This window comes from Ruditapes philippinarum, unplaced genomic scaffold (assembly GCF_026571515.1).
Source record: "Ruditapes philippinarum isolate M1 unplaced genomic scaffold, ASM2657151v2 ctg1149_1_1_1_1, whole genome shotgun sequence".
In the NCBI taxonomy this organism is placed as follows: domain Eukaryota; kingdom Metazoa; phylum Mollusca; class Bivalvia; order Venerida; family Veneridae; genus Ruditapes; species Ruditapes philippinarum.
In genome coordinates this window covers 57,288-129,376 of record NW_026854950.1, presented here as the reverse complement: position 1 = coordinate 129,376, position 72,089 = coordinate 57,288, and the positions used below count along the sequence as shown (strand labels likewise).

The 72,089-nt window shown below is 33.1% G+C and overlaps 2 protein-coding genes across 2 annotated transcripts; both read right to left on the bottom strand.

Annotated features, from left to right (window-relative positions):
* Nucleotides 1-8,348: 8,348 nt before the first annotated feature.
* LOC132741565 (uncharacterized) lies at nt 8,349-26,546 on the bottom strand. Its single transcript, XM_060729766.1, has 7 exons — nt 26,157-26,546; nt 25,482-25,553; nt 24,137-25,040; nt 22,634-22,699; nt 19,507-19,601; nt 18,648-19,275; nt 8,349-11,316 (listed from the first exon to the last, which is right to left on the bottom strand). The coding sequence occupies exons 1-7, from the start codon at nt 26,544-26,546 to the stop codon at nt 8,846-8,848; spliced, it is 4,626 nt and encodes a 1,541-aa protein (XP_060585749.1). The 3' UTR covers nt 8,349-8,845.
* Nucleotides 26,547-40,906: 14,360 nt separating this feature from the next.
* Nucleotides 40,907-71,315, bottom strand: LOC132741569 (uncharacterized). The gene is made up of 18 exons (XM_060729773.1): nt 71,188-71,315; nt 67,676-67,847; nt 66,869-66,963; nt 62,597-62,680; nt 61,772-61,919; nt 61,140-61,329; nt 59,379-59,492; nt 58,529-58,667; nt 57,387-57,462; nt 56,492-56,557; nt 54,864-55,017; nt 51,342-51,385; nt 49,858-49,937; nt 48,901-49,003; nt 45,193-45,280; nt 44,466-44,609; nt 43,608-43,802; nt 40,907-41,071 (listed from the first exon to the last, which is right to left on the bottom strand). The coding sequence occupies exons 2-18, from the start codon at nt 67,784-67,786 to the stop codon at nt 40,953-40,955; spliced, it is 1,950 nt and encodes a 649-aa protein (XP_060585756.1). The 5' UTR covers nt 67,787-67,847; nt 71,188-71,315; the 3' UTR covers nt 40,907-40,952.
* Nucleotides 71,316-72,089: the final 774 nt, after the last annotated feature.

The window sequence follows — 72,089 nt, the reverse complement described above, 5'->3', positions numbered from 1 at the left end:
TCCTTATTGAAAAAATCAAAGTTTAAAGGCAAGAGTTGCATATAGTATAAATAATAATATCTGTAGATCTACGAATGAACTTTATTTGATCAATAGTTTCCTTTATATAGATAAAAAAGATACTTATTTTTCATGATACATAGCTTTCAATTATAAACGACAAGAAAATAATATAAAAAAAGTTGTATTTCATAGAATTTGCCAAATAAGGTCTGCACAGAGACTACTGGCACAGTTACTGTTTTTTGCAATACTGATTAATCTTTTGTAAGAATGGAATTCCTATGTTAAGTTCGTTTTCTAAATGAGAGCTTCCTCATAATTGTTTTTCATAAACATTATCATTCTTTATACATTATCATTTATATATACATTATCATTCTTTATACATAATCATTTATATATACATAAGCATCATTTATACATTAGTATTTATATATGCATTATCATTTCTATATACATTATCATTTATATATACGTAATCATATTTTAGATACATTTTTTTATACAATATCTTTTTTAATATATCAATATATCACATGTTGTATATATTATCATTTGTTAAACATGTTAAGATTATCATTTAAAATGCATTACCATTTTTATATTCATTATCATTCTTAAAGACATTTTCATTGTTTATATATAATCATTTTTAAACAACATCAGCTTTATATTTATTATCACTTTTAAAATACATTATCATTTCTGCATACATTATCATTTTGATATACATTACATATTTTGTCATCTTAAATATCACATTTTTGTGTACATGATCATTTTAATATACAGTACATTATCATTTTTTTTCATATAAAATATCACTTTTTTATGTACATTTTTATTTTTATATACATGATCATTTTTATATACATTATCTTTTCTCATATACATATCACACTTTTGTATCATGTGTGATATAGTAACATTATCATTAAATATGCATTATTACAATTTGAGCTCTATATACAGCATCATTTCTGTATAAATTATCATTTTCTTTACATTAATAAATATCTTCTTTCATATAAATATCATTTTATACACATTAGCATTTTATATACAATTATAATCATTTTATATCATTTGTCATATAATTACATTTTCATTTTCAATCGCAATTACTCGGACCTTATCGTCAGTCTGCGGATAAGGACCTCGAACACAAAAGTATGTGTAGATGTTTCCCGTTAAAAATAGTCATGAATGCGTCAGATTCAACAATGTTCTTTATTCTATTCATGGAATAATAATATTCAACTGTGATACAACAATCGCGATTATCTGAAACAATAATAATAAAACAACTAAATACCTGATTACACGCATTTAAAATACAATACAATAAATTGTCTAAAATAATAATGCTAATACAAATCATAAATATACGATATCACCTTCACAATTATAGACTTAAATCTATTAAAATAATATTGTTATTTTATATTTCCGCGTATAATTCCGTTTATAATTTAATTCACGGCAAATATTGTAAAGTTCATCATCATTTAAACAATATTGAATATACTATTAAAATTCATACATAACTAATAACTTGCTTACCGATTATGATCTACTTTCCATTGGAAAACATCAATAAACAAAACACATCAACAATTTAAGCACTTCCGCCCAAGGCAAATCAACATATCAAAGTAACGGTTAATGACGTCACCGTAAAACAATTTAATGACGTCTTTTTACGGGAAACAAAATAAGACGTTACGTTTGGCGGAAATAGTGAAGCTATGTTAAATTGAAAGAGTCAAACAATGTTTTTAATAGTAAATACTATCGAAAAAATCAAACTATGAAAATTATGTGATTATAATAAATAAATTTACAATTAAGAACTATAATTCTTACAGTATGAATACACAAAACGGATGCGGTATTTCGGTTTACCTAAGCTAAGAAACTAAACATGTAAACAAACAGAAATTTAATGCATGAGGTTGTTGACAAGTTTATTTCCAATATATTTTGTAAAAGTCCACCTAAAATAATTGAATTCATATGTACAAAAGCAAACATTATTTATATATTTATTATTATGGTTGTAGAAACCGAAAGTACAAAAAACCCAACCTGTTGACATTTAGTCGGATTTGTTTAAAATTGATCATCAGTGGGGATATTTAAATTACAAATTGTTGTCAGACATATTTTCAATTATCAGAGTACCGGAACAGACATTAGATGTCAAATATATATATTCGTTTCACATTAGCTCTGTTTCTGTTTACATCTGAAACCATGTGATAGAACAACTTTCAATCCGTATTGTTTCCGAAGTTATTATAGATAATAGCCGAGGCAGTTCCGAATGTTTCATTTTTATATACATTATCAATTTATGTCAGTTAAGAGCATTTTATACAATATTTAATAATATGCAGCAATAAAGAAGGGACACAACCATGTAAATTTATACTGTTTTTGAAATAACATGCCATCTGAAAGGTTCGAGTTTAAAAGAACAAAACCAAATAGTATTTCTATTCAATTGCATGTCTCATATACTAGATTCCTAATGTTAGATAAATATATATGTTTGATGTGTTTTGAGTGCAATAATACAATTTCTTGGTATATAATGCAGGATTATCTACACCAGTGATAGAAGAACATGCCTTACACATCCAATATAAGACAAATCGCGTACTTTACTTAGCACCATGCCCATGTGCCATTTATAAAACAATTCCGATTTCAAAATGTCTTCATTTATAAATCAATTCCGATTTCAAAATGTTTACTTTTTCTGTTATGAAAATGTAAATTCATGCCAAAATATAAGGAAAGGGCTCGCCAAAGGCTCGTATAGAATAATTTTATTCAACTCGTTCCATAAATTCATTATTGTACCTACATTTATTCAATATCCTCTTTATAAGTAAAAGTTAACCGATTCAAGTAAATTGACCAATATTTTATAATTACAGTTCAAATAATGACCGTTACGATTTTTTTCTTACTATATAAAACAAGAAAAAGACGCCGAGTCAATTTTAAATACGTCTAGGTCCCAGTCATATCATTTTAAAAAGGGAATTCTTATCAAGTTTGGATGTTTTTTTAACCCGAAATTTGATCCAAGGTGGTGATGTTTTCTGAAGAGTTATTATATTCAATTAAGATTTCTAATAAAACACGTATCGGCAAATTAAAGATAGCGTGTAGTTATAACTTATTTGAAAGATCATCAGACCTCTTTACAAAGTTGAGAATGATTGTTTGCGGCATCGGTCTTGCTTATCAAATTTGAGTTAATGACTCTCAAATAAAGTCTAAAGAACCTGAAAACCAAAATGGTTATGCGCATGTTCCAAAATAGGGAAAAGGAAAAATTGGGAAATGTAACTTACGTTACATTTAACAACCCGGACAGTCTGTTGTTAATCCGTTAGACTGTATTTATTTATTATTGTTAGCTCACCTGACCATATGCTCAGGGTGAGCTATTAGGATCACTCTTCGTCTGTCGTCCGTCGTCCGTTGTCCGTTCACTTTTTTCAAACGACATCTCCTCTGAAACCATAAGGCAGATCATAATGAAACTTCACAGGGATGTTCTTTGTGTGAAGCCTTAACAAAGTTGTTCAAAGGATTCCATTCAATTCAGAACTCTGGTTGCCATGGCAACCAAAAGAAAAAACTTTAAATATCTTCTTCTATAAAATCCAAAGAGCTAAAGCTAAGATATTTGGGATGAAACATCTTCTAGTGATTTCTACCAAGTTTGTTCAAATAAAAGCCCTGGGGTCAAAATTGACCCCGCCCCAGGGGGTCATTGATTTTCCTTATATGCCTATAGTTAAAACTTCTTTTAAAGAACCCAAAAGAGCTAGAGCTAAGATATTTAGCATGAAACATCTTCTAATGGGTGTCTACCAAGTTTGTTCGAATAAAAGCCCTGGGGTCAAAATTGACCCCACCCAGGGGGTCATTGATTTTACCTATATGCATATAGTAAAAACTTAAAAAATCTTCTTTTAAAGAACCCAAAGAGTTAGAGCTAAGTTATTTAGCATGAAATATATTCTAATGGATGTTTACCAAGTTTGTTCAAATAAGAGCCATGGGGTCAAAATTGGCACCGCCCCAGGGGGTCATTGATTTTCCCTATATGCCTATAGTAAAAACTTAAAATATCTTCTTTTAAAGAACCCAAAGAGCTAGAGCTAAGATATTTAGCATGAAACATCTTCCTATGGGTGTCTACCAAGTTTGTTCAAATAAAAGCCCTGGGGTCAAAATTGGCCCCGCCCAAGGGGAGCATTGATTTCCCTATATGCATATAGTAAAAACTTAAAAATCTTCTTTTTAAGAACCCAAAGAGCTAGAGCTAAGATATTTAGCATGAAACATATTCTTATGAATGTCTACCAAGTTTGTTCAAATAAGAGCCCTGGGGTCAAAATTGGCCCCGCCCCGGGGTCATTGATATTCCTTATATGTGTATAGAAAAAACTTTAAATCTTCTTTGAAAAAAACCAAATAGCTAGAGTTTAGATACTAAGCATGAAACATCCTCTGGTGAGTGTCTACCAAGTTTGTTCAAATAAAAGCCCTGGGATCAAAATTGGCCCCGCCCCGGGGTACATTCATTTTCCTTATATTTGTATAACAAAAACTTAAAACATCTTTTTTGAAAAAACTCAAATAGCTAGAGTTTAGATATTAAGCACGAAGCATCTTCTAGTGAGTGTCTACAAAGTTTGTTCAAATAAAAGCCCTGGGGTCAAAATTGGTCCCGCCCCAGGGGGTCATTGATTTTCCCTATATGCATATAGTTAAAACTTAAAAAATCTTCTTTTAAAGAACCCAAAGAGCTAGAGCTAAGATATTTAGCATGAAATATATTCTAATGGATGTCTACCAAGTTTGTTCAAATAAGAGCCCTGGGTTCAAAATTGGCCCCGCCCAGGTGTGTCATTGTTTTTAACTATATGTGTAAAGAAAAAACTTTACCAGCTAGACCTTAGATGTTAAGCATGAAACATCTTGTAATGGGTGTCTACCAAGTTTGTTCAAATAAAAGCCCTGGGGTTAAAACTGGCCCCTCTCCGGGGCCTATATACAGGTGAGCGACTTCAGGGCCATCATGGCCCTCTTGTTTTTTGAGTAAGTTTTACTGTTCATGTTTCGAAATGTAGTACAGTAAATACTATGGTTACAATATCACCAAACGCTGTTATATAAGCGAGTATACAGTGTGCCGAAATTTTGCAGCTACTTCTTGTTCGGAACTCCCCGTCCCTTATTCCTAATTTGAACTTATCCGGAGATTGGCAGACAGGGCCGATATGTTGTTATTGCTCGCAAATTCAAATCGACCAATTTGAACAATGAAATTTATATCACACAGCTGTAGAAACACCTCTGGCATGCGTCTTTTGAAAGAAGGTAACTTGTATGTATCAGTATTGAGTGAATTTAGCGGCCGAAAGTGTGTAGATGTGAGTAATTTTAATGTGTAGTGAAAAGCAGTTCATACACCATGCGGTTTAGTAAAATGATTTACGATGTGAACATAGAGCTCAAATATCTCGCTTTTACGGCTTTGCTGTATACAGATTAACGTAATTAGACTTCATTTGAATTGACGACTGGTGTAAAATCATTGTGTTATTAACTGGCAACATGATAGTTACCACAAAGTAGTCACTGTTCCGTAAATTGTCATAAAATTGAAATGTTTGTTCAATTGCATCTTCTATGCCCTTTTCGTATAAAATGTTTACCTGTTAACATTAATTTGGGTTCGGTAATAAATGTACATGAGTTGGCGTTTTTTATTAATATCTATGCACGTGTATTATGATTGCCAGACGTTTTTTTCTATCCTTTGAAGTTCAAATATATATACGTCATACATTATACAAATATTTCATCATCTGTTTTTGTTTACATACTAAGCCACGCTATAAATACTTAAATCCGTATTTAGTCCGAGATTATTATGATGTGTTCCGATTGATATTTCTGAAATTTGCTATCGATTATTATGGCACTGACGTTTAAAGAAAATTTACGATTCGATTCTTTAAAGATTAAAAACGGTCTTTTTTTGCTCAATTCTCCACAAACGTGTCCGAGAGCCGGCCACTCTCCGCACTTGATCGAGATGTTTTAGTTGTCTCGAGAGATTGCTGACAGTCTTATATTGTTAATGAAATTTGCGATTTGTAGTATCAACTTACAATATGTAGTGAATATGTAATACAAATATTAACTACATTTATTTATTGTAAATAGTCACATATCCTTATGAATAAAATAAATTATTATTTAAATTCAATTGTTTGGTCAAAACGGAATGGGCAGACCCGCTGCAGAAATTATACATGTCGAACAGTTCGCAAACCTTTCATGCTGTCAATCTTCTTGTAGTTTTTGTGCAATTGACGTTTATAACGTCTTGGTTTTTTGCCGCATTCTCCCTAGCTCTTTTCTGTCTGTGATCATGTATTCGCCGTCTTTGAATCGTTTGCGCCACCTGAAACCAAGAGACTTGCTCATCGATTCATTGCCCTCCGTTAATTGAACCACCTCATATGTAGATAAAAGAATGTCCTAAATTTGTTGGAAAACTTTCCGAAAGATTCAATTTCTAGGTTTTAAACGGGCTTTTAAACGGGTTTCACACTTCGGAATTTACTCAGCTAAAACTTATTTGTTTAATTATTTAACGACCAAATGACGGCGAATGTCAAATTTATGTCATTTAAATGTTAATACATGTTTACCCGCTTTTTCATCCTCGATTTACCGTTCAATTTAATTCGACCGTTTGTAATATTTAAATGTTGTATGAACATTTCGACATAATCCGATGTTACATCACCATGGTTATTAAAGCGCACATAGTTCGTAAAGGAAATAAATATGTTCGATTAAAGAGAACCTACTTTTAGAAATAAAGAGACCCGCTTGATTCATATCAACCAAGTTTGTTGTATGAACCTTAATGAAAATTGATAGCAAACGTCCATGAACTTTTAGCACACACCTCGTATATGCGTTATGTTAATTTCGGAAAAAGTACTTTTTCAGGGAAAACATACATAGTTCGAATTACCAACTACGTATATACTTTCGGAATAAAGTGATGAGGTTAATCCTATTTCTGATACAATTTCATTTGCTAAAGAATGTGCAAGAGCGATTATAGGGACTTTTACAAAAGTGAAAATAAATTTAGATTATTTTAATGACGAGATGTCCTTCGTGGCTTGGATTATTGGTATTTATCATTCATTTGTAGTCCATACAGCGTTTATAATCAATCGGTGATTTTTTGGCGATTGTTTCAAAATAGCAGTTTTTAATTAAAAACATAAATCATTTAATATTTGATTCCTTATCATCTATCAGCTGTATCAAAGCCCCCATGTTATTCATGTCAACCAGAATGAGTGAAGCACAATCAATTGTTATTTTTTCTAAGAATGTGTTAGAAATGTCCGGAAATTTAAAATTTTGACCAGTAGTCCTTTACCGTCAACCCTATGGTTAGCTACAGATAATTATTGAAGAAGGAAATAATAATATTCTTTTTTTAAATTTTAATCAAAACCAATTGTAATAAATATTTACAGTGTAAAACTTGAAATGGATAACATGGGTGCTTTGATACAGCTGATATATGATAAAGAATCAAATGTAAAATTATTTATTTTTATTCACAGAATGCTTTTTTTGTCTGAGAATTAAATCATTTAAATACATAACAAAAAATGCGAATAAAAAAATACCATGACCATTGCGTATATTTAGTTTATTCAGAAACTTTTTTTGTCTGTCTGCGATTTTGTTTTCCGAATGTGTGTTTTAAAGTTTCAATGTCTCTATTAAATGTATGTAAAATTGCTTAAGGTGATGTTATCAAAACTTATCAATACATATGCATAATAACTGTATTAATATATGATTGAAACATTAACCCTTTCAATCATTTGGTGGTCAAATTAATTGACCCAAATGGGATCCAACATTAGACCACTTATCTAGTTGGTGGATTGCTTGTCCAGCTTAATATCATGCCCAGGATATAAGGAACATAGCTTTTTAAGTTATTGACAGTTTGTTGTATACCGATCTTTCTGATTATCCAACCTGCAATTACCAACTTATTTAAAGATGCCCGCGACTTCAAATCTCACATTTGTGGCTGATTAAGAAATGAGGATAAATAAACGACCATTCACCGATACGTTAGTAATTACCGTTTAGTTAGTAAAGGGAAGCCAATTTGATGGACTGGCCACTGATATAATACCAAACAAAACGATAAATGTTAAAAAATATTCAAGAAACAAGAGGTATTGATGTCTTCTTTCACAAGTAAATATGGAAAGCCGCTAAAGTAATCTGCAACCAAAGATATGCTGATAGAAACGATGTGTATCCATATAGAATTGCAACTAAAAAAAAGAATAAGTCTTTTTCTCAGACAAAATTATATTTACATTGTAAAACAAAACTATTACACCGGTATAATGTCAAAACATTGAAAAAAAACATATTTGAGTTTTTTGGAAACATTAAGCTTTTTGCAAAATTTTACTGAACGCCGCCAAAAAAGATAATAGAAAAAAAACATTTATGCAACATATTAAAACATGCATTGAATTCATGTTTAAAAATAACAAGTATGTTATCAATTTCACCGAAAATTTCATACAAATACGTATATAGCAAAATATGACTTAGTATGAAATCACTTTTGAAAATTCAACAAAATTGTCTTACTTATACGCACATTTCATTTTGAATTTTTGTGGACGTCCTTATCAGTGTTGTCGTTTTTACACTCACACTTTGCGAATTGATCGGTTTAGAACCTATTGATTATATTTTTTAAAACATCCAATTTAACATGTACTGGTTCCGGGCTGAATTTTGTTATCGCTTGTACAATAACGTCTAGTGTAGCTGCGTCAGCCTCCTTGTTATCCCATTTCAAAAACATGTTATATATGCGCATGCAAGCATCATTTTCATTCATACAAATCTGATCTAAATCTACGTTATCAAGACCAAGTTGCAATCCAATCAGTTTCCAACCGTCTCCAATTGACATTGCCAGAGTGCTATATTCTTTTTTGGATAATTTTCTCTTTGGAACTTTATCTTGTTCAATATTCGGCATGAACCATTCATTAAGTATACTGTGCATCTGCAAGCAGTGACTTCTTCTGTCTGGACATGGTATTTTTTCATCATTCGTTGATGGTATATTGTCAACAGCAACAATATTAAATGTTCCATCACTTCCTTTGGTTCCATGATCTTTATGCAAACACCTCGCCGCACGACTGAAAAAAGTCCCTTCATGCATATTGGTAGGCAATTTGTGCATTTTTTTCATCATAATCGCCTCTACGTATCGTCGAAACATGTCACAGACATCAGCTTTGACATTGTCGGGAGGACAAAGACTAATAACAAGTAGCTCGAGTTTGTTTTCCGACAGCATCAATACACCAGCATGTCTTCGCTCTATATCACATGCAGCTACGTGATCAAACAACACATGGGTTTTGATGTACTTTGCAAGTGGCCATCGTCCTATAATTCCGGCTAAACAGGCCTGGAAAATAAAGTGGGTCAGCGTTTCATTTTCGAACCTATAGCACAAAGAAACAGTTGACAATTGTTTTCCTTCTAGATATGATCTGATAGTGTCAGCAGATAATGATGACGCCTTGAGTAAACTTGGAACAATGAAATACCCTAAAGGTCTTGCGGCCGGCTCAGAATCAAGATTATAAGCTAGAGCCTCAGCTAAAATATTATGTTTTTGCATGTACTCTATCAGTAAGTCTTTGAATTCATAAAAGTTGTTATCTTTGTCTTGTCCCCAAACCTCTTTAAAAAGCTCTGGGCGTAAAATTGCGGTATTACACAATTCCTTCCAAACGTGTCTCAATTTCGGACGCACTATGCAAAACTTTTCAGATGTAATAACGCACCTGAAAGCGTCAACAAGGAATTGTGGATCTAAGACAACGTGGTTTGACAAATTGTTCTCATCAAAATAACAGAATGTTCCCTTTGCATGATGATAGGACAAAAATAGTTTGATCTGATCCATGGTTTCTGTTGAGTTGTCAGTTTGCAATGGACTATCCGTTTTACTGTCTATTTGTTTGAGTTTATCAATTGTTATAATTTTTTTCTGTTTGTTTATTTTAAGTGCCTTCTCAAGTAGAATCCATTTAGCCGGCATTACTTTTTCCAATTGTCGTTGCCCTAAACGTGATATATATGTTCGTAAAGCATTGATTTCGCTTTCTGATCCACTTGTGTTTGCAATAGCAAAGTGCTCAGGCTGAATATGATTAATACATATACTGTGGTCAAAGAGTTGTCTTACCTGCTCAAAATAGTCCTCGCTATTGTTTCCTGCATCCAATTTGTCCCTGTGCGTTCCCACTAAAACAATAGCGGGTTTCATTCCATCACTACTCCCAACAAAAGAGTTTACAGAAGCAACCCAAAATTTTAAATAGTCTCTCATTGTCTTTTTGTGTAATGGAAACTCCTTATCTTCAATAACTGTGTCAAGAGAAATGCTTAGATTAAAAACAAGCAGATAAACAGCTTGTTGTGAATGAAATATTTGATGAGTAGCATAAAAAACAAACTGTCCTCCGAAGTCCCATATGTTTAACGTGACGTTGTTTTCAAGGTTAATTTTACGCTGAATGGATTCAGATCTTTCTAATTCAGTATGGAATGAAGTTAAGTTTTCGTAACTGACTTTTTCATTCCTAACTATCGATTTAGCAGCGACAGCAATTTGAAATTTGCTAACTTGAATTCCTTCCTTTCTTTTGCCTTCGTACTCATCAGATCTAGCATTGTCTTCGATGCCACTCTTTGGAAAAGATACACTTTCATTCCTTGTTCTTAAGATATCCGTTGTTGAACTAGATATTAATGTGTCCTCGCTAGGCAGACATTTTTCTTCTTTGGAAACAAATGAGGTTGTTTCGTCATTTTTTTCTTTTAGAGCAATATTTACCAAGCGCTTAATTGTCTCTTTATTAAGATCTTCATTGTCTAACTTCTTCCATTCCTCATCGCTGATAACCGTACATTTATGCAATTCAATACCGTTTGTTGTTTCAACTCCATCAATTGACTGTTTTAATAAATTCCTTACTAATGACGTTTTCCCTTGTTCAAAACATCCAATAACCATAACTCTAATAGTGTTGTCTTTTTCTGTGCCTTTCTCTAATGCTTTTTGATAGAGTTCTCTTGTTCTCGGGTCACTTGCAACCTCATCTGGTACTGAATCTACTAAACAAAAAGAAAATTATAAAAACAAGAACACTTGTGATGCTTACAATGTAAGCCCATTCGAACAAAATATTTTTCCAACTGTCTGAATTAATTGCGATTTATTACAAAATATATCAAATATTTACTTGCATGTCTTGCTTGATATGGAAATAATTCAATATTTACTTATCATTCACCATATATATTTACTAGGTAATAAAAGCTTTTGGTGATTATTTAAGAAAGGTAAGTGATATTTTCATAAATAAAACAACAATTAATATAAGTTGTTTGCAATTTGCTGTTTCCGATATAGTATTCTTTTCAATTCATGAATTATAAATAAATCAATATCTTGTTAACATATTATGAATTGTCAAAATCAGAACTGACATTATAATCAATGTAAAAAAGATACACAAAGTTATCTCCTCAGACGTATTCGTATGTCTCAGAATTACAGTTATATCTTAGTTATAATATTTTAGATACTTGAAATAGACAACACTTTTGTTTCGTTTTATGTTGTATTTTCAATATTCATTAAATACATAAGTGTACATGTATTATGAGTTTTAAAGGCGACTTTCCATTGTACTACCATAAATGTCGCTGATTGAGCAAACAAAAATCCCTGACAAGGTCCCCTCCGTAATTGAATTCTTTTTCATGTGCTTTAAACCGCATGTAAATTGCTTGTTTATTAAAAAAAAGTTATGCCGATTCAAAGTTAGTCCGACGCGCATCAAACGAAGTGTCATAAATCGGCTGTTCTCTCTCAGACCCCTACGTTTTCCGTTAAATTATTGTATAACACGCAAATATCACACCAAAGCGGGTTACACGATGCGGTAACACATACTGTAACAACTTTTATGACCCAGTGACATCTGACGTATTGAAAAGCAACTGATCAATATCATTTTATAGCAAATTTCTTCAAATCCTAACGTGATTAACTGTCCGTCTGGTATCTGTTGCACATGTCACGTGACTATCGGTAAAATTTGAGGCACTCAGTGGGATAAAATGGAACGTATTAAAATTCGTTCTAGTATCGGGTAATCATATTGTTTCACTTTTGATGTTATTATTATTTTCTAGCATCATGATCATTATTATTATAATATTACGATATATCAGTGTCATTCTGCCTGTGTATTCGTGTATGAAATTCCGTTAAAACATAAATTAAAAATAACGAAAAACTGTGTTCCTGACAGACATTTACAGCCGTGCATGGTACGTTGTACAAATAAGAACGAGATATTATATATTTTGTCCGATCAGTTTATATAAATGCTTGACTTAATTTAATAGAAATAAAAGGTATTTCTCGATCAATATGATCTGACGTTCTTGAATTTTATTATTCCGAATTTTATCTATGCACGACATACATAGATTCAGTGTCTTCTGGGACATACAATAAATTGTGTTCGATTTACTAGTGAGCAATATATTAAAACCGTTCACTGAAAATATATATTTTCATATCTTTTTTCATTGATTCATAAAGAATTAATCATCCAAAGACTATCGTAAAAATATTTTAGAAATTTGTAAGGGACACCTGACCTTCTGTCATAGACATAAAAGTTGTCTGTTTCTTTTGACAGTATTAGAAAAAACGAGGTTGCATGCAAAGCAAGCTCTTGAATCCGTACTTAAGTTCATAAACTCAATATTATGTATATCAGATTACGGGATAAATAAATTTCACACATTATGGATATAGGCAGCTACATTGTTTTAACCATCCACATGGTCGTGCAATTTACCGCTATGCTTAATTATTTGTTACATCTTGGCCGACAATTTATTAATTTATAAAATGGCTATACAAATGATAGACGATACAATGTTGAAATATTCATAAAAGATGTACAGTATTTTCATGATACATGCATTACGAGTAATATCGGCTTATAACAAATAAACCGGTTATTCATGGACATATGGAACAACCGATTTCTCTCATTGATGCCTCAATAGGAGGCGGCGCGTTATCGATAATTGACAGGTTACGCGCATAGCGGATTAAAATGTTAAAAGTATCGTTTTAAAACGTTTCAAAAACATAGTTTCTGGACGAACCGCTTCAAAATTAAATCACGAATGTATTCAAAAAATGATAATAAATCTAATTAGCAAAATATCTCGTTTTAGGTATTTTAGTGATAATTGACTCCGTTGTCACCCTAAAGTATGTGTTTTTTCAATATTCATAAAATACATGTACGAGTTAATATGTTAATAATATGAATGATGATAATATTATAACTTATAATGATTCATTTCGCGAGTATGATGGAACCTTCAATGTGACACGTGAATCAAGATCAATGTAAGCCTAATCAACATGAAAATGTATCCTCAAGGACTGTTTTGGGGCATATATCAGTCATAATTTCATAGTATGGGAACCAACATATTACCGAATGGCTCCGCCCATTACCGTCTGGTTGCCAACTTCAAAGCGCAGCGCATTTTGCACACAGCAAAGCTTGGGAGCCACGTTTGAATTTATCGAAAGATTTTGTAAATGGAGTAAAACGGCGATTATCCTGGTGTTTATTTCGGCTGTTGCATTGTTAACCAGGTTTTCCGAAGGAAAAAACTGGTTATTAGATTGAGGTATGTCGGCGGGCGGATGGGCGGACGGGCGGGCGGGCGGTCGTAAACAATTTCTTCTGTGCGCAACTCCTCCTACATTTCTCAACGGATTTTGACCAAACTTTCACAGAATGTTTGTCATCAAGTGCCCTGGCGCATATTGTCGGGGTTTTGTGATTGGATAAAATTTGACCTAATTATGGCCCTTTGCTTTTTTTCCTTATATAGAATATATAGTGAACAATTTCTTCTGTGCGCAACTCCTCCTACATTTCTCAACAGATTTTGACCAAACTTTCACAGAAGCTGTGTCATTAAGTGCCCTGGCACATATTGTGGGGCTTTTGTGATTGGATAATTTTTGACTTAATTATGGCCCTTTGTTTTTTTCCTTTATATAGAATATATAGTGAACAATTTCTTCTGTGCTCAACTTCTCCTACAATTTTCAATGGATTTTGACCAAACTTTCACAGAAGCTTTGTCATCAAGTGCCCCGGCTCACATTGTCGGGGTTTTGTGATTGTACAATATTTGACCTAATTATGGCTCTTTGTTTTTTTTCTTATACAGAATATATAGTGAACAATTTCTTCTGTGCGCAAATTACCTCCTACATTATTCATGATTTACATTGCACATAGTAACATTATTTGTTGCTTGTATTTGTATTTCAACTACAACATATTTATCTACAATGGTGATAATTGAAAACCTGGTTTCGTGGCATTGCCATGTTTCTTGTTTATATTACCGTTCATGTTTAAAATTGACCATCATCGTGAAGAATTATATCTTCTGTGTCGATGGGCCAAAGGATTATGTGAAAACATTGTAAATGGAATAAAATACACGGTGATGTTGAGGGTAGGTGTGCGGATTTTTTTCCGGCGAACATTTTTATCTTGTCATGATTATTATAGACGTTGAAATATGATTTTTTTTCAAAACGGCTTATATTAAGCTTTTTTGATATATATGATCAGTACATATGCTGGGATTGACAATTATACATTTTATTTGGATTTTAAAGGCGTTTTAAGCTCCACACCCCAAGTGTCTGTGTATTGGTTGCTTAGTTTGCCTATATTGTTTAAGTGAGTTTAAAATGAGTTCTGTGTGTGTGTGCGTGCGTGCTTGCGTGTGTGTGTGTGCGTGCGCGTGAGTGAATGAGCTGTTCGTGTTTTCATCAATTGAATGCTTTCCTTATGATTATTTGTTCAGTTGTTCTTTGTCCACCCCCCTCAATCTTTATTTTAGTACACACCATTATGAAGTTTTTATTTTGCCTGTAAGTTTATATTAACTGCAGTATACGATTTTATTAATCAATTAACCCAGGAAGATATAGAGGATATTTGTTTGTTTGTGTGTAAGATGAAATTTTAATTCATCGAGTGGGCTTTAGAAACAATATTCTCACGAGTGGCGTAGCCACGAGTGAGAATACTGTTTTTAAAGTTCACGAGATGAAATAAAATTACATCTTACACAACAAACAGACAAATTTTCTTTTTATTTTATGCTTAAAAACAAGTTAAAACGAAATTTCCATCATTTTAACGTTAATATTAAAATTTGTTTCCCCCATTGAGAGCCCCCTTTAGACGGAATTTCACATTAAAAACAAGAAGTCTTGAGCTGAAAAATAAGTCCGCCAATCAAGGTTAAATGACGGTGATATTTATTCATTTTATCAAAAAAATATGAATGATCGCTTGTTTTAATAATAAAAACAAACAATTCTTGTAGGAGAAAAAGTCCAACCATCCATCCATATTTCTGTTACTTACTGCGAATTTATATTAGACCTGGCTTTGTAAAATGTAAGCGGCAGCCATTTGTTAAAGTTGTGTATTTCATGGGAGGAAAATAATTGTGTAAGATTCAGAGGGATATAATTTGGATTTGTTAGTCATACACCTTTTTAAAAGAAAGAAAACTTATTTGAGGATTGTAACAGACAAAAAATAAGTGCTGACAGAAGTGAAAACATATAGTATTCTTTTCAATTCATGAATTATAAATAAATCAATATCTTGTTAACATATTATGAATTGTCAAAATCAGAACTGACATTATAATCAATGTAAAGAAGATACACAAAGTTATCTCCTCAGACTTATTCGTATGTCTCAGAATTACAGTTATATCTTAGTTATAATATTTTAGATACTTGAAATAGACAACACTTTTGTTTCGTTTTATGTTGTATTTTCAATATTCATTAAATACATAAGTGCATTATGAGTTTTAAAGGCGACTTACCATGGTACTACCATAAATGTCATTTAAACCAACTTATTTTTTGTAATAATTGTTATTTATTTAAATTTTGTGTATTAAATGTCTTTGATCTTCATAAAAAATATCATATTTGAAAAAATTCCTTTGTAAATTATTGATTTTTTTTAAAAAAAATCTATAATTTTAAATCGTCATATCAAAATTGCTTTTTTTGTCACCAAACTCTTGGAATATAAACATAATTATAATATCTGGGGAACCGTGTCTCAGATTTTTTCTATCTTTTTTCAAAAAAATCTTACGTAACGTCAAACAATTTATGCGACTTTTTTCACCATACATATTACGTAATTAAAGATAATTAAGTCGCTGATTAAGCAAACAAAAATCCCTGACAAGGTCCCCTCCGTAATTGAATTCTTTTTAATGTGCTTTAAACCGCATGTAAATTGCTTGTTTATTAAATAAAAGTTATGCCGATTCAAAGTTAGTCCGACGCGCATCAAACGAAGTGTCATAAATCGGCTGTTCTCTCTCAGACCCCTACGTTTTCCGTTAAATTATTGTATAACACGCAAATATCACACCAAAGCGGGTTACACGATGCGGTAACATTTACTCTAACAACTTTTATGACCCAGTGACATCTGACGTATTGAAAAGCAACTGATCAATATCATTTTATAGCAGAATTCTTCAAATCCTAACGTGATCAACTGTCCGTCTGGTATCTGTTGCAAATGTAACGTGACTATCGGTAAAATTTGAGGCACTCAGTGGGATAAAATATTACTTTTGACATTTAAGTTATTTATCTATTTCAGCTTTGCTATTTCTTTTAACAGCCTGACATTGTCAGAATTGTCAGTAAAAATAAAATTGAGGTACCACATGGGGAAAATCTTAAAAAAGTAGTTTCGTCATTGAAAAAAGTGAAATTATATTTTGATAATTTTCACTGTGAAATTATCAAATATAATTTTCACGGATATATCAGTAATCCACTGAAAAGCATAAAATAAGTCATTATATTTCTAACACCTCTTACCATTCTTTCAGGTAGTGCTAATAATGAATGAAAATCAGATATAATTAAACATGAAATACAAAATATTCAACTCGCTTCTCTTCATTGTCTTTGTTTGTGTTATTTTCTCTACGGCGTTTGATAAATTCACGAATTTAAGATTGAAAACTTAACTAAACAATAAGCGCATTTTAATACCGCTTAAATGTCTCAATTTTGCCTTGTTAACATTCATAAGGTGCTACGTATATGGAAAGTAAACAATTCGTATTTCTGAAAACTTAGTAATTGAGCTATAAAGCTATTAAAACGGATTACACTTGCTGTTAAAGTTTTAATTGAGATCGAGTTTTAAGATATTTGGGTACAAAAAGTATTTGCAATACAATTATTGAAACAAAGGCCTATCAATCAAATTACAATACCAAAATACTTCTCTTTTGTTTAAGCCGTCGATTTATTAACGAATAATTTAACGTTTAAATGGGTATTGTCATTTAATGACGCTATCATTGACTCGTAAACCAAAGGAGGAAACTATAAATAATTTTTATTATCATCGTCATGACAATATCTAAATAATACTTTAATTTAGGCATTAGTCCTTAAACAGCGGCGTTTTGTGTATGTGTGTGTCTGTGTGTGTATGTACGTGCGTGCGCGCGTGCGTGTGTGTGCGTGTTTGTGTGTTTAGGTAGGTATCAACATTCGTTATTCCCTTAAAGAATAAAAGAAAATTAACTTACAAGCTCACTTACAACTTGTAAGGCAATGACAGTTAAGTTATTGTTACTCTTTGTTCAATTTTGTTACAATTAGATTTCATTGCACTTTTCAGATCATTGCAGTATTCGTTCGGGGAAATAAACGAAATAACACACGGCTTTGTGAAGAACAGTAAAAATATCATCTCTCGTAAAAATGCTGTTACCCGAGGCGTTATACTGCTCGTCTCTTCATCAAAATAAATACGATCTCATATTTTATGATATACTTTGCATAAAGCAAATAATTGTAAACTTACCAGTGTCTTACAAAATTATTAAATGAAATAAAATAGACAACAACACAATCAAGAATAAGACAATATCACCAAGAAGTAATATCTGGATTAATCATTCCATGCCTGGTTCTGGTTCAGATAGGTAAACATCGAATAAATACACGTACAAAATTTTTCAAAGATAAAGTACATAATATATCATTTGATTGACCATGCATTGTATCAGTTTGACGCATACTGAATACAAATTTATAATATACACAAAAGAATACTCACTTAATTTTTTTTTCGATCCTGGCTATCTTAAACAATTATGTCGCTTTACCTAACACTATTACTAGATTAACACTATTTGAAAAAACTTGCATACAAACGAGTGAATAAAGTATTGCATTTGGATACAAGATAACCATACGAATAAATTTAAATTCATACTGTAACACAAATACTTACCATTGGTTTGGAGCTTTTGATCGTTCTCTTCGCCAATGATATTCTCTGTTACAACATCTACATCAATTGCAATTTTAAGATGAGTTTTGATATCACTTGTCTGTGTTAGTTTGTCTATCTGTGTTTTGCTTAATTTCATTGATATTGATTGAAAAGAAAACATCATACGTTTACAATCAATTTTAGCTTGGTCGTCTATGAGCGTTATCAATTCGAGTAATTGATCGTGCAATAAATGTTGGTTCTCGTTGTAGATCTTGAATGTTAGGGAGGCACATTCGGCGTAATGTTCAATATCTTTCCTCTGATCATAGATACATTGAATGGCTTTAACTTCTGGTCCAGTTAGATCAGATTTATACAACACTAATATCACAGCACATAATTGAAGAGTGTCCCACGTATCAATGTCGTCATTGAAATTATCTTCTTGAAATAATTGAAGATACTCTGTTTCGTACTGTGTTTTAAAAGAATCTCTATTCTCATTTGACACAATACTTAAATCTTTCCCACATTTTTTCTCTTCTCTTTTTAAAATGGCCTTCAATGCGATGGGCGAAGCTTGTTCCAAAAACAATATATGACTGAGGTAGTGTTCATGCCCTCTTGTCACATCACATCTCTCCTGTAACGTGAATTTTTAAAATATTGTTTTAATAACTGAAATTTGAAATATATGTTCGATGTTCAGTATAAACCTTCCACAATGGAGCTATACGATATATATTAAAAATCATATATAAAGATTTTTTTAAAGATAATAGTTATTTTTTGCGAAGCGTGTAATACTACGATAATCTATAATATAATCTGAGAACTATTAAAATTAAAACTTATTAACAGAAATCAAGTTTACCGATGATGGCAACTCCATTGTTTTATTTTTTTCGTTGTTATGTTGTTCGTCCTGCTTTAAATTGTCATCCATACAGAACCCTATACCGGGAAACTCTGAAGAAAGAAAATACAAGGATATACACTTCCTTTAAATAAAAAACGTTATGTATATTTATGTGATATTCACATTCTTGCATACTTGGTATAGAATATAGATCGGTCTCAGAGCGATAATTTAACAATTTTTACCTACCATTTCTATTTTATTGCAATGTTTTTATTTTAAATATTTTGCTTGTTCGTTTTATTGGGTTTTACGTCACACCGACACAGTAAATGTCAGATGGCGACGTTCCACCTTTACTGGTGAAGGAAGATCTCAGGTATCCTTTCGCGCATTATTTCAGGCCATAACGGGCACCTGAGAAAAACCACCGACGTTCCGAAAGCTAGCCGGATAGCTACCTCACATGGAAGAATCCAAAGTCCATATCGGGATTCGAACCCACGGCGGTGATGGGCAAGTTGTTTGAAGTCAACGACCTTAACCACTCCGCCACGGACGCCCCTTTTTAAATAGAAATTTTATATATAAATATATCTTAAACATAATTTTACGATACGTGTATGCAAATAATGAATTCAAATCAATAATCATACAAGAAAAGCATTGATGCAAAGCATCAAAGGGCGACGCCAAAAGAATTTGATCCAGGTTTGCACCTAAATACTTAACAAAAGATGTGTACTTTATAGCAGTACCATTAGATGTGTCCTAGAGGCAAGGCCAAGTTTAAGTTGAAACTTAAACCAAAAGGAATAGACTCTGTCTTGCCAAGATGCAAAGACAATTTATAGTCAATTAACCAATCTTATAAGACTCATGCTATAAGAAAGAATTTCCTCAGATTTATTTTACAAGATACAAGTATACCTGAGTCATCAGCATATATTATGACAGGCACGAGTATAGGACCTGGGAAGAAAAATATGACCAGATTGATAAAACACTGTGTTCATAAAAACCAAAAAAACTGTAAATAATGACCCCCTTTAAAAATATACTATTAACTTAAAGTATATTTTTAAAGGGGGTCATTATTTACATGTTTTTTTGTTTTTTTTTGGGGGGGGGCGTTGACACTTTTAAGATGAACAAAGGTTTTTTTATCAATCTGGTCATATATTTTCTTCCCAGGTCTGATACTCGTGCCTGCGCATATAATAAAAGCTTATTGCTTAGGGTTGCAGACAAGTCATTGACATATATTCGACATAAAAGAGGACCTAAAATGAACATCAGGGGGACACCATAGGTACTCAGAGCAATAGTAGAATGAGTACCAGCCACATCCACCAGCTGCTGAGATAAGACTTAAACCATTTTAGAATGTCATTACATGAAGTTTCATGAAGGAGAAGAAAAAGAACTTCTTCATGTGCAGTATAGTGTGATCAACTGTATCAATTGCCCTTTGTAGATCTCAAAGTATCAAGCAATACTGCCATTTGTCCATTTCAAATTTAATGCAATCTGTTAAATGAATCAAACATGTGTCAGTTGAAAAACCACCTGAAACTGCCTGACCATGACTCGAACCCTTGACTTTCAGAAGACAAACTGAGCTATCCGGCCGGCTACACATTTTCTCTAAAATAATAAAACAGTTCTAAACCACAACATATTTCCCCACTATATTGATTTGTGTCCTTGAATTTCTTATGTTTACAGAGCATAGTGAATTGAACTCATGCTTATATGCAGTCACAGGATGAGAAAAACGCCTAGCTTGACCAGAACTCGAACCTGTGACCCACAGAATAATTTACCGCAGCTGTAGCAATTAAGCTATCTGGCTGTTTAAAAATTTTCTCCCCTAAATAGTGAACAGTTCTAAACAGTGACAGATACTTTTAGATTTTTTAAATTAACAGATAATTAATTCTTAATTAATAAATAAGAAAAAAAACCTACATACTCATAGTATTATTTTTTCAAACTCTGCCGTTCGTATTGGCGTGTCAGTAGGTACTCTACTGGTGTGAAGTTTGTCGATATGATTGAAAATAAAATCATTTTTGTTAAGTGTAGAATGGAAATAATTAATTACTTGAATGATTTCTCTTTTGAAAGCGGACATTGTTTTTAAAATAAACGGTGCAATATTAAAAAAATATATCACAATATTTTTGTTTCCGAAATTATTTTTATTTTAGTTCATATCTAACACCTTACGGGTTTGAACCCGTGTTTACTTTTTAAAATAGATAGCAAAATTGACAAAAATCATAAAATTCTTTGACGAAAATGCGATGTCCTGTAACGGGATATCAGAGCGTGGGAAATTGCTAGATTGCGGGAATGTTATTAAATGCATTTATGAGTTCCTGTTGTGAAATAGGAGAGAGACTTATCTCGTAACAATATAAAAAATCATCTATCAGGGGTTCACAATTAGTTCTACATGCCTATAATATATTATCAAACTTGACAGAAATATTATCTAATAAAAACGATACTGCTTAACACACTGCGTAACAGGTATATAACTTAAAGAGATACATTTCGTATAGAAAGCCTTTATTTAATTACAAGCAAGAAAAATAATGTTTTCTCTTGCAAATGGTTTTGAATTAAAGATAATAATTTACCTTTGATAACTTAATGTGGCAATGTTGTATACAGGGTAGAGAAATTGCAGTAACTAATTGATGAAGCTTGATAATTCTGCACTTTAGATTTATCGAAACAATTCTTGCAGAAAAGATTGAGAAAAGAAAGAATTGGAACCACTCGAGTAAAAGAAGATCAAATAGAAGGAAATAAAGTACCACTTATATGCTTACAAACACATTTGAGAAAAACAGAATCTTTAAAGAAGATCCAACATGGTGGACACGAAAATGTTGCAGGCTTGGTTTGATTTAGCATGTTCATGGACGGTTTCAGTGGAAACTGCAAGCTACTGATCATGCCCTCTAGCATTGCATCGGTCAAGACAGAATATAGTTGTCAGTTGTCTATAAAAATATTCATATATTATAAATAAGAAAGTATGTGTTTTATTAACAGTGACTTCCATTATTTTCAATATTCTGCCTCTGGACGATACTTCAAACCTTTACGTAAAACACCATTAACTTACCCTTCTTGCTATTTTGTATTTTTTCCTCCTCTGTCTGTATTGGAAAGTCTTCTTCGCTACCTCTATCTGTTTAAAGAAGAAACCCATGTAATCAATCAATATTATATTAGTCGTTTGATATTTAATTGATTATTATCATATACAGACAAAGCGGTCAGTATTTATTTATGTAAAATTTTACTTAAAAAAACTCAAATCCTTCATGGTTAACAGAGCTTATAAAGTTTATCTCATACATGATTATTTGCCATTTTTAGCTCTTTTCTTTCGTCCGTCCATTCGTTCATAAATTTTAACATAAAACGATATCTCCAGATGATCACGAAGCCAATTTCATCCAAACTTCACAGGAATGTTCATTTGGTGGTCACTTTAGAAAATTCTTCAAAGAATTTAATTCCATGCAGAACTTTGGTTCTCTCAGCAGAAACAATGAAAATCTTTGAACAAACCTAAAGAGCTAGAGCTTAGATATTTGGCATGAAACATCGTCTTGAGTGTCTACCAAGTTTGTTCAAATAAATACCATTGGGTCAAAATTGGCCCCGTCCCTGAGTTCGTTGATATTTCGTATATGTAAACATCTTTTAAAACTGTTGTTTTCCCTTAGCTTTAGCAACCAGTATAATTTTGACACATGCACTTTTTGAGATGCAAATATGAACTTTGTGATATCAGTTTAAGATTTAGATTTTATATCTGCTTTTCTTGATAATTTACAATATTTCTTGTTCCTTATCATGGAATATTTTATATTCAGATGGGCGATTTCAGGGCCATCATTGTCCTCTTTTTTGTAACTGGCTATAACCTTGTTATTTATAAATGGATTTATTTCGTATAAAGACATGTATACCAATCTCAAATGGACATTGACTCATCTGTTACTTTGACCTTGAAGGTCAAATTATTATATTTTCACTGATTACCGCTACAATTGACTGAAACTTTGAAAGTAATCAATGGATTATTTTCATACTTGGGACAAAACAACCTCTTGCATTCTAAAAGGTTGAACTAACATTGATCTTGAGCTATAAATGACCTTGACTGTCAAGGTCAAAGAATTGAATTTTTGTTAAGTTGTTAATTATGTACGGTTACGATTGATATGGATAAAAGAATACTTGTGTTCAAAGAGACATGCGAAATAATTTAGAGACATGTATGACCTTAACCTTTAAATGCCCTTGACCGTCAAATATTTGTATCTTGATTATATTTTTTTAACTTTGTCATTTATTTATGAAAAGGATTCATACTTTAAAAAAACTAATAAGTGACAAAAAGTTTGAAATACTAAAAGATTTTGATAAATGGAATGATCTCTTTTGAATAGAATATATTTTCAATCAGTTAGGTTTAATGGAAGTGCTGTCAGAGATGCAGGATAGATTATCACAAATACTTTTTCCCTACACATTTTATAATTGAAAGACATATGATAACTAAAATAAAGATTTGTATTTTTGTACTAAGTCACAAATTAATGAAATAACCCACCTGTCTGTTGTCGTCTTTTGACCTCTTCAAGGTCTTTCTGCACTTTCATGACATTTGCTTTTACGTCATCAATGTCAATCTGTACTTTAGTAACATTTTCTTTCACGTCTCGAAAATCTCTCCTCACTTCAGTTTCATTTTCTTTTAAGACATCAAGGTCACTCTTCACTTTAGTAGCATTTTCTTTTAAGTCATCAAGGTCACTTCTCACTTCAGTAGCATTTTCTTTTAAGTCATCAAGGTCACTCCTCACTTCAGTAGCATTTTCTTTTAAGTCATCAAGGTCACTCCTCACTTCAGAAGCATTTTCTTTTAAGCCATCAAGGTCACTCTTCACTTTAGTAGCATTTTCTTTTAAGTCATCAAGGTCACTCCTCACTTCAGTAGCATTTTCTTTTAAGTCATCAAGGTCACTCCTCACTTCAGAAGCATTTTCTTTTAAGTCATCAAGATCACTCTTCACTTGAGTAGCATTTTCTTTTAAGTCATCAAGGTCACTCCTCATTTCAGTAGCATTTTCTTTTAAGTCATCAAGGTCACTCCTCACTTCTTCAGTAGCATTTTCTTTTAAGTCATCAAGGTCACTCCACAGTTTAGTAGCATTTTCTTTTAAGTCATCAAGGTCACTATTCACTTTAGTAGCATTTTCTTTTAAATCATCAAGGTCACTCCTCACTTCAGTAGCATTTTCTTTTAAGTCATCAAGGTTTTTTTGCATTACAGTTACATTTTCTTTTACGTATACCATTTCCAGTTTTAGGCGATCGACATCTGCTTCATAATCCTTGCATTTCTTTATTTCTTCCTTTATCCTTCTTTCTTCCTCTGGATCAAGAGGACACGTCTTGAAATCAGCAATTGTTTGATGAATATTAAGACCCGGGGTGTTTCGTCGAATAAGTATCTAAAATTTGAATTTGATAGGAAATTTGTAATTTAGATTTTGTTTTTATACCAGGTTTCAATTTTCAAGTTTTACTGCTTTATCGTTTAATATTTGAAGATATTCATATGAAAATATCATTGATGTTTTATGCTGTGATAGATTAGATGAAGAAAATGAATAAAACCCTTATTCATACAACCTTGACACAAACTAGTTTTAATGGCATACTTCATTATTCATGGGGTCATTTATTTTACACAAATCTAAAGGAATAATATAGAAAATACCTATATGATGTAAAAGCTTAAGTTCACCCTGAAAGCTAATTAATACTATAAACAGTAACAACTTTGTTTTCAGTTGAAAGAAATACATTAAATTTAAAAGCTTTGATTTTCAAAGGAACAATTTGTAATATTTCAAAAAGGAGAACACAACGTTTTAACCCTATACGCTTACCTGCTCGATTTCATTCCATACAGCTAAAAACTCATTTTGTTCTATCCCAGCTGTTGTTGGCATATGACAGATCTGAAATAAATACTAAAATTATCAGTATAAAAGAAAGAAGTATCAGTATCAGAAGAAAAGCCCTGCAGGTATAAATAGACTAGAACATGTTCAGTCGGAATGTATTCATATCATTCTTTGGCAAAGATTATGTGAAAAGGGGAATGTGCAAACTACACTTTGCAGGTGTAAGGGTATACAAGTTATTGTTCACACAAAACATATGATATAATAAAACAACAATATTGCTTAAAATTATATTTATACTAGTACAATGAAAGTCTAATAAATAAGACCAATCAACTTATAACGTTTCAGGTCACTAACATTTAAGTATAAGCGGTGTTTATGGTTAAAGATCATCATTGTCTGCAATCCACAAATATCGCGAAGTGATTGATTATTAATTTTACGTCAATGTCTTAATAACATGTGTGTACATACTGTCAAATATGTTTATATTGAAGTATAAGATATTCGTTTTACTTTTCGTTCGTTAGTTAAAAATTAAGCATTCACAATATAATTGTTGTATGAGAGGTGTAAAGCTGTCAGCTTCTTTTGCATGTTTACACAAAATATTTCAAACAAATATATCAACAACTTTTGTCATATCATACTTACTTTATTCCGGAAATTTCTCAAACGACATATATCTGCTTCAACTGATGTATCGGTTGATACGGGTGTCGCATTCCATTTAAATTTCTTATTCAATCCGAAACATTTAAGGTTTGCAAGAAGGCAAGTTATAAGCGTAATGTCCATATCTGCCGTAGTTGGGTCTTGACCACCCACTGGGAACAATATGTCATATTGATCCTGGGTGATAACATTGCGGCCAAGCAATCGTGTAATTGTTAGACTTTCATTTCTAAGACATGCCCTTAGAGTTAGGCCTTTGGCAGCTATGGTCTGATAAAGTATACTTCTCAATACAAGCAGGCCCCCATCTATTATTAGAATTTGCAAACGGAATAGATTTATCCGATTTTCTGGATCTTCAGATGCCATTTTAGTCTTCTTGATTTCTCACATGTTTGTCATAGCCACATCTATTAATAAATAAACAAAACAAATATTTAGGTTATTTTGAAATCGATTTATCAACGTTGAAAAAGTAGGGATTGGGGAGCCGTGGACAGTGTTAATATTATTTTTTTGCTTTTCCAATCTCTAAGATCTTTTGAGCGTTTGATAGAAATATCAAATAATTCAGATCCAAATAATTGTGAATACATTTGGATGATGTTCCTAAATAGATGGTATGCAAAGAAATACGACACCTTTGTCGAAGGTTGTTTTGCCTTTGACTTCCGGAATTCCTTGAATATTTTATGCCTATCCATGTTCGATATATTTGATACAACCATAGAATATCAGAACAAAAACAATAACTCTGAAATTAGATTAGCATGTGTTCATGGTACTTCGGATATTTTCAATATTGATTAGGTTGTTTCTTGTTCATCAAAATACAAAAGACCGGTTAACTGATTTCAACTTAAAGCTGCGGCCTCACTTATTCCCGGCAGAGCCCAGGACCTCCCCGGTAAGTTACTGGGAGGATCCGGGACGATCCGGGGTGAAATTATTGTTTCGGTCAGACTTACCCCGGCAGCACTACGGTAATTCTCAACTAACCACCCAGGACGCGCTCCGGACCATCCAGACAGAGCCCAGGGGAAAATACGGTTCATGCCGGCGCTTCCCCGATCGTTCCTAGATGACGCCGTAGAGCCTAGGTTGACGGTCGATCCAGGCAGATCCCCGGCAGAGCTCAGGACGATTAAGGCAGAGCCCCGGCAGAAACCCGGTGGATTGAAAACGCGCGAAAATGATTACATTGATACAAATTTTTAATTTAATATAATATCTAATTATTGTTCAAGAACAGTAATTCATGATGATTTTCTGAAAAATCCTTACGCAAGACTGAATAGAAGGGAAATGGGAAGGGTTTTAAAACAAACAAATGCAATCATCGCAAAATTATCGTGATTCTTTTGAAATGAACTGGGCTTTACCGGGGCTTTACCGGGATCAACCGTAGCTCCATCGTCATACTCCGGGGCTCTGTCGGAATTCACCGGGGCTTTGCGAGCATTCATTTGGGCTCTATCGTAGCCCTACCGGCTATATCATACCCCGGATCATCCCCGATTTGTGCCGGCAGAGCTTCGGTGCTTCCCCGACGTAACCCTGTTCGTTCCCGGCAGAGGAAATGATATTGTGACAACAGGGAACATGTGTATACGTTTGACTATGATACAAAAGAGAAGGAACATCAAAACACTCGGCAATCTGATTAATACTCGGGGGCTATGCCCCTCGTTCAAATCAGATAGCCTCGTGTTTTGATACTCTTTCTATTACTAGTAATCTTTAAGGTGACAACGGAGTCAATTATCACTAAAATACCTAAAATGAGATTTTTTGCTAAGTAGATTTATCAACCTTTTCTGAATACATTCATGACTTAATTATGGAAGCAGTTAGTCCACAAACTATGTTTTAAACGTTTTAAAACGATACCTATTCCATTTTTTTACCGCTATGCGCGTAACCTGTCAATTATCAATAACGCACCGCCCCCTATTGAGGCATCAATGAGGGAAATCGGAAGTTCCATATATCCATGAATTACCGGTTCATTTGTTATTAGTCGATATTACTCGTAATACATGTAACATAAAAATACTGTACATCTTTTATGAATATTTCAACATTGTCTCGTCTACCATTTAAGTAGCCATTTTATAAATTAAGAAAATGTCGGCCAAGATGTAACAAATAATTTAGCATAGCGGTAAATCGCACAACCATGTTAAAACAATGTAGCTACCTTTATCCATAATGTGTGAAATTTATTTATCCCATACTCTAATTTTTATCTACATTATATTGAGTTTATGAACTAAGTACGGATTCAAAAGCTTGCTTTGCATGCAACCTCGTTTTTTCTAACAATGTCAAACGAGACAGAAACTACTTTTATGTGAACGCCTATATATATGACAGGTGGTCAGTTGTCCTTAACAAATTTCTAAAATATTTGTACGATAATCTTCGGATGATTAATTCTTTATGACTCAACGAAAAAGATATATTTTCAGTAAACGGTTTGAATATATTATTCACTAGTAAATCGAATATAATTTATGTCCCAGATGCCATAAACTGAATCTACGTATGCGCATACATAAAATTCGGAATAATAAAAGTCAAGATCGTCAGATCATATTGATCGAGAAATACCTTTTATTTCTATTAAATTATGTCAAGTATTTATATGAACTGATCGGACAAAAAAATACAATATCTCGTTCTTATTTGTACAACGTACCATGCACGGACTTTAAAAGTCTGTCAGGAGCACAGTTTTCGTTATTTTAATTTATATTTTAACGGAATTTCATACACGAATATGCAGGCAGAGTGACACTGATATAATATTATATTAATAATAAAGGTTATGCTTGATGATAATAATAATAACATCAAAAGTGAAACAATCTGAGTACCCGATAGCAGTACGAACGTTAAATGCGTTCCATTTTATCCCACTGAGTGCCTCAAAATTTACCGATAGTCACGTGACATGTTCGACAGATACCAGACGGACAGTAAATCACGTTATGATTTGAAGAAATTCTGCTATAAACTGATATTTATCAGCTGCTTTTTAATTGGTCAGATGTCACTGGGTCATAAAAGTTGTTAGAGTATGTGTTACCGCATCGTGTCACCCTCTTGGGTGTGATATTTGCGTGTTATACAATAAATTAACAGAAAACTTAGGGGTCTGAGAAAGAACAGCCGATTTATGACACTTCGTTTGATGCGCGTCGGACTAACTTTGAATCGGCATAACTTTTTTGATAAACAAGCAATTTACATGCGGTTTAAAGCACATGAAAGGGAATTCAATTACGAAGGGAACCGTGTCAGGGATTTTTGTTTGCTCAATCAGCGACTTAATTATCTTTAATTACGTAATAAGCAGGGTGTAAAAAGTCCAATAAAATATTTGATGTTACATAATATCTTTTTGAGAATAGATAAAGAAAATCTGAGACACGGTTCCCTAGAAATTATAATTATGTTTATATTCCAAGAGTTTGATGACAAAAAAATAAAAAATGATTTTGACTATTATAAAGGGAGTTAATTAAAAATTTAAAGGAAGATAATTGAAATTTTTGCAATGTGGAGTTAACTTCTTTGACATGCATTTCCTCACATGTGTTTTTTTATATTTTGACAGTGAAGAAAAAATGAATTATATGAATTTTAAGTATGTGTTAAGATATTTGTGACCACCGTGATAACTATTAAATCATTTCTTGATATACATATGTATTTTCTTCGATTGATATACCAATTAGACAATCAATGAAAATAGAAACTGTCAAGTGCCGAATATCCCCGACACGCGCTTGTCAGAAAACATGCATTTTAGTTAATAATTTTGCACATAGGTCGAATGCAGTAGTTTATAGATTTTTTCAAATGTTTATTTTTAATTATTTGTCCTACATCAATAAGACAAAGTTTTTAGTTGATACCTTTAATAGTTATCAAGTTATGTCCCGGACAGAGTTCAAAGTGTTAACAAAAAAAACAAAGGGCAATTACTCCAAAGAAAGGGTTTGGGTACTTCTGCACTGCACTTTTACTTAGTGAGATCTATCTTCCTACAAAGTTTCAAGTTGTAACATTTTATATTTCTCAAGTTATGTCCAGGACAAAATTTAAAGTGTGAAAATGAACAAAGGGTTATAACTCATAAATTAGGGAAAAGTGTTGAGGGTTACGGTTTTTCTGCACTTTACTTCTACTCATTCAGATGTATCTGCCTGAAGGGCGTCCGTGGCCGAATGGTTAAGGTCGTTTACTTCAAAGCACTTGCCCCTCACCGCTGTGGGTTCGAATCCCGACAAGGACTTTGGATTCTTTCATGCGAGGAAGCTATCCAGCTAGCTTACATAACGCCGGTGGTTCTACTCAGGTGCCCGTCCGTGCCTGCAATAATGCAAGGAAGGGCACCTGTGGTCTTCCTCCACCAGTAAAGCTGGACCGTCGCCGAATGATCTATACTGTGTCGGTGTGACGTAAACCCCCCCCCCCCCCAAAAAAAAAAGAATCTGACCCACAGAGTTTCAGTAATAAATAAAATAAAGTTTCCTTTTAAAAGGAAAGGCTTGCACAGTTGTGCCTTCATCCCAACCCTTTAAAATTGTTCTTTTTTGGGGGGGTTTCAATTTATTATCACATTTTTTTTTGAAGAACGGTATTTGTATATCATAAAGGGTTTATTTAGATGTTTTTTTTGTTTGTTTTTTTTTTGGAAAACCGAATATTTTTTTGTCAAAACGATTTAGGTATAAAACTAATAAAGAAAATGATCAATCGTAAAAATATTAACCGTGATACTGAAGGAAAACAAGTGTGCACATCTCATTTCCCCTTTTTCGCAGCGAAATCATTCCTTTGCTTTATAGACAAGTAAATGCACTTAAATACTTCGTTACGTGGTACTAATTAATAAGCATGTATCAACTATGATAGTGGCAAGGTTAATGATATGCATTGGCTATTTTTAGATTACCTCACCAAGAAGTTGAATCGCGTTCAGTAGATCTAAATATAACTCGATCATGCGAGACGGAATAATACTACAGTCACCATTCTCTATTGTATGTATAAAACTAATACAGACAAAAAAAAACAATTATAAAAGAAACTAACTTTTGCGTCTTGAAAAACAAATGAAACGGAACAATTTCGTTTATAATTTATTACGGTTTAAACCGATAAATCAAGTAAAAATAGAAATCCTATTTATATACACAAACTGGGATTACCGAAGTAACTAAAATAGCTTAGATTTCCGTAATATTACTCCGCAGTATGACGGAATCGTCCGATTGGCACGATTGCAATCGGAACTACATCGGCTATTATCATTAATCCGAAGACTGACGGAAAAGGCCAAAAAGTTGCGATTGGCACGATTTCAGCTGGTTTCCCGTTCAATCATGCACCAACAGATGTAAGCAGGAAACCACCTAACCGGAACAGGTTTTCCAGATGAAATGGCTTGCAGCCGTGGCTGCAAGCAAAAAATTGGTTAAATCGTTTTGTATATATGTTTACCTTATTTCCTCCATAGTGGAAATGGAAATTTTAAAACAAATGGATGTAATTTGGTAAACTGAATTCGAACCGCAATACGGACTTTACCGAGAATATAACTGTAGCGCCACCTGTTAGCATAATTTGGGTGTCACATATTATTACACCAGATGTCGCGTCGTATTATGTTTGCTGCATTCGGCTTTCAGCTATGCGTCATTCTACCTTATGACATTCGTCATTCAAGCTGAGTAAATAGACCCAAATACAAACTTTTGCAGGTTAAGTTATTGAATTAATATACCAGATCAACAAATGAATAAATTGATTTAAAAAAAACGATATCAACATACAATTAAGCAAGACTCACACAGCAGAAATGTAAGAAAGAAACATGTAAAAGTCAGAATGCAAGATGTACAAGTCAGAATGCAAGATGTACAAGTCAGAATGCAAGATGTACAAGTCAGAATGCAAGATGTACGATGTAACGTAAGAAAGAAAGATGTAAATTTTGCGTTAATACCCTTCCATACCTGTAATAAGGAACGCAACTTCCAATACATAATTTATTTTTTCTTTTATTCAAATTGGACATATTTGGTCAGAATTATTATTATTATTATTATTCTTATTATTATTATTAGCATTGTATTATTAAATAAGTGGATAGATTATGTTGGATTTATACAACATTTCATTGCGGCTTTGATAGCAGCGGCTAAAATTGCAATGATTTAAAGATTAAGATAAACTATAATAATCAGTAAAGCAAACAATATGTTTGCACTGTACTTGATTTTAATGTTATCGTGTACAATAGAGTAACTTGAGAAGATATACATATATGCGAGCTTTATCTTTTCATTGTATCATAGTTTGGAGACCTTTCTGTTGAAAATGTGTCAGGGTTAAATCGTATACATATACATGCATAGTGCGTTAACTGGAGTGCGGGTATTAGTTACCCGCACTCCAGAGCATGCCCATTGATTGGCTCATTTATGCTGGGGTTTACATATTGTGACGGCAGAGAAAGGGAAAGCGACAGAAATATCATATTCAGATGTTCGTTCATTGGTTCATTTTTGCCGGGGTTTCACATTGTGACAACAGGGAACGTGTTTTTATGTTTGACTATGATACAAAAGAGAAAGAACACCAAAACACTCGGTAATCTGATTAATACTCGGGGGCTACGCCCCCTCGTACAAATCAGATAACCTCGTGTTTCGGTGCTCTTTCTATTACTAATCTAAATATCCATTCTATTTTCGGCGCCTATAATATAGTGTTTATAGATAACTTTATACGGTTTATATTTCGCATTTAGTAGATAAATCTTCGCCCCAGGTCCCCCGCTAATTATCCTGTTTTCGCCCTGCAACCCCGCGATTTTTACTTGCTAATTCTCGACTTTTTGCTTGGTGGGGTCGCAGGGTGAAAACACGCTAATAAGCGGGGTCGCCGGGCGAAGTTTTATTTATTAGATTTCTCTCCGCGCCCCGCAGTTTTATTTCCTAATTCTCATTCCGCGCCCCCGCGGGGCAAAGTTTAATAAATTAAACTTTGCCCTGCGTCCCCGCTATTAAGCGTGCTTTCGCTCCGCGTCCCAGCTTTTTTGAATTGTTAATTTTCGACGTTTTGCCTGTCGGGGTCGCCAGGCGAAAAAACGAATGGTACAAATCAGCCACCAAATAAAATTATATGTTATCATAAAAAAATAAAGCAAAATCATATTTACAACAAGGCATTCATAGAAGCATGAAATTGAACAAAAACTACCATTTTTATAAAATATTTCAAAGCAGTTTGTACATCTCCTTTATTTATAGAGGTATACATCATATATAATTAACACGTGCAATTTTTCATATTTTATTGTATTTCTGATCTGTAACTGTTTTTCGGACACTATTATTTTCTCAACAAGTTTAATAAAATTGCTGGGACATGGTGACTGTTAAACTGTTAAAAACTAATAAGTTGTCTAGTACCTCACTTCAGTGTTGTATTTTTCTTCTTCCTTCGGGGTCATTTAAGTGTTGAAATTTAATACCGCTCAAGCCGGTGCTAGGGGGCGTGAGGGATGTTGCACCTTTATATAATCCCTCATCAAACCGACTCTGCAATTTTAATGTAATTTCTTTTGTGATTGACGCTTCCGAGGGATGTCACGTTTTACATTTATGCATTATCGGTGCTTATGTTTTGATTTTTGTAACAGGCTAGTTTGTTTAATTAATCTCGAAGTCAACATTAAGATATCTTACCCGTGTTATAAAAATAATTGAATATATTTTTGGAAGTATAGTTTAATTTCCTCAGCGCACTATTTGGGATATATGAGGATAACAGAGAAACAATGATTAGTTATACATATTAAAGGCACATTATGACTTTGAAGTCTTTAGAAATGTCAAATATGTGTTTAATAATGTTTTGTCAATGGATTTACTGCATATTAGATGTTTAACAACCAAAGAAAGTACTGTTTACCATGCACCGATGTATCGCAAAAGTAACTAAATGTAAACAAAGTAATATTTTGACTTACAGAATATTTATTCACTATAATTATACCAATTGCCAACAGGAGTAAAGAAGCAAAAGATCATTATTATCATAAAACGAAGTGTTTTTTCGGATCTGTAACAAGATACCAAGTATAAAAAAGTTCTTGAAAACCAAAATGATAGAATTTCTAAGGCATAATGGGCCTTTAATTATCTTTGAGCTTTTGATCTACAAAGTATATAATAAGCGGAGCGTGTCAATTTTAACCCCGTGACTTGGATAATATTGCCATAAAATCATATGATTATTTTTCAGAAAGCCAGACAGCTAAACAAAGCTAGTGTGTTTAGGCAAGATGGTTTTTCAACATTTAATACAATTGGAAGTCTACAACTAGAGTATATGCAAAGCACATTTAAAACATCAACATTTCATATTGCCGTTTCAAAACATGTTTTTGTAATATGTTTCGTCTTCACAAATCTATTAAAAACGTTGTGCGTTTCTATTATATAGTACGTGGGTATTTCCGTTTTAAAAGACGATTTTCAGGATGTTATCAAATATTTACAAAAATATAAAACAGACACCCTTCGTAGTGAGCTATATTTAACCATTATAAATGTAATAAAAGGAGGATCATTTTTAATATTGGCACATACTTTAATAAAAATACTCCGATTACACTTATAACTTAGAAATGAGTCCAAAACCAAGTCTTTATTGCATTATTTTATATGAAACAGATGGGCAGCAAAACATTTGGTGAGGATAGTATATGTATGCCTGTAAAAATACAAAAAATCCTCATTTCTTATTACTAATGATTTATATATAAAAAAAATTACCGTCATTAGGGCACTTATCCGATCCATGTTCACTTTTTATACGGTATTTTAGCACAGATAAGAGCTATATTTAAATGTAATATAAGTATCTGTTTTTTAGGCACAGGTACTCGTCCATTCTTGGTGCCCATACAATCCCCCGCCCCCAACCTAAAAAAAGTTAAAAAGAAAGCCCCAAAACAATGTTTCTGTGATAAATGAAAGGGAAAAAAAAAAGAATTTCGTTTTGCTATATACTGTACTTATACCACATATATATATATATATATATATATATTATATATATATATATATATATATATATATATATATATATATATATATATATATATATATATATATATATATATATGACGATTTTGTCGAAAACGAAAGTGAAAACTTACCTCGTACTGTTCCGTTTTCCAGGTTTTCTACGACGAATTTGTTCGCTGAACAGTAGACAACTGTAAACAAAACTAGTTTGTATATTCACCAAGACTAGCACCTGTGATTCTAGTTGTCAAACGTCAAGTTTTAAATGTTGGTTTGAAGTCGTTGCATTATTATATAAAGCACTGAGAAAATAACAATATTTATCCCTGAATGTCTGTAATCATTAGGAAAATGAATTGCTATGTATTGCTTCTCCTGTACAAATAACTAATTTAGATAATATAATCTTTAAGGTCTCTTCTATGAGATTTTGCGTTAATAACCAATGAAATTCAAACACGTCAGGACTTTTCTATTTATATATATTACGTATGAGTAAACACGTCAATACAGGTATCATACTGGTTTGTTTATCTACGAGTAGTATTTTATCAAAATTTGTTTTGTTGGCTATTCAATTCTATTGAGTGAAGTTGTTGATATTTAGATAACTGCGATAAATGTAGTTGTAATGTGAGATACTAACCTGAATGTTTGAGTGTTTAGTCGTTATTTTGGTTACACTATATATGTAAATGGTTTGTATTGTGAAAATATTATAAAACTATAACTATTTGTTAATCATTAACTGCAAGTTTTCAGTTTTGGTTGTAGGTAACCTTAGTCATATTGGCAAAACATGATTTGGCACAATGAATATCTCATTAGGAATAAGATAACCTGAAATTTAGTTCGAAATATGTCACAATTGTTTAGGGTGAATAATGTTAAAACATCCTTCTACAATGTAAATTATGTTTGCATGATTAATTGTTATAATGAAATTATTGTAATATGTTATATGTTTATCCTGTTTGTCATTAAGTTTTGTATTAAATGCCTTATTGACTTTTAAGCCATAGAATGGTTCTGAATGAAATAAAACTTGGAAACTTTGAAACTTTATCACCTGATAAGAATTTAACTTTTTAAGAAATGAAAAGTTTTGCATTTAAATTTGAGAAAAAATGAGTATTTTCCTTCCAATTTTACGAGACAATCTATCATTGACTTATTCCATTCACATTTAATTACGAGCTGTTTGACAGTACTGTTTTAGAACACAGATATATAAAATATTTTTTTCCTTCTAAATAATCCGTCCACCGCACTGTTACAATCGAATCCACTGCCGTCTGCGTTGTAACCATTCTTTGTTATTTTTTATAAAAAGCAATAACAATTTCCAAAAGATCCAAAATATGGTTGTTTGCTGCTAGTATTATTTGTACGATGGGATGTCGGTGTATCAAGGGACAGTTTTCAACACATTTGTAGGTGTATTAACCAAAATTAACCTCGTCAAACTGTAAAGAAGTGTTTGCATGAATGGCAATGAATTACACTGTGTACGTGTAATAAGTTGGAAGAGTACATATGTGGGCTCCTGTCTCACTAGGTGTTTTCAGTAAAACATTTAAATATAAAGTAAAATTTAGTCATAAACTGATAGCAAACGGCCTTTTTTCGTCCACCGCTTCGGCGACGAATACTGCGGAAGCTATAATATATAGCCAGTTATGACATTATGCAAACGAATATGATTACGAGCATATACGCCATATATGCAGTTAGTAAATACACTATAGAGATAGTATACACATAAACAACACAAAACAACACGAGTGTTAAGAGAATGGCGTTTTTAAAATAAAAATGAAATAAAAGTGGCTGATTCAGGATTCAAGCCTCCGAGTTTACGTCTTTATTCCTGAAGTGAAAGACCTTCAACTACTGCGCTGAGCTATAACATTTAACAACTAATTATATACATGAATATCGAAGTACATCGAACTTACGTTTACGGAATTTACCGACTTTAAGATCAAATGCAAGATTGACAGGTCAATATTATTGGACAATAATTGGCCAGTTCTAAGAAACTATATACATGTATCTGATAAAAAAACTATTGCTTGAATTTTAAAAAAGAATACTGCCAAAATGTTTGTATGAGATACATATGGTAATTAATTGCATAAAAGCGAGTGGCGCTTTCACAAAATCATTGCTAAACGGATAAAACCCTACTTAAGGTAATACACCCCCAATGCACTATCTCCATTTTGAAGAGTATTCAAAATGGCTAGAATCACTGTTAAGTGTATTGAAACTAAGGGGCGTGGGTTCAAAACATTAAAAACATTTCGTTTAAAAACAATCATTTTGCTTTTTTAAGTTGTTACCTAAATGTCATTATTTGTTTCTTAACAATGAGCAATAGGAAAACATTTTTCATAATGATGATATTATATATTATTTAGAGTTTCCTTATTTCTGAAAATAAGCCCTTTTAATGGCAAAGTTTTAGTTCAGAAAAATGTCCATGACTCATAAACCACACGGTAAATTTTGTATACAGGTGACATTTAAGGCATATAACTGTCCTATGTTGTCAATTTTACAGTTCCTTATAGTGTCCATTAGGTGTGTCTACCTTAAAATAGCAAAATGATATTCTTTTTATTTACATTATTCATGTGTGTTAAATATCAGAGACATAAAATGTTACAACCTTTTCGGGCACTAACCATATAATAATGGAACAAATATAATTTTACTGTAGATAAAAAATTCCCCTACCCTTTAAATATTTCTGTTCAATACTGTACATTTGCACTCTATTTAGTGATCTACGCATTATTTCTAATGCCAAAAAATTTAAAATAATTTATGGAGCTATCTATAAATACATTCACGTATAATAACGCACAAAAGATAGCGGTCTTGTCAGTTAAAATTATTATGAATATCAAATGACACAGTCAGATGCAAAAGAAGAATAATAAAAAGATTGTATTAATTATTTATAGGTTCAACATAACCATTGAATATTCATTACATGTCAACTTGCTTTTGTATTTGGTCGTTAATACGAGATGTAAATCTCGTGATCCGTTGAAACTTTAATTGATAGATCCCTACTCTGATCTTTTGTTTGAATAACAATGGATTTCACCACAAACATTGGCATGTGCTCTTTTGTTGATGAAATTGTGATTGTATCTAATAATCTGATATAGTCTGATTTTATTGAATACATTATAGCACGCATCTAAATATTCGATACCACTTCGGTTCTGTCAGTATAGATTACGAGAAATAATTTTGAGTATATGACTAATGTTTTTAAAAGTCACACTATCTTCTGATTATCTTATGGTTATATCCGCAAAAGCACAGTCGGTTGAGTGACTACCTCATATATAAGAGGTCTATGGTTCGATCCATACATTTGCAATTGTTTTTAGACCAATTTTGTCTTTTTGAAGTATTCAATAACTCCTTCCGATTATTATATTTGTCCCCCCTTCGGTGATTAGCAGCATGTGACATTAATGAATGAGAACCGGAAAGCATTTCTGCGTACATGAATTCGAAAGCTATAAATGTTCTGATTTTTGACACTTAGGTTATATATTTGTTATTTCCCTTTTTAGTAGTACATGCAATTATAATTTGTTACATTTTGAATTACATTTACACACAGCATATCAAGTATACTATTAGTGATTGAATATGTCAATATAAAGAAGATTTCAGGCAAAAGACTTAATAATTTTGCTTTTGATAATTATTCTTAATTTATATTTATGAAACTAAATGTTTAGTAATAACACAGATATTATATATTTAGCCCCGTGATAATAACATGTTGATATATTGGTTGTTTTGAAATAATTATAACTTTATTATATAAGGTTACATTTCATTGGCATCATTGGTAATGCACGAAGGTAAATTATCAACACTTTGTGCTTGGTGACATGTCCGGGGTCCGTACTCGACAGTAAAAGCTTCATTTAGTGCCCATACGGGCGGATGGACCCTAATCAAGCATAGAATATAGATAGATAGATCGCATCATTGGTAACAACAGAAACTTTGATCTGCAGTTTGAACATGAGGTGTATTGTTTTTATGCATATTTTAAAGCAATTCAGCAAAAAAGTATATTGATCTCCCAAAAAATCAATTAACAATAGCTTTTTATATATCACCAATGTCAAGTAGCTTTCATATCTTTGACTCCACGAACATGATGTTCGTGAATTTCCTCATACTTGCCTAAAATTCAGGTAACAGTCTTCTATCAATATTGAAAGAAACCATTTTTTCTAATTTGACATGAAAAAAAAATGCATGTAATAAAACTATTAGTCCCTTTTGTAACTATTTGTATATTTGTTACAAGTATAATAATAAAAACAGACTTTGATATTTTTATCATCTTATGTCACTGACTACAGTAGTGACACAAACAGAACACGGTACAGTCTTGTCACATTAACATTTACAAGTCTTGTAAGTCTTGTTTGTATTCAATGGAATTACTTTCCTTACCAGGCAGGGAACAGTAAAAGCATTTTTTCAAATTGAATATCTGGCCCCTCTTTTTAATTATGGACAGTGCATAAGATAAGTATGATTATGCAAACAGGAGCTGTCACAGGAGACAGCGAAGCTCGACTAATAAAATACTGGACGCAATAAGGAAGACAAAACTATGAAAGAAAAATCAATTATGTATAATTATGTATTAAGTTATAGTAAAACAATAACATTTTTAACATAAATTTCAAGATCAAGGGGAATAATTCTAGAAATAGTCATGCTAGAGTTTTGAACCTTGTCACACAACATGTGTGTAATGATAAGAAATATATACTTGAAGTTTGAAGTAGATACCTTGAAAAGTAAAGAAGTTATAATAGTTCTTAAAGAAAATCCTAACTTCAAAGAGAGATAAATCTGTATATATTGCTTCAAGAGTTATGAACATTGTCACATAAAATGTAATTGATGATAAGGAATAAGTATTTGAAGTTTAAGGTAGATACCTTCAAAACTTAATAAGTTATAGTAAAAAATAACATTTTTCTAGTAAAAAAATCTAAGTTTATGGGGAGATAATTCTTGCAATATTGGTGCTAGACATAACATGTGGTTAATGATAAGGTACCATTTTGATGGGGGCGGCGCCGAAAAAGTGGTCACTTTTTTAACAACATTTCCCAACGAAAAACAGTGTTTGGGGCCTACATAAGATATTTTTTCACTGTTTTAGGCCTCAAAAAAAAAGGGAGAGGGGTAAAAGCCGCCAAAACACGTCTATATGAGGGAAAAAGTTAAAGAAATATAGGTTTGGTAGTGAAAATTGTCTTTACAACATCATTATTTTTCCATTCCACAAACTTACTAGTACCTGTATCATATGATGTTACTCAGAGTTGGGCTTAAAATTTTCTTTGCACCTCCACCAATTTACTAGTACCTATATCATATTATGTGATTATGAGTTGGGCTTAAACTTAGTTGAGAGGCAACACCTTCATCACTAGTAGATAAACACAGATATCTGTTATCATATGACAGACATTCAGATCATTTTGCAAGAAACTATTGCTTACTTTTGAACATTTTTGTGTTGGAGATCTCAACTTAAAATAAGAGGTAAACATATCAATATTTATTCATCAATAAAAAACAATGCTTTAACATTTCAGGATAAATTCCATCGTTCATCTTCTAGTGGGTCGTCGTTGTCAAGGAAACTATCTTCATAATCATCGTCATAGTCACACCAATCATTACTCATCTCCACCTCGTATGGCTGATATGCTGAAATAATCAGCAAATAACATGTGTTACGAAATAATCAGCATATAACATGTGTAATGAAATAATCAGCATATAACATGCATAATGAAATAATCAGCATATAACATGCATAATGAACTAATCAGCATATAACATGTGTAATGAAATAATCAGCATATAACATGTGTAATGAAATAATCAGCATATAACATGTGTAATGACATAATCAGCATATTACATATGTTAAGAAATAATCAGCATATAACATGTGTAATGAAATAATCAGCATATAACATGTGTAATGAAATAATCAGCATTGGACATGTTTAATGAAATAATCAGCATTTAACATGTGTAATGAAATAATCAGTATTTAACATGTGTAATGACATAATCAGCATATTACATGTAAAATGAAATAATTAATAAACTATAAATGTAATGAAATAATCAGCATAAAAATGTGTAATGAAATAATTAGCGTACTACTGAAATAATCGTAAAATAATCGGCATATAACTTATGAAATGAAATACTTGTATTTGCTAAAAATAGAAGTAATGAGGTATTAAGCATATAGCATAAGTAAAGATATAATCAGTCCTAAGCATGTGTAAATGACATTATCATCATATAAAAAGTGTTCTAAAATAATTTGTTTTTGTTGTGTGTAATAAAATATTCCACTTTAAACACTCATATAACAGGGAAGCAAAATGTGTCAATATGCATAATTAAAGATGGTACTGATCACTCCTGTGAAGTTTCATCAAAATCTAGACAGAAGTTTGACCTGTGAAAGTCTGACAAGATTTTTCTATATATAGCCCTGGTGGCCATTTTGTGCAGTGAAGCAGAACATGCTGGCAATATGAACAAGATATGGCACTGATCACTTCTGTGAAGTGATGTCAGTTTCCTGTCAGCAGTTTGACCTCTGAAAGCCAGACAAGTTTTTTCTATTTATAGCTCTGGCGGCCATTTTGTGCAGTGAAGCAAAATGTGCCGGCTATGTGCACAACTTAGGAAGGTACTGATCTCTCCTCTGAATTTTCACTAAAATCCCACCAGCAGTCTGACCTGTGAAAGCTGGACAGGTTTTTTCTATTTATTGCTCTTGCGAACATATTGTGCTGCTAAGCAGAACATGTCCGCAATATTGGAACTGATCACTCCTGTGAAGTTTCATTGAAATCCCACCAGCAGTCTGACCTGTGAAAGCCAGACAGGTGTTTTCTATTTATAGCTCTTGCAAACATTTTGTGCTGCTTAGCAGAACATGTCCGCAATATGCACAACAAGTGATGGAACTGATCACTCCTGTGAATTTTCATTGAAATCCCACCAGCAGTATGACCTGGGAAAGCCAGACAAGAATTTTCTACTTATAGCTCTTGCGGACATTTTGTGCAGCAAAGCGGTACGTGCTGGCGACATGCACAACTAGAGATAGTTCTGATCACTCTGTGAAGTTTCATTGAAATCCCACCAGCAGTTTGACCTGTGAAAGCCAGAGAAGTGTAATGCGTCCAGACATCCAGATGGACTCAAACATTTTTGGGAGACATAATCATTCATTAAACAAGAATTCCGCAAGTCGGATGTTTTGCCTTGTGAACAATATAGTTTAGGAGAAATGGCCAGGACAAAAATGAAATATGAAAACTAACAAAGGGCAATAACTTAAAAAATAATAAGTGCAGAGCAGCAGTTTCTGTGCACTGCACTTCTAATCAATAAGATCTATCATTCTATGAAGTTTCAAGTCTTTACCTTTAAATTTATGAGAAATAGCCTTGACAAAAATAATGTATGAAATTAATAAAGGGTAATAACTCAGAAATAAGAAATGCAGAGTACCAGTTCTTGTACACTGCACTTTTTCTTAATGAGAACTATCATCCTATGAAGTTTCATGTCCATAGGTTTCATACTTTAGAAGAAATGACCGGGACAAAAATAAAGAATGAAAATTAACAAAGGGCAATATTAAAAAAATAAGAAATGCAGAGTACCGATTCTTGTGCACTGCACTTCTTCTTAATGAGATCTATCATCCTATGAAGTTTCAAGTCCATAGCTTTTAAACTTTCGGAGAAATGGCCTGGACAAAAATAAAGTATGAAAATTAACAAATGGCAATAACTCAAAAAATAAAGAAGTGCAGAGTACCGGTTCTTATGCACTGCACTTCTTCTTAATGAGATCTATCATCCTATGAAGTTTCAAGTCCATAGCTTTTATAGTTGAAGAGAAATGGCCAGGACAAAATTAAAGTATGAAAATGAACAAAGGGCAATAACTCAAAAATTAAGAAGTGCAGAGTACCGGTCGTTGTGCACTGCACTTTGGGTTATTAAAAGAAGCATGCATACCAAGTTTGAAGTCAATCTGACTTATAATGACTGACTTAGGCTCCGCACAAGCTTAAGGTGACGCCGACACGGACGCCGACGACCAACAACGCCGACAAAAGCAACCCCTATATGTTGCCTTTTCAAGGCGACACATTAAATGAACCAAAATTTCTCTGAAAGTTCTAATAAATTATAAATACCAGATAAAGGCAAGTGGGGCGGATACTCCTCAGCTTCGTCATCCCAATTCTCCTCGTCGTCATCGTATGATGGTAGAACAATATCCCTGTCAGCGCGTAAATCTTCGATAGCATAATTATACATGGACACATTAACATGAGATATCACTGTCTTAATCCAGTCTATGTCATCCGATAACCAGTCAACTGAAGTACCTGAGGAGAGAATAAAAACAACATCGGTTACCAGAGCCAAAATGACAAGTCACATGACAAATCCTTTGTAAAGCAGTCATAGGAAAAAAACAATTTTCTGTTCCACTAATTAAAAGTTCAAAACATCGCCATTCTGCTAAACTTGTGTAGATAAAAGAAAATCTTAGAAACTGAAATTTTGGACAGGATTGCGACGTCTTAGCCCTTAGTCTAGTAAGTATTTACAAAAATCATGGAATACCAGACGACACACAGCATATCTCAACATCTTGTCCTGAAACAAGCTGGTTTATAGTCACTCTTTCAAATTAACCAGACCATTTTTTCAGCAGACGACAATTTTTTTCCAAACAGGTTACAGGTCAAACAATGAGACGTCAAAGTAAACTAACTGCTAGATAAGGAAAATTGAGCAGCGCCATGACAAAACCAAGATACAATGTAGTGTGTTTGCAACTAGCATGGATCCAAACCAGCCTGCACATCCACACAGTCTGATCAGGATCCATGCTGTTTGCTAACAAACCCTATTACAAGAAGAGAATCTGATAGCAAACAGCATGGATCCTGATCAGTCTGCAAGGATGTGCAGGCTGGTCTGGATCCATGCTGGTCGCAAATGCATTATGTTGGTTTTGTCACGCCGCGGCTTATTAAATTTACCTCCTAGAATGAGATCAACTGTCATGTCTGACTTTAATCTTGACTGATTTGTGAACCCTTCAAACATCTTATTTGTTATTTGGAAACACCCACTCACATCAATATGATTCAATCTAGGGCAAAGTGCAACTAGCTTTATTATCACTGAAATGCCAAAATAAAACAACATAAAATTATTGCAAGAAACAATGTACAAATTGTTGCCTTATCCATGATCTTACTTAATTTGTGTTATGAACTAGTCATTATTTTCATTTAGTATTGTCCATTGTTCCTTCCCTAAATCTACCCAAGTAACCAGTAAGCAGTCCAGACCCAGGTCAACCGGCATTTCTATCTGTAACATCATGGTCTGCGCTGTCCGCTATTCAGTCAGTATTTTTTCAAATTTTTTCTAATGATGAAACAATTTTTTTTTTCCAGATATTACATGACATATGAGTTAATGAGTGTCTTAGTTTAGAACTTCCTGTTGTTATTTCAGTGGTTGCGATGAAAGACTCAAAATCAAAATTGCGCAGCCAAAACTATGGTGCTAAGTCAGACGGCACAATACATTAGTACAGGCTGACCTGATTCTATACTGGTGGCAAAGGCAATCCGGTTTTGGTTCCAACAGGTTACAGGTTAAAGATCAACAACAAAATCTCCCTGGTTATAAAGTATGTAAAACACAACTATAATGAGGAATTTTCTCAATTTATATCAATTAATTAGTCACACTTACTGGAGTCAGATGGAAACTTTGTTGCCCTGGCAATAAACTTCACTAAATTACAACTTTCTGCAAGCTTTATAACACTGTCTTCTGTGACCTTGAAAAGTATTCAAATTAATTAACAAAACTAAAATTTATTTCATATTTACATTGTATATATAAAGTAATGTAAAAAAAACAATAATTTAATAACTTTTATCATCCATCAATTAGTTTTGTAGAAGGAGACGTTTAAAAGGTATTTCTATATTTAGCTTTAGCGGCCCCTAAAAAGGGCCAATCAAATTAATATGAGCAAACTTGATACAAGAGGGCCATGATGGCCCTGAGGTCGCTCACCTGTATATAGGCCCCCCCCCACCCCCGGGCCAATTTTTACCCAAGGGCTTTTATTTGTTTATTTGAACAGACTTGGAAGACACCCATAAGAAGATGTTTCATGCTAAACATCTAAGTTCTAGCTCATTGGCTTTTTTAAAAGAAGATTTTTAAAGTTTTTACTATACACATATAGTTAAAAACAATGACACCCCTGGGGCAGGGCCAGTTTTGACCCCCGGGCGTTCATTTTAACAAACTTTGTAGATATTTACTTAAAGATGTTTCATCCTTAATATCTAAACTCTAGCTATTTGGGTTCTTCCAAAGAAGATTTTTAAGTTTTTGCTATACACATATAAGGAAAATCAATGATCCCCCCCGGGCGGGGCCAGTTTTGACCCCAGGGCTTTTATTTGAACATACTTGGTAGACACCCATTAGAACATGTTTCATGCTAAATATCTTAGCTCTAGCTCTTTGAGTTCTTTAAAAGAAGATTTTTTTAAGTTTTTACTATATGCATATAGGGAAAATCTATGACCCCCTGGGGCGGGGCCAATTTTGACCCCAGAGCTTTTATTTGAACAAACTTGGTAGACACTCATTAGAAGATGTTTCATGCTAAATATCTTAGCTCTAGCTCTTTGGGTTCTTTAAAAGAAGATTTTTTAAGTTTTTACTATATGCATATAGGGAAAATCAATGACCCCCTGGGGCAGGGTCAATTTTGACCCCAGGGCTTTTATTTGAACATACTTGGTAGACATTCACTAGAAGATGTTTCATGCCAAATATCTAATCTCTAGCTCTTATGGTTCTTTAAAAGAAGATTTTTTAAGTTTTTACCATATGCATATAGGGAAAATCAATGACCCCCGGGGCGGGGCCAATTTTGACCCCAGGGCTTTAATTTGAACAAACTTGGTAGACACTCACTAGAAGATGTTTCATGCTTACTATCTTAGCTCTAGCTCTTTGGGTTCTTTAAAAGAAGATTTTTTAAGTTTTTACTATATGCATATAGGGAAAATCAATGACCCCCTGGGGCGGGGTCAATTTTGACCCTAGGGCTTTTATTGGAACAAACTTGGTAGACATTCACTAGAAGATGTTTCATGCCAAATATCTAAGCTCTAGCTCTTATGGTTCTTTAAAAGAAGATTTTTAAGTTTTTACTATATGCATATAGGGAAAATCAATGACCCCCGGGGCGGGGCCAACTTTGACCCCAGGGCTTTAATTTGAACAAACTTGGTAGACACTCACTAGAAGATGTTTCATGCTTACTATCTTAGCTCTAGCTCTTTGGGTTCTTTAAAAGAAGATTTTTTAAGTTTTTACTATATGCATATAGGGAAAATCAATGACCCCCTGGGGCGGGGCCAATTTTGACCCCAGGGCTTTTATTGGAACAAACTTGGTAGACATTCACTAGAAGATGTTTCATGCCAAATATCTAAGCTCTAGCTCTTACGGTTCTTTAAAAGAAGATTTTTTAAATATTTTCTATATGCATATAGGGAAAATCAATGACCCCCAGGGGCGGGGCCAATTTTGACCCCAGGGCTTTTATTTGAACAAACTTGGTAGACACTCACTAGAAGATGTTTCATGCCAAATATCTAAGCTCTAGCTCTTATGGTTTTTTAAAAGAAGATATTTAAAGTTTTTTCTTTTGGTTGCCATGGCAACCAGAGTTCTGCATGGAATTAAATTCTTTGAACAATTTTTAAAGGTGACCACCAAAGGAACATTCCTGTGAAGTTTGGATGAAATTGGCTCAGTGGTTTATGAGGAGATGTCATTTAAAGCAAAAGTTTACGGACGGACGGGCGACGGACGGACGGACGCCGGACGAAAAGCGATCACAAAAGCTCACCCTGTCACTTTGTGACAGGAGAGCTAAAAAGACTACCAAAGAATGCTACAGACAAAGTTTGGTGGTAATCCATAAATTATTTCAATAGGAAATGATGTTCAAAGTTCTTTTCTATCTTTAGCTTTATTGGCCCATAAAAGGGGCTAATCAAATTAATGTGAGCAAACTTGATAAAAGACTACCCAAGAATGCTAAAGACAAAATTTGGTGATCATCCATCAATTAGTTCTGTAAAAGGAGATGTTTAAATGTATTTCTATTTTTAGCTTAAGCAGCCCCTAACAGGGGTTGATCAAATCTATATGAGCACAATTGATAAAAGACTACATAAGAATGCTATAGACAAAGTTTGGTGGTCATCCATTGATAAGTTTTTTCTTTTTTTAGCTCTGTTGACCCCTAAAAGGGGCTAATTGAAATGACATGAGCAAATTTAAGTGTGACTGTCACAAGGATGCTACAGACCTAATTTGAAGTAAATCTGCCAAGCAGTTTCAAAGAAGCATGTTGGCGCATGACGATGGACGCTGGTGTTACCCCCTTTGATACTAATAGCTCACCCTAACCCTTCGGTTCTGGTTAGCTTAAAATTGAAGGCAGAAGAATATCATTTTACATTTTCTTGGTAAAAATTCAGGCAGTTGCCTACACAGCCAATGACTATAAAGATGCTTTTTATTTGGCACATCAAATATAATGACCAAATTGTACTACCATAATGTCACCTTAGTGCAGTAACAGGTTAACTCATATTGAATGATAAAAGAAGTTAACCCAATACTGCACCGATATAAGCCTTTCTGACCTTAAAGCAGCATGCCTCCATATTTATTCTAATTTCGGATGGAAATTTTGAAAATGTATTTAAATGTAAAATATTGTGAAGTGAACAAAGAAAGTCATTTAGACATGGCTAAATGCACCAACAATCCACATAATTACAAAAAAGAGTTCAAGATATGCAAAATAGCCCTTACTGCATAAATAACGCAGTAGAAATATTGTGACAAATACTGCAAAATCTGTCATTAATCGCACATAACATGTAAATGTTTACTTGAATATTGAATTTTTTACTTTTCTTACAATCTTAGTATGTTTTTCCCCAAGTGTATTTGTCTTGAAATATTTTTGCTCATCTGGAGGCATGCTGCTTTAATGGATGGACAACAATAAGCCTATTCCATACATAGATGACCTAGATATTTATTTCAGTACAGCTAGAAGACACAGTAAATGGTCAAAATATTGTAATTCTATAACTTTCACTTGTCATGTAAAGTACTTTGGTGAAAAGTACTGCAATTTATGCAGCTTTATCTTAGATGGAAGCTTAGAAGAGGGATTCCAGGTCTGACATCAGTACATTTTTTTATCCCACAACAAATTCTAAAACTTTTTATCAAGATTCAAACCAGTGAAAGAGATTTAGAAACACATCATCTGCAATCCTAACAGCTGATTCTAGTAGATGTATTATATAAATGTAAAGATATAAGTTATCTAGCAGAACTTACCTGGTTTAGATAACTGACGTTAATGGATGCCAACTGAGATAGTCTTGCCAGAGATAATATCCCAATATCTGTAACAGCATGACAACCACATAAATCCAAGTACCTGTAGTATAAACATGATTTATTCACAATATGCAACTATGCTCATATAAATCAATACATGTTCAGTCAAACTTTATTTTGTCAAGCTAAGACCATATGAATAACTCGCTTTACTCTTACTCACTGTTCCACTGGTCCAATCAAAATCGTATATACCATTAAATGAGCCGCGTCAAGACAAAACCAACATAGTGGGTTTGCGACCAGCATGGATCCAGACCAGCCTGCGCATCCGCGCAGTCTGATCAGGATCCATGCTATTCACTTACCAACCCTATTACAAGTAGAGAAACTGATAGCGAACAGCATAGATCCTGATCAGACTACACGGATGTTGTTCTACCTACCATGGATCACTCTAACAAAGATTGCTTGAACTTTCAAACCAGAGTTCTGATCCCTTTGGTAGAAATATATTGTAAACTTTCTTTTTGTCATCTCAAAAATCTATTGAGTATTGTATGCAGTGTTAAAGCTAGTCTGTTAAAATTTCTTATTTAAAAAAGTGGTATTACTCCAATAATAATGCTTTCAGAGTTATGCCCCTTGCCTAACAACTACACCATGTAATGATAAGCAAGTATTCAAATTTACATTAATATCTTTTGAAATGTTTAAACAACAGGCCACATTAAAGTTTTTGCATTATGAAAAAGATGCGATTATAATAGCTCGACTTTTTCTTCGAAACAGGCAAGCTAAAAGTGGACAGTTGAACAGTGGAAGCTGGACAAAAACATGTATAAAATTTAGTAGGTGAAAGGTTACTTAGTGTAAAGACTGACACCAATTTAATGTGTTTAAACATTTGAAACAAGTTTATTTCATCTACTGTGACAAATATCCATTACTTACCTTAATTGTTTACAGTGGTCACTTAAAGACACTAAGACAGAATCTGTAACCATGTGACACAGTGACAAGTTTAACTCTTTCTGTAAAATTTATAAATAATTTAACAGTTTGAGATATGATGAGAACATTTATTTGACATTCATTCTTGTACTCTATATAAAAATATTTTATCATTTAAAGCACGGCGCTGGAGTGTAATTCAGTCATTTGATAAAACTGATATTACACAAGTGTAATAACACTTTGACAGGATGTCATTTTTGTTTAATAAAAACAAGCATTAAAGTGCCCTAATGTTAGCGCTACACTTATAAGCGCATCAACAAAAAATGACTCCTTTTAACTGTAAGCCTTTCTTATTTTGAATAAATGATAAGTAGAATATCATATTTGTGTAGATTCAATACTAAATTTATTGAATGAGTTGAACAAAATCATATTTTGCGAGCCTCTGGCCAGCATATTGATGTTTTATTCCACAAGTTCAATAAATTTAGTATTAAATCTACACTAATTCAATATTCTCTTTTATTATTTTATTGTATACTCATACATATTTATAAAGGTCCTGTTTGCATCACATTGATAACAAGGAAAGGTAAAAAGAAATCCATGTTGCCTGTGAGAATGTTCAGACATATCATCTATAATTTTATGTCCTAACAGAATATACAGTTAAAATATCAGAAGATTTACAACAAATTTTGTTTAAATACAAACACCATAGCCTGGCCTGGAATAAGTCCTCAGATCTTCAAGGATGGTGTTCTGTATCTCTTTATTTTCTAATTTACCTGGTTGATTACAATATCTCTCCTATTATAACACGACATATGTGGTGGTGGTGGTGGTAGTTTTCATGCAAGACCACTCTGAATTTACCACAGCACAGTTAAGCCACCACATCGTCCTTGGGCAGGCTGTCAAGAAATTTACCAGTACTATTTGCTTTACTTTTCACAAGGAACTGATAACTGCTGTGCATGCCAGAGCAGAGGTACAGTGTGAATGACCATAGAAAGGTTTTCATGATCAATCACAATGAAAAGGTACAGTATAAATGACCTTAGAAAAGATTTTATGATGAATCACACAAAACAAAAATGATCTGCACCATCGAGGAATCAAACCTGGTTGGCTCGATTCACAGTCGAAAGCTCTACCTATTGAGCTAACGGGACCGATACATGACATATGTACAACATAGTATCTTTATATACACATAATTGAGCTGTGTCATGACAAAACCAACATAGTGCGTTTGCGACCAGCATCGATCCAGACCAGCCTGTGCATCCACGCAGTCTGATCAGGATCTATGCTGTTCGCTATCAGTTTCTCTATTTGTAATAGGGTTGGTAAGCAAACAGCATGGATCCTGATCAGACTGCGTGGATGCGCGGGCTGGTCTGGATCCATGCTGGTCGCAAACCCATTATGTTGGTTTTGTCGTGACACGGCTCATATAATATATATCTACATACCAATGCTGGCAGTTTCTTTAAATTTTCCAGGGCCTCTGTGTCAACTGTAATTAACATAAATATTCAATCAATCCTCATTTCAATCTCCACACAGTGATCTCCCCTTAATTCTTCGGCATAGTTAATGTACTTACAAAGGGAAGTAACCGCTGCGAGGAGTTTGTACTCATTTATCATTCAATATTTATTATGAATTATCTATTCTGACAAACAAACAATATTGTCAAGTGGTTGTGTAGAATAATGTAAAGCTCCAGTTCAAATGTGCAATAAGGGATTGGGTAACAAATTACAAAACATTTGGAAATTAAGCAATAGATCTAACTACAACACAAATAAAATATTTCCTAATAAAAGATATCTTCTTCTATCCTGATAATCTTAAAGAAAGTTGCACTACATAGACTCTGATTCAGCAGGAAAATTGATTTTTTGGATGCCATTTGGTTTACTGACATCCGCATCTAAAGCCATATGGTCTGTAAACACATCAACTCCTTATTCTATGCATACTTCACTCATTACTGTGTTACAATGCACACAATGGCTTAATCTATTTGAAAATGTAATGAAGTGTAGCATCGTTGCATGAGCAATATCGACAGTTTGATATTTATTGAGTTTACAGCCATCAAATCATTATAAGGATTCTGTAAAGGGTTTCTCTTGGTCCCCCACCTTTTCCAGTGGTTTCATTATTTTTGTGTAACTGAAATGTCATATATTTTTATCCTTTGAAGGTGATTGTTTAATCAAGTTTTGATATTATAGCATTTTAATATTGATTTATCCTTTGAAGGTGATTGTTTAATCAAGTTTTGATATTATAGCATTTTAATATTGATTTAGCAATTACCCACAATGATTTCTGTAACAGGCATAACCTGTTAATTCAGAGAAGTCTGTTAGTGTTTAGAAAAGTTATGAATTTCAATATTAGTTTATGAACAACGCCACACAAAATTGAATATTCAGTAATCATTTATTGCAGACAATTAAGCTACGTGCCTTTATCAGTAAACTAGAACTCCGCGAGTCGGATGTGTCGCCTTGTGAACAATATAGTTTCAGAGAAATGGCCAGGACAAAAATGAAATACGAAAACTAACAAAGGAAAATAACTCAAAAAACAAGAAACATGGCAATGCCATGAAACCAGGTTTTCAATTATCACCATTGTAGATAAATATGTTGTATTTGAAATACAAATACAAGCAACAATGTAACTATGTGCAATGTAAAACATGAATAATGTAGGAGGAATTGCCACTGAAGAAGTGTTCACTATATATTCTGTATAAGGAAAAAAACAAAGGGCCATAATTAGGTCAAAAATTATCCAATCTAAAAACCCCGACACTATGTGCCAGGGCACTTGATGACAAAGCTTCTGTGAAAGTTTGAACAAAATCCGTTGAGAAATGTTGGACGAGTTCAGCACAGAAGAATTTGTTCACTATATATTAATAATTCTGTATAAGGAAAAAAAACAAAGGGCCATAATTAGGTCAAATATTATCCAATCACAAAACCCCAACAATATGCGCCAGGGCACTTGATAACAAAGCTTCTGTAAAAGTTTGGTCAAAATCCGTTGAGGAATGTAGGAGAAGTTGCGCAAGATAGAAATTGTTCACTATGTATTCTGTATAAGGAAAAAAAAACAAAGGGCCATAATTAGGTCAAATATTATCCAATCACACAACCCTGACAATATCATCAGGGCACTTGATGACAAAGGTTCTGTGAAAGCTTTGTAAGTTTGAACAAAATCCGTTGAGAATTGTAGAGGGAGTTAAGCACAGAAGAAATTGTTCACTATATATTCTATATAAGGAAAAAAAACAAAGGGCCATAATTAGGTCAAATATTATCCAATCGCAAAACCCCGACAATATGCCCCAGGGCACTTGGTGACAAAGGTTCTGTGAAAGTTTGGTCAAAATCCGTGGAGAAATGTAGGAGGAGTTGCGCACAGAAGAAATTGTTCACTATATATTCTTTATAAGGAAAAAAAACAAAGGGCCGTAATTAGGTCAAATATTATCCAATCGCAAAACCCCGACAATATGCCCCAGGGCACTTGATGACAAAGCTTCTGTGAAAGTTTGGTCAAAATCCGTTGAGAAATGTAGGAGGAGTTGCGCACAGAAGAAATTGTTCACTATATATTCTATATAAGGAAAAAAAACAAAGGGCCATAATTAGGTCAAATATTATCCAATCGCAAAACCCCGACAATATGCGCCAGGGCACTTGATGACAAAGCTTCTGTGACAGTTTGGTCAAAATCCGTTGAGAAATGTAGAAGGAGTTGCGCACAGAAGAAATTGTTTACGCTCGCCCGCCCGCCTGTCCGCCCGCCCGCCCATCCGCCCGTCTGTCGACATACCTCAATCTAATAACCAGTTTTTAATAAGTGCAGAGCAGCAGTTTCTATGCACTGCACCACTTCTTATCAATAAGATCTATCATTCTATGAAGTTTCAAGTCCATATCTTTCATAATTTATGAGAAATGGCCTGGTCAAAAATAAAGTATGAAAATATATAAAGGGTGAAAACTCAAAAATAAGAAATGCAGAGTACCGGTCCTTGTACACTGCAATTATTTTTAATGAGATCTATCATCCTATGAAGTTTCATGTGTATAGCTTTCATACTTGAGGAGAAATGACCTGGACAAAAATTAAGTATGTATATTAACAAAAATTAACAAAGGGCCATAACTCAAAAAATAAGAAATGCAGAGTACCGGTTCTTTGGGCACTGCACTTCTTCTTAATGAGATCTATCATCCTATGAAGTTTCAAGTCCAAAGCTTTTATACTTTTGGAGAAATGGCCCAGACAAAAATAAAGTATGAAAATTAACAAAGGGCAATAACTCAAAAAATAAGAAATGCACAGTACTTGTTCTTGTGCACTGCACTTCTTCTTAATGAGATCTATCATCCTATGAAGTTTCAAGTCCATAGCTTTTATACATTAGTAGAAATGGCCCGGACAAAAATAAAGTATGAAAATTAACAAAGGGAAATAACTCAAAAATTAGGAAGTGCAGAGTACCAATTCTTGTGCACTGCACTTCTTCTTAATGAGATCTATCATTGTATTAAATTTGAAGTCCATAGCTTTTATAGTTGAAGAGAAATGGCCCGGACAAAATTAAAGTATGAAAATTTACAAAGGGCAATAACTCAAAAATTAAGAAGTGCAGAGTACCGGTCCTTGTGCACTGCACTTCGTGTTATTGAAAGAAGCATGCATACCAAGTTTGAAGTCAATCCAACTTAAAGTGACTGAGTTATGCTCCGGACAAGCTTTAGGGGACGCCGACGCCGACAATGACGCCGACGACAAAAGTAATCACTATATGTCACCTTTTCAAGGCGAAACAAAAAACGAAATAAAATTCTTCTACCACTTATGACATATTCATTTTCATACCACTCGATGAAAATAAATTCTGTATTCATAGAAAAAAATCTTGAATATCGTGTATATTTTATTGGTTAACTTACATTTTGTCCCAGCAGCATGTAGTATATGTAATTGTGAACATTTATGACAAACTTCTCTAAGTGATGATCCACTTAGACTTCTGCAATTGTTTATATATAACTCTTCCAGATGTCTGCTATGACCAATAAGATTGCTAAAACTACCATCATCTACCTGAAGTAAAATAGAAAACTACCATAATGTACCTGAAGTTAGATATAAAACTACCATCATTTACCTGAAGTTAAATAGAAAACTACCATAATGTACCTAAAATTAAATAGAAAACTACCATCATCTACCTGAAGTTAAATAGAATATTAACATAATGTACCTGAAGTTGAAAAGGAAAGAATAATTTTTTTAAATTTCTTTTCAAATTTTTTTTTTAAAGTATTTAATTATATTAAGTTTCACAGTTTTATACTCAAAACTTTAATTTTCCGACCCCTTACCTGGGTTGATCTAGTGTAACCATATTCAATCTACATGAAACAAGCAATTATCATAGTATTGCAAGCAATCCATAAGTCCCCTACCGGTTAGAACCCCAGCAACATTCTGATTTCAATTTTACCAGTGAATAAATGACAAGAATAAACTTAAATCTTTTGAGTTCCAAGTTTGTCTATTTCACAGTAATGTGTTAAGTTTCCCTGCCTAGTAAGGAAATTATGTTTATACAACCTTGTCATATTATTACGATGTAGGATTTTAAAGTAAATCCTATAAGGAATGAAGAAGTTGGAGTAAAAAATACCAATTTCTCGAAAAAAATCTAAGTTCAAGGGGGACATAATTCTGGAAAAAGTCTTGCTAGAGTATTTAACCTTCTCAAAAATGTTGAGTGATAATAAGAAACATATATATGAAGTTTGAAGTAGATACATTAGGAAATAAAGAAGTTATTTAAAAAAGACGTTTTTTTTTCATAAAAAATCTAAGTCCAAGGGAGGTAATACTGATAATTTTTGTGCTAGTGTTGTAAACCTTGTCACATATGATGTGGTTGATGACCAGAAACTTATATTTAAAGTTTGAAGTCAACACCTTAAGAAATAAAGAACTTATAGTGAAAAAGCTGAAAAATTTAAATCAGAAACCTTGAAATTCAGGCTATTTGTTGCCATAGCAACCAGAATTTTTAACATAGGAAGAAAAGAAATAGATGTGCATAATCTGCAGACTGCCATCTATCCATATTTTAAGTTTCATAAAAATATTTTCAGTACTTTTTGAGTTATCACTGGATTCAGTTTATGTGTTAAATTTGCCATATTTCCAGACTATTTGTTGCCATAGCAACCAGAATTTTCAACATAGGAAGAAAAGAAAAAGACGTGCATAATCTCCATACTGCCATCTATCCATATATTAAGTTTCATAAAAATATTTTCAGTACTTTTTGCGCTATCGCGGGATCCAGTTTTGTGGACGGACGGACTGACAGACGGACGGACAGACGGACGGAGGGTAAACCTAAAGTCCCCTCCTGTTAAACCGGTAGGGGACAATTAGGTAACTCATTTCATATCACAAGAATGCTACTAATTTAACTTCAAAGCAAGGGAGGCAACTGATTTAACCAAAGAGCAAGCAAGTAAAGTAAAAATCCTCTCATTTTAACAAAAATATTTCACTCACTCACCTTGTAACAATTAGTGAGCACCAAATGTTTTAATGAGTCTAGATCACTCTGTAATGTCTTGAAACACTGAAAAGAAAAGTGTAGTTATCGTAAAACAATAGGATATTGTATCTAAATAACGCCTTTTACAGCTACTATTTCTTAACACTTAGAAAAACGTATTTATCTGTCAGTCATGAATTGATTTCTTGACAACTACATTTCATTTTCTGAATAAAACGAAAAGGTATATAATAAAAGGAAAATTATGTTGTAGTAGCTTTCTGAGGCTATGTATTTTTCTACTCGCAATGTTGGAAAATTGATATCTCGCTCGACCTTCAGTCTCGTAAGATATCAATTTTCAAACGCTGGTCATAGCAAAATTCAAAGCCTCAGAAAGCTACTACAACATTTGTTTTTTGTTTTTTTTTTGGTTTTACATCACATCGACACAGTATATGTCATATCGCGACGTTACAGCTTTACTGGTGGAGGAAGACCTCAGGTGCCCTTCCGTGCATTATTTCAGGCACGAACGGGCACCTGAGTAGAACCACCGACGTTCCGTAAGCTAGCTGCATAGCTTCCTCACATAAAAGAATCCAAAGTCCCTGTCAGGATTCAAACCCACAGCGGTGAGGGGCAAGTGATTTGAAGTCAACGACCTTAACCACTCGGCCACAGACGCCCCCTACTACAACATAATATTCCATATATATCATTAAAAAAGAAAATTATACAAAAAATAATTATCTCTTTTATACAGATGATAATTATTTCTTGTTTAAAATGGTAATTACCTCTTTATAAAAATGATAATTATCTCTTCATACACATGATAACTATCTCTTTTATACAAATGATAATTATCATTATCAATAGGTTTTGTTCCTATAGATGTAAAACAGCTTACCTTTCCTTTTAAATGAGAAACATCTGTGAGATCAAGGTGTGCCAGTGGTTGGCCTGACGTTAACAGTGTATGTATTCTGTAAACAACAACAACAACAACAAATGAGCCGCGTCACAACAAAACCAACATAGTGCGTTTGCGACCAGCATGGATCCAGACCAGCCTGCGCATCTGTGCAGTCTGATCAGGATCCATGCTGTTCGCTTACCAACTCTATTACAAGTAGTGAAACTGATAGCGAACAGCATGGATCCTGATCAGACTGCGCAGATGCGCAGGCTGGTCTGGATCCATGCTGGTCGCAAACGCACTATGTTGGTTTTGTCGTGGCACGGCTCAAATAATTTCAAGGTTTTATCTTAATAATAATGAACTTAAAAATCCCCAATAGGTTGCCTTTATTTTCTTAATTTTGCTTTTTCAGCAAGAGTTTTTCTCATGTTCAAATATTTTGGTATTTTTTTCGTCTGACAAAATAAATCATGATGCTAATAATATTTACATACATGTATAAGTTTATACATAGTTGCTTCAAAGCTGTCACTAAGTCTTTATTTCAATCAAAGAAAGCAATTATAATATCACATGCTATATAACCAAAGCTTGTTGACACATATGACCCGACCTGCTGGTTATATCAGCATACATGTACAACCTTTTATTCATTATAAAGATTTTTTGACAGGTTATATGACCCAATATAAAATATAGCCCTAGCCATCATGCGAAGGTTATATTGCAACAATCATATATATAAGGTCACAAAACCTGTCAGTAATATTTAGAATGAATTTATAATGCTGCAAATTTCTTTTTTAAGAGAGGAAAGTAAGATTTCTTAATGAATTGATAGCATGCGGGTATATAAAACTATAGTCACATCACGATTATCCAATGAAAAGCAACATTACAAACTTGCAGTATTATAAAAGCATATACAACTAGTCAAAAATATTGAATATCATTAAACTTACATCAAATCAGTTAAAGATGACTTTAAGTTAAAGTTCTGTATATACTCATCCATAAGAGTGGCCACTTATAAGACTAGGGTAGTAGAGTCCCATTTTAACCTCGACTCTCTCATAAGACTCATTAGTTTCCCTAAACAAAACATGTATATATAACAGAAATAAACATACCCTGTATCCGTTACATGAAGACATCTGCTTAGCTTCACTTTATGTAAGTTTGTACATCTTGATACAAGGTTTCTTAAAGATACATCAGTGACCTTGACTGCTGATATATTGACTTCCTTTATATGTGGGCAGTATTTTCCTGTAGAAATAGATAATTAAAATACATAAATCTACATTTGATGAAATAGTTTAAAACAGTAAAAAGAGATTGAAGATTTATAACATAGAAAATTAATTTAATACACATGAATATTTACGTAAATGGAAAAGAATGTTATGCTGCTATTTTTAGTAGATTTGGCTGAGATTTCAGGTAGCTCCATTCATTTTCAATTTAATATACATATGTGGTCATATTTCTTTATTCTATGTGTTCTGTTATCATTTTAATCACAATATAAACATTAAGTAACAAGTAAAATTCACAGACAGCAAATATATGCCTGTATACCGTACACTTATTATCTTACTTAATATCTATGTTCAAATAAAACAGCAAATTAAATGTTGATTGATTAAGCTTGTAAAACTTGGACCAAGAATATAACTTGGACCAAGAATATAACTTGGACCAAGAATATTGTAAGTTAACAAAGGGCCATAATTCAGTCCTAATCCATGCTAGAGTAATTTGCCTTGGCCAGTGATCTCCTAAAATGATCACAGAGTATATGTCAATACAAGCAAATATTGTAAGTGGTAAATGAGATATGTTGTTGCAGGCAAATTTTAACCCTTAACCCAAGTGTCATGTGCATGCCAATGCCCAAGGCCTGGGTTTTTATGACTTACCTACCAAACTTTGAATATCAAACCTTAAAAGTTGAAAGAAGTAACCCTTAAAATATACCTATAATATCCATAGAGAAATCAGACAGGAGTCTTGGTGAGGCAGATAAATCTAGAGATTCTAAATACTGTCCACAGCGTAACAATAGTGACACCAACATCTTGTCTGTTAAACCTGTAGATATAAATAATGCTTGATAAGTCTTGCTGCACTTCATCACAAAATTGAAAATATCATTGCTAAAAACAATTAAAGAAAGCAAGTAAACATTGCTCTAAATCACTATAAAATCATTAAATTATTGCTTAAACTTTTTTCTTGGGATATTAACTAATGTCTGAATTTGTAAAACTAATCAATAGCTGTATCTATGCTATTCACAAATTTAAGTGTGTGGTTTTTTTCTGACAAAAAATGAACCATATCCAGTTGGAACAAAAAAGAGCAGCCTAGCAATGTATTAACCTGTGATATTGACCAATGTTTGACCCTGTGAAATTTACCAATGTATAAACATGTGGTAATGATAAAACTATGAACCTGCGATATTGACCAATGTTTCAACCTGTGATATTGACCAATGTATGACCCTGTGATATTGACAAATGTATGACCCTGTGATATTGACCAATTTATGAACCTGTGATATTGACCAATGTATGAACATGTGGTAAAGATAAAACTATGAACCTGTGATATTGACCAATGTATGAACCTGTGATATTGACCAATTTATGACCCTGTGATATTGACCAATGTATGAACCTGTGATATTGACCAATGTATGAACATGTGGTAATGATAAAACTATGAACCTGTGATATTTGACCAATGTATGAATCTGTGATATTGACCAATGTATGAGCCTGTGATATTGACCTTTGTATGACTCTGTGATATTGGCCAATGTATGAACCTGTGAAATTGACCAATATATAAACCTGTGATATTAACCAATTTATAAACCTGTGATATTGACCAATGTTTGAACCTGTGATATTTACCAATGTATGACCAAGTGATACTGACCAACATATGAACCTGTGATATTGACCAATGTATGAACATGTGGTAAAGATAAAACTATGAACCTGTGATATTGACCAATGTATGAACCTGTGATATTGACCAATGTATGAACATGTGGTAATGATAAAACTATGAACCTGTGATATCTGACCAATGTATGAACCTGTGATATTGACCAATGTATGAGCCTGTGATATTGACCAATGTATGAGCCTGTGATATTTACCAATATATAAACCTGTGATATTAACCAATGTATAAACCTGTGATATTAACCAATGTTTGAACCTGTGATATTGACCAATGTATGACCGAGTGATATTGACCAACATATGAACCTGTGATATTGACCAATGTATGAACCTGTGATATTGACCAATTTATTAACCTGTGATATTGACCAAATTATTAACCTGTGATATTAACCTATAAATGAACCTGTGATATTAACCTATGAATGGACCTGTCATATTAACCAATGTATGAACCTGTTGTATTGGAGAATGTATGAAACAGTGATATTGACCAATGTATGAACCTGTGATATTTACCTATGAATGAACCTGTGATATTAAGCAATGTATGAACCTATCATATTGACTGATGTATGAACCTGTGATGTTAACTGTTGTCTGAAACTGTTGTATTAAACCTGTTATGAACGAACCTGGGATATTAACCATTGTATGAACATGTGACCATTGTATGAACATGTGACCATTGTATGTATAAACTTGTGCTGTTAACCGAATTTTTAAATTCATAAAGGAAATATAAAGACAGAAAGCTTACACTGAAACTGTTTAAATATATTTTTAAAATGAAGCTGTTTTTGTGACACCCATGTCCTCTGGACAAGCCGCTTCCAACGCCAACAAACCCGTTCTATACCCATACGTTGTTTCCATGCCAACATGGTGAATATACGCAGTAAAACATCGTCATAGAGACTGTCTATAGGACAAGAACCTTCTGTCCCAACCTGAAACAATAACAAACAAACAAGTTAGAATATAGAAACAGTGGGCAGCAGACTTAGGTTATGGTTGATTTTTAAGTCATATTTATTCTATTTATATGATAACTTCTTAACATCCAATCATACGACCCTCATAAATGAAGATTTATTTAGCTACGCCAACAACAATGTGACCCATAACAAAATATAAACATTTCTTCTTTTTTGGTTTAGTCTATAGGTTCTCTTTTTCTGCAATAATCATATGACGAAATTCCAGCTTTTACCATTGGAAGAAGAGGGAAGTAAACTGCTAGTGTATTCTGTGCATTATTTTAGGCAGTTTCAAGCATCAGAGCTGAGCCAGGGACCTTCTGAGCTAACAGCAAACCAATAAGCTTGAAAAGTAGTTTGAATTTATTTTTAAGGATGGAAAGAATTTAGTGGTGCTAGCCCTATATCATACCTGAGGTTGATCTAAGGAATGGTCTAAAACAGTACAATGTTCCATTTCTTCTTCAATATCACTGTCATCTTCATTAGAGTCACAATTACGTTTGTCTTGCCAGTATGTTGTCCTTGATGAAAGTTCTGCAGGTTTTACTCTCATTTGTCTATGAAAAAGTGTAAAGATAATTAAAATCTAAAATTGACAAGATTTTCTAGCAGGCACTAGAACAAATCTATCGTTCTTTTGTATGTTATAAAAAGTGGCTCCAAACAAAATATAATCCCTGATAGAAATCAAGCTGCAACCACCACAACAACCAAATGTTTTTGAAATCAGCACTTAAAACGCTCCCTGTCCCACCCAAATATAAACTATATTTAATTTGAGTAAACCAACCCAAACAAACAAAATGTTATTTTATTTTTCGGTTTAATCTTCATCTACATGTAGGTCATTGTTTGACCATGACCGGTCTATAAATAGAGTACCTAAAACTCTCTCTTTTGCTCCTACTTCTTTTCCTTGTTAACATAGTCTATCACTTTCTAAATCAATGTCAAAATCTAAAGAAATTATTGAAATACAAGGACCTTTTTTCTAAAACAGATCAATCTGTATTTTAATAGATTAACTTCAATTAATAATAATTTTCATATTCACCACTTTCCATAACCTACTGCAACAGTAAAATCAGACTGTATACTGTTTGTAGCTCAAGTTTTATATTTTGACAATCTAATTCCCTTAAACGGTTAACAGACTGCTCCAAATCAAAGGCAGGGCAAATCCATTATACAAAATCTGGGGGTTACAGGTTATCTTTCTTTAATATAAACTAACCTCTCATCAAAATAAAGGTCATCTTCTGTTGCTTTAAGTGCTCTCTGCATAGACTCCTCATCTTTGAAGGTCACAAAGGCAATCCTGTAAAATAAGATCTAACAAGGAACATCGCAATGCGATGCAACCAGGTTTTCAGCAAAATATTTCACAGAAGCTTTGTCATGAAGGGGCATTTGTTTTTAATTGAACTTTTAGGAGGAATTATGGCTTTTTTAATATTCCTCAAACAAAAATGATTGAGAAATTTTATGTTGTCTATTCGCCTTTTTTCCCCAAATGTTTTAGAAAGGTAAACAGTACTTTATTTTTGCTTAATTTTTGCATTTTTGCGTCTCTTGTCATTTTCTTTTGTCAACAATATTGGCGTGTGGTGTTTTGTGCGATATCAAGAAAAGTATGTTCACAATTTTAAAAAAATACTTGAATGATGTCTTGGAAGAAACATGGGAATTTAGTGAGCGCCAGGGCACTTGATGACAAAGCTTCTGTGAAAGTTTGGTCAAAATCCATTGAGAAATGTAGGAGAAGTTGCGCACTGTAGAAATTGTTCACTATATATTCTGTATAAGGAAAAAATATACAAAGGGCCATAATTCGGTCAAATATTATCCAATCACAAAACCCGACAATATGTGCCAGGCACTTGAAAACAAAGCTTCTAAGAAAGTTTGGTCAAAATCCGTTGAGAAATGTAGGAGGAGTTGAGCACAGAAGAAATTGTTCTCTATATATTCTGTATAAGGAAAAAATATACAAAGGGCCATAATTCGGTCAAATATTATCCAATCACAAAACCCCGACAATATGTGCCAGGCACTTGATAACAAAGCTTCTAAGAAAGTTTGGTCAAAATCCGTTGAGAAATGTAGGAGGAGTTGAGCACAGAAGAAATTGTTCTCTATATAGTCTGTATTAGGAAAAAATATACAAAGGGCCATAATTCGGTCAAATATTATCCAATCACAAAAACCCGACAATATGTGCCAGGCACTTGAAAACAAAGCTTCTAAGAAAGTTTGGTCAAAATCCGTTGAGAAATGTAGGAGGAGTTGAGCACAGAAGAAATTGTTCTCTATATATTTCTGTATAAGGAAAAAATATACAAAGGGCCATAATTCGGTCAAATATTTTCCAATCACAAAACCCCGACAATATGTGCCAGGCACTTGATAACAAAGCTTCTAAGAAAGTTTTGGTCAAAATCCGTTGAGAAATGTAGGAGGAGTTGCGCACAGAAGAAATTGTTCACTATATATTCTATATAAGGAAAAAAAACAAAGGGCCATAATTAGGTCAAATATATACCAATTGCAAAACCCTGGCAATATGTGTCAGGGCACTTGATGACAAAGCTTCTGAGAAAGTTTGGTCAAAATCCGTTGAGAAATGTAGGAGGAGTTGCGCACAGAAGAAATTGTTCACTATATATTTTATATAAGGGAAAAAAACAAAGGGCCATAATTAGGTCAAATATTATCTTATCGCAAAACCCCGACAATATGCGCCAGGGCACTTGATGACAAAGCTTCTGTGAAAGTTTGGTCAAAATCCGTTGAGAAATGTAGGAGGAGTTGCGCACAGAAGAAATTGTTTACGACCGCCCGCCCGCCCGTCCACCCGCCCGCCGACATACATCAATCTAATAACCAGTTTTTTCCTTCGGAAAAACCTGGTTAAATATTAACCCTTTCCCTGCCAGAGGGTTATTGTTTTATTGATCCCCTATTTGCCAGAGGGTTTTCTAAGAAATTACTATATTATTAATTAATATAATTGTTATTATTTGTTATTAGTATTATAATAATTATATATGTTTCCAAATATGTGAGTATAATAATAATTATTGTTGATGGTATAATTTTCTTTATATTTATTATTATTTTTATTATTTTTATTATTAATTTATTATTATTACTATTATTATTTTAGAAACGGCTAAAGCTGTCCATATGGCAAATACGCCGAAAATAACAGGGACGGTATAAGCCGTCCCTATGGCAGTAAAAGGGTTAATGTGACATTATGCCCATTTAATGGAATATTATATTCAGTGAACAGGTGAAAGTCAAATAAGCTCACATTTTGCCATAATTCCTTTCAATTTAATAATTTACTGTGCATGAACGATAAATAACTAACATGGCCCAAGTTTCTGTAAATATGCACCAGAATTTAACTGTCACAAACAGTTTATAAAACAAGAGGGCCATCATGGCCCTGAGTCGCTCACCAGAAACAAATGCTTTTCAGTGTTGGGATGTCAATACATTCTACATAGAATATGTTTAAACAATAATTTGAAGAAATGTCATGCGCTTGGGCATTTAAGCTTTAGCTTAAACGGGGCTAATCAAATTAATATGAGCAAACTATATAAAAGACTACCTAAGAATGCTACAAAGATTGGTGATCATCTATCAATTATTTCAGTAGGAAATGATGTTCGAAGGTTTTTTCTATTTTTAGCTTTAGTGGCCCCTAAAAGGGGCTAATCAAATTAATATAAGCTAACTTGATAAAAGAGTACCCAAGAATGCTACAGACAAAGTTTGGTGATCATCCATCAATTGGTTCTGAAGTAGGAGATGTATAAAGGTTTTTCTATTTTTAGCTTTAGAGGCCCCTAAAAGGGGCCAATCAAATTAATGTGAGCAAACTTGATAAAAGACTACCCAAGATTGCTTCAGACAAAGTTTGGTGATCATCCATCACTTAGTTCTGTAGAAATAGACATTTAAAGGTATTTCTATTTTTAGCTTTTGCAGCCCCTAAAAAGGGCATATCAAAATAATATTAACAAACTTGATAAAAGACTACCCAAGAATGCTACAGACAAAGTTTGGTGATCATCCATCAATTAGTTCTCTAGAAATAGACATTTAACGGTATTTCTATTTTTAGCTTTAGCGGCCCGGCCCCTGAAAGGGGCCAATTAAATAAATATGAGCAAACTTGATAAAAGACTAGCTTAGAATGCTACAGACAAAATTTGGTGACAATCCATCAATTAGTTCTGTAGGAGAAGATGATTTAAGGTTTTTCTATTTTTAGCCCTAGAGACACCTAAAAAGGGCCAATCAAAATAATATTTGCAAACTTGATAAAAGAGTACCCAAGAATGCTACAGACAAAGTTTGGTGATCATCCATCAATTAGTTCTGTAGATATAGACCTTTAAAAGTTTTTCTATTTTTAGCTTTAGCGGCCCCTAAAAGGGGCTTATCAAATTCATATGAGCAAACTTGATAAAAGACTACCCAGGAATGCTACAGACAAAGTTTAGTGATCATCCATCAATTAGTTCTGTAGAATAAGATGTTTAAAGGTTTTTACTATTTTTAGCTCTGCTGACCCCTTAAAGGGGCCACTTGGAATGACATGAGCAAATTCAAGTGTGACTGTCACAAGGATGCTACAGACCAAATTTGAAGTAAATCTGCTTAGTAGTTTCAGAGAAGAAGATGATTATTGACGCATGACGACGGACGCCGGAGCATCCCCCTTTGATACAAATAGCTCACCCTGAGCCTCGGCTCTGGTGAGCTAAAAAAATGGGAAATCTTTTTATATTTTCGGCAGATTTATATTTTTACAATATCAACCGTTGGTCAATTGCTATTTTAACAGTAAATCTTATTAAATACATAGTTAATTCAGCTCAATTTGACAAGGAAAATATAAGCATGATGTCACTTAAATTAGCTGAATGCTATGAAGGTCACAAAGGCGATTCTGTAAAATAAGATTATTAACTCTTTGATGTGATAATAAAGACTATGTGCCTTTGCCACCAGTATGAAGCCAGGCCAGCCCCAAAATAGTTCAACATGACCTCATTTTCAATTTATGGCAGCCGACACTTTTGATATTAAAATCCCTTGAGATTACATGGCAGGGCCTTATTAACCATACAGGGAACTGGGTCCATAGCCCTTCAGTAGAGGCATTCCATATTGTTTAGAAGAAGGGGAATATTTGTTAGTCAACAATCATGGCAAATAATGTACTTGTCTATAAGATGGATTTTTTATTACTTTGAAAAGTCTTTGATTTTATGATGTACTTTCATCTTTTTTTTTTACTGAGTTTTGTTTCAATTTTCCATGTAAGTACAGAAATGTAAAAAGTTTTGACATGGTCTTAACTCTTTTCCGCCATACAAAAATTATATTATTATATATGTCTATAATACTATATATATGCAGGTTTAATAGTATGTGTTAATAAGTTTTTTTTCTTTCATAATTTGATCTTAATAAGATCACTTACCCTCTTGACCATTTCTTAATATGGTCTTTTACGATGTAACAGTAGTCAACTGGGCCAAACTTACTGAAAAACTTGCTTAGTTTTCTTGACTTTATCTGCAACAAGAAGAATTAAGAATTAATTCAAATTTCTAAAGGTGTTTTAAAAAATTATTATGAATAAAGTACATGTAACTGGTAACCTTTCACAAGTATTGCTAATAGCCTAAATCCTTTCATTATAATAATATCAACCCTGTACTTCAGATGATACATTCAGATGTATTGTCATCCTAGTGCAGTAACAGGTTATCACCTTATATTATTTAATACAAGTTAAAGTGATATTTTGCTCATTTTTTTTTTTGCTGTCAAGTTGAGAAGAAATTGGTAATATATTTCTAAATATTAGCTATTACAATCATAACTGACCAATAATTGATGATGAGCTGCGTCACGACAAAACCAACATAATGGGTTTGCGACCAGCATGGATCCAGACCAGCCTGCGCATCCGCGCAGTCTGATCAGGATCCATGCTGTTCGCTATCAGTTTCTCTACTTGTTATAGGGTTTGTAGGCAAACAGCATGGATCCTGATCAGACTGCATGGATGTGCAGGCTGGTCTGGATCCATGCTGGTCGCAAACCCATTATGTTGGTTTTGTCATGACGCGGCTCAAATCATCTTCCTTAAACACCATAAATTTCTAAGCAAGATGGGAAGTAATTCTGGCTGAAATGCCATGTTTTCATTATAAGAGTTCAACCTTTAATAGCTTAATTCCTCTATTGAGTATTCTAATACAGTCTACTTTTAAATTCTTACCCTGTAGCTGACATTGCCGACAAATATTTTCCTGTTGATATTGAATTCTGTCACATCTGTAGTTGTAGATTCAGTATTTAATTCTTTCTTGACCTCTTCATTCTCTTCCATTGAAAAGAACTGAACTTTTCTTAATATCTGTAAACTTACTGTTAGTTATGTATTGTTCAATCTGTAATTAAAATGTTGTCAATTTTCATTTTGTAAAAAGTCAAATAAGCAAACCTGAAAAGGAAATAAAAATCTAGTTAAGGGTTCTTTTTCAGTATTTTAGGAACATGAACCATACCCTTGGGATTGGGAATTTTTGCCTTGTTTTGCTAAAATTTTGGAAAAAAATATTTGAATATAATTTTCAAAACTTCCAATAATGTTAAATGAAAATCAAAGTTGCAATGATTTTAAAACAACACAAATTATCATAAGCACATAGCAGTCTTTAGAACAGCATACTTAAGTTTTTACATGAAAATGACAATCATCCAGTCCTTGAGTCTCATTAACATAAATTATCATAAGCACATAGCTGCCATACACCATCTTCATTTGCTATATGTATATCAATCAAAACTATTTTGATTAAGGTTCAAACAAATTTTTTTTTTAATTTTGCATGTTCATTTTAAGTTTCTGACTCTTAACTTTCTTTTAACACCATTTCCTAAATATTGTTTTTTTGAGCCGTGATTCAATGCAATTGATAAACAGTAAATTTAGTTCTTTAATCCATAATGATAATCCAAATTCTATCACATATATATCAGATTTAATGATGATTGATATTTTAATAGCCATTAAATCATATAATACAGTTATAATTAATTACTATCATAAGTAACATTGATAACAAGTGATAAACAACAACCACAAAATGGCCAATTTATAAGTGAATAATGTATATGTATGTTAATCATGTCGGTTTACATTCCATAATCAATTGTGGTGAAATATAAATGTCAGAAACTTTTTCGGCGACTAAAATTTCAGTTTTCCGATCAAACAGGACAAAGTGGAAATATTTTCGACAAATTCTTTCCCCAGACTTTGCCCTAAACACCGTCCAACCAAAGTCTATAAACACATTTACTACAGCCTTTGCGATTGTTTTCCGTACACAAAAATCATCTTTTTTTTCTCTCAACTTTTGATTGGGAATTTTTGCCTGTGAATTGGGAAAAAGATACTTATAATTTCTGATTGTAAATATAACCGAAAAGCGGAAATAAAATTGGCTGAAAAAAAAACAAAACGCTGTAGACTATGATTGCTATCAGGCAAGCCAGCTACCCCCACCACCACATGTACATGAGAACATGAAGTAATCTTCTTAATATTGCTGCCCAAGCAAAGAATATGAATTACTCATTTACTGACTGACAGAGGATAATACAAAACTTTATTATGTAGGGCTTTGGCTTGCCCGGCTTTAGACGGTAGACAGACGTTTCACTATTGAGACGGTTCACACCAAGACGGTTCACACCAAGACGTTTCACTCCCAAATGGGAGTGAAACGTCTTGAAGACGTTTCACTCCCTTTTTATACCAAAATTATTTTGATACTTATGATATACTAAAATAAACCTAAAATATTGAATTAAATTAAACTAAAATATACCTTAAAATTAATAAAAATAAATTAAAAAGGGGGATTTCACTTTTTTGTCAATGACTTAAAACTCAGTACTTTAAGTTCTATCATTTCAGTTATCTTATCTTCTTTATTGTTGTTTTGAAATAAGGTGTTTTTTTCTATTTTTAATCCATATGTCATTATGTGCAATTATCACATTATTTCACTTAAAGAAAAACTATTTTTGATTAAAATAACACTGTAATATAACTAACTATTTGATCTTTTGTAAACATGGACTCAATAGGCTGCCTATTTTAAGGCAATTTTAATTTAAAGCAGAACAATCTTGTGACAATAATTAACTTCTTGTTGTTAATTTTAAACATGGGATAAAAAATGTTAAATTATTTAATGCTAGTACAGTACTTTTGCGATATATGTCAAAAAATTTAATGGCCATTGAAATCAGAAATAACTTTAAATTAGATTAGGAGCATTGGGACTTTTATTCAATATTTGTCATGTATAATCATTTTTATGTGACTAAAATTCATTATTATATAAACAAAACTTATGGAGAAGTTTCTGTGTTTAAATTGGCTGTTGTCAAAAAATATTTTAATGGTCCAATAAACCACTGAATAGTAAACTGTTGATGCTTAAGTGCAGTGTTTATACAACTGATTTAATAGTCACAGGTGTCAAACTGATAGTTGATTGTCTCAGTGTTTATTCAACTAATTAGGCGATGAGATAACACCACAATTACTTAAGTCTGTTTAATGACTACTGTTTAATAAATTGATGAAGAAAATAATTTTAAAAGATAATTTATTTCATACATGTTTCGCATTTCATTGTTTAAGAGTTAGACTTACAAAAAAATAATCATTATATAGTCAATATATTTAATATATTGATATTTTTTATTATTTGAATAATATTAATTACTTTACTGGTAGTGATTTCAATATTTAAACTGATACTTATAATATGTCTTTGTTGTTCTTTCTATGTTATTCTATTTTTTTTTAATTTACTATAAATAAAATTTCCTTATGTTGTTACACGTATAATAAAAGTGATACTTCAGTAATTTGTCTTTCATTTATACCTCTTATCACTCAACCCATAATTAAATGAGTAATAATATATAGAATTCTATACCTATCAATGAAATTTTCAGTGTCAGTTCTAGTCGGGCGCCGCCATTTACAATGTAACGCAATGATAATAGGTGGGGTATTCCGATAACGGAACAAATCTCAACTTTTCGGATAAATGATAATCGTCGAGTGTTCCAGGGCCGGCAAAATCTGATTTTGACTAACTTGTCCGTTTTTACTTGAAGCATTTCCTTACTTGTCCGTATAGTACTTATATAGTAAATTTTAGAAAATTTCCACTTGTCCGTACAGGCTGTGGGACAACCTGGGCAATACGGACAATTGATTTTGCCGTCCCTGTGTTCCGAGTGAAAACGGAAGCGGTGCATATAATACCGAATGACACTTTTAAAACGGAAAGAATGAAAGGAATTTTTCACGACTTCCTCGTTCATAGGCTTTGCCTAATTTCATATTAGGACTGAATGTTACCCAAGATCAAACCCGGGACCTCAGGAATGACAGCCAGTTACCAACTGAGCTATTGCGCCACCCTAACTAGCAGATGAAGGTTTGAACAGTTTTATATTAAAGTTTAATCAAAAATATAAAAACAACAAAATAAACTGCTGAAATTTCTCAAATATAAACGCACGTGAATCTGGTAGGATGATTTGCACGAGGAAGTATACATTGTAGCTAATAGTCGTTGATTTTTTTAATTGTTCCTCAGTCAAGATACTCACCGACTTAAAATGATTTTAATAATAAGTTTTGGTGTTAAAACAACAGATACTTTTTCTGAACATACAACAATGTGTGATTTTTACCTGAAATAAGAACAACTTGATAAAGTTTTCTTTCTGCGCCGTTTATGCTGAATTATCTCCAATTAGGAGAGTATTCTTGAAAGGTCAGACTAGACTATTCATCACCTTACGTCCTTTGATAGACTGTCCTTTAACCCATTACTTCATATACACGCCTTTTAACGCCTTTTTCACCCCCCCCCCTTTTTGTTGTCTCAAATGATGAAAAAATGCCTTATTTAGGCCCCAAACACTTGTTTTTGTTTGAGAAATGTTGTTAAAAAAGTGACCTCTTTTTCGGCGCGGCCCCCAACCAAAAGATACATCAGGGGGTTGCCAGAAGGGGGATGTGTCCCCTTCTGTTTGGGGGGTTTGAAGGGGCGCGGAGTCCCCCTCATCGCCAAGAAAATTTTGGACTTGTGAAAGGCTGTAAATGACCCCAGATTGATCATAAGGTATTGTGTAACCAACGCTGAAAAGCATTTGACTCTATCTCAATCCATTGAGAAGTTACAGCACTTTGAAATCAATTTTGATGGAAAAAATCAACGCAAAATAGTGATTTTTGGCAATTTTGAGATGTCCCCTCGTTGCCATGGTAACAGAAAATTTAAGCCTGAGCATGTTGTTGCAAGGGCAATGGTCCAGTCAACATTTGTGCAAAGTTTGATTAGTGTTGAAGCAGTTTTTATAGTATTATAGCAATTTGAACTTGTAACGGGAGACTTTTAATGAAAACAGCCATTTTTCACAAAAAGCTCATGAAGTAATGGGTTAAGAAGTGGCCCGAAACCCACAAAACTAAAAAAAATCATCATGAGGTGGTGTTTTTTTCTATGATACGGTAGAGTGAACTAAAAAGAAAATATCATTGCTGATTACAATTGAGTTTGACACTTTTATAGTAAATTGATCATGAAATC

What these genes read in the sequence shown, in the direction of transcription:
- LOC132741565 (XM_060729766.1), bottom strand. Translation starts at nt 26,546, where the DNA reads ATGGCATCTGAAGATCCAGAAAATCGGATAAATCTATTCCGTTTGCAA. An exon ending in AATACAAAATAGCAAGAAGG is followed by an intron (nt 19,602 to 22,633) that starts GTAAGTTAATGG and finishes TTCTTTCTTCAG; the next exon opens with AGTTTCCCGGTATAGGGTTC. An exon ending in CAATGGAGTTGCCATCATCG is followed by an intron (nt 19,276 to 19,506) that starts GTAAACTTGATT and finishes TTCACGTTACAG; the next exon opens with GAGAGATGTGATGTGACAAG.
- LOC132741569 (XM_060729773.1), bottom strand. Translation starts at nt 67,786, where the DNA reads ATGGAAGAGAATGAAGAGGTCAAGAAAGAATTAAATACTGAATCTACA. An exon ending in GACCACTGTAAACAATTAAG is followed by an intron (nt 49,004 to 49,857) that starts GTAAGTAATGGA and finishes TTTATACTACAG; the next exon opens with GTACTTGGATTTATGTGGTT. An exon ending in ACGTCAGTTATCTAAACCAG is followed by an intron (nt 45,281 to 48,900) that starts GTAAGTTCTGCT and finishes ATACTTTTCAAG; the next exon opens with GTCACAGAAGACAGTGTTAT.